The 72,089-nt window shown below is 36.0% G+C and overlaps 2 protein-coding genes and 2 long non-coding RNA genes across 6 annotated transcripts; all 4 read right to left on the reverse strand.

Moving 5' to 3' along the window:
* Window positions 1-19,256: 19,256 nt before the first annotated feature.
* LOC122195875 (uncharacterized) lies at window positions 19,257-23,683 on the reverse strand. Of its 2 annotated transcripts, XR_006186864.1 has the most exons (3): window positions 23,408-23,683; window positions 21,846-21,913; window positions 19,257-19,941 (listed from the first exon to the last, which is right to left on the reverse strand). It is a non-coding gene; the product is annotated as an uncharacterized LOC122195875 (long non-coding RNA). The 2 variants fall into 2 exon arrangements; XR_006186863.1 differs by lacking the exon at window positions 19,257-19,941 and having other exon boundaries at window positions 21,659-21,913.
* A 9,464-nt stretch (window positions 23,684-33,147) lies between these two features.
* Window positions 33,148-35,553, reverse strand: LOC111882176 (uncharacterized). 2 transcript variants are annotated; one of them, XR_002847075.2, is made up of 3 exons: window positions 35,116-35,553; window positions 33,722-34,404; window positions 33,148-33,642 (listed from the first exon to the last, which is right to left on the reverse strand). It is a non-coding gene; the product is annotated as an uncharacterized LOC111882176 (long non-coding RNA). The 2 variants fall into 2 exon arrangements; XR_008231172.1 differs by having other exon boundaries at window positions 33,148-34,404.
* Window positions 35,554-47,397: 11,844 nt separating this feature from the next.
* Window positions 47,398-48,615, reverse strand: LOC111882171 (uncharacterized). The gene has a single exon (XM_023878523.2). It carries the CDS (start codon window positions 48,613-48,615, stop codon window positions 47,398-47,400), a length of 1,218 nt encoding a protein of 405 aa, XP_023734291.2.
* Window positions 48,616-49,212: 597 nt separating this feature from the next.
* LOC111882168 (CASP-like protein 3A1) lies at window positions 49,213-55,854 on the reverse strand. The gene is made up of 3 exons (XM_023878519.3): window positions 55,434-55,854; window positions 54,313-54,448; window positions 49,213-49,571 (listed from the first exon to the last, which is right to left on the reverse strand). Exons 1-3 carry the CDS (start codon window positions 55,745-55,747, stop codon window positions 49,359-49,361), a joined length of 663 nt encoding a protein of 220 aa, XP_023734287.1. The 5' UTR covers window positions 55,748-55,854; the 3' UTR covers window positions 49,213-49,358.
* Between the last annotated feature and the right edge of the window lie 16,235 nt (window positions 55,855-72,089).

Genomic DNA, 72,089 nt, shown 5'->3' on the forward strand with positions numbered 1-72,089 from the left:
AATTTTAGAATCCCAAACAGTTTTGTGAAAAGCTTTCTTGAACTCTGGATGGTTAAAAACTTTAGAAGGAACCTTAAAATAAAGTAAAAAACACTTAGCTTTATTTGATTCACAATGTGAATCTGAAATTTATAAAATTCAATTTTTAGAATAGACAAGTGAATTTATATAATGAAATAATTATATATTCTTATTGAAATAATTAGAGAAAATCAAACTTAGAATAAAATAAAAACATAGCGTATTAGAAAGTTTTTTGTTGATGTGCTAGATACATAGTCTATGTCTAGACTGAGAAAGAACAATATTAATGACATTCTTCATTGCATCATCTTGATCAACTACAATCATACTTGGATAACTACCAAAAGCTTTGAGAAATGTTTTAAGGAGCCATATATATATGATTAAGTTGACTCATTAGCTATTAATTTATCCCCAAAAGTTACACATCGCCTATGGTTATCAATTCCGGTGAATGGAACAAATACCATACAATATCTGAAATAATGAATTAAATGTAAACAATGACAATGGCAATGAAGTTTAATAACAAATTATAATAATTTATATGTAATGCAAGAAAAACATTCACAATGTGAATGATAATGTGATATAAAATTTACGAAAATGTGATCATTCACAATGTGAGTGATAATGATAATCAAAATAAACATTAAATTAACAAGATAAGAATTTGAATGCTAATGTTAATTAAAATGAACATTAAATTAACAAGATAATAATAAGAATATTACTTGCTGGTACTGCAGGTGGCATCAAAAGATACAATATCTCCAAATTCTTTGTATTTTCTTCTTGATGCCTCAACAGCCCAAAAGAGACCAGTAACATGACCTTTATCAATCTTGTGATCAAAAAAGAAGTTTGGAACATACTTTACTCTATCTTCCATTCTGTCAATAAGCATTTGTGCATCACTTTTACCAACTGAAAACATTTAAATCCCTTTTAAAATTCTTGAAATCAGTTATAATACCGCCACTAAGATTATAACCACCCTTAATTGAACTTAACAATGTATAAGCTCTAGTGGCACCAATGTTATATGCTCCAAGTTTATGAATGAACGATTTTTCAACGACATCAAGTTTCCGATTAACACATAACAAATGAAAATTTTATTTTGAAACCAATACATGGTTATGTTTTTTCCACAAATTTATATACCAAAAATTGCAATGAACCGAAAGCAACATGCTTGAAAGTTATAAGAGTTGGACCTACCATCTTCTTTGATGATGTTCTCCTTTTATGTTTTGGCTGCTTTTCATTGTTAGAATCATGATTAACACATTCATAAAAAACCTTATTTGCTACATATCACATATCTAAGTGAACTTTCTCCTTTAGAACGCTTTATTTGTGACAGACTAGCATCAAATCCAGCTTCTTTAGCATACTGCAAGTAAAATTCAACACCATCCTCCAAAGAATTATAAACATCTTTCTCTTTTCGCTTCATCTCATATGGAACCTCAGGAATAATCATTTCATCATCATCATCAGAAAAATCACTATCATTCCTAAACTGTTCTGATTCACAACTTTATGCATTACTTTTGCCTATATTAAATTAATAAAATTATTAAAAATAATTACATGGTGAGCCTTAACTGAATAGATGAATAATAAAATGAAGTATTGATACAATTCACATATAATTTTCTAAACATAAAACAAGCTTAACAGAGGAAACTCACATAATATTAAACATAAAATAAAATAAATAAATAAAAAACACTTACTACATTCAACATGATGATCAAGAAAGATGATATTAACATCTGAAGGAGAAGCTTCCATACGTAAGGATGAATTATCACCTACAATTTGAAAAACATAACATTTAAACATCGATGTTATGCAAATACAACAATATAAATCGATAATTTTGACTTAAAAAAAATCTGATGATGTTAATGTCAATTTCAATGCAGACTCCGTAAAAGTTAATTGCAAATCCATATAACCTGAAATCGATGAATACATTAAGAAAACAAACAGTGATGCATGTTGATTTTAATATCGAATCAATAAAAGATGATTCAGAATCCACAAAACTTGAAATCCATCATGATTTTAAACGTCAGTAAAAAAAATTCTAGATCGAATAAGATAAACAACAAGCATAATCGAAGATTATTAATATTGATTGCAATGACGAATCAATGAAAGATAATTTCGAATTTATAAAACTTAACATCGATCAATACTTCAACCAAAAGGAAATAACTTTGTTAAATCGATTGAATATAGGTTAAAGACATAAAACAGTACCTTATGCAAAGTCGATTACTTACGATTTCAATGAAAAACTTCTACATTGAAAGTCTTCTCATCGTCAATAAAGATAATATAAGAAGGAGAAGATATATGTTCTAAATAATTAGATATAACGACCGCCAGTTAGATTACTATGAAATACCTTAAATACCCCTGGGTGACTAATTAATAGATTTGGACATGATTAAATGAGGATAAAGGGTTAAAAATGGTTTCTTGGTTTCATGGCTTAAAATGACTCATTGTTGAACTTTTGCGTGTGTGTGTCTATATATATATATATATATATATATATATATATATATATATATATATATATATATATATATATATATATATATATATATATATATATATGTTAAGATTCATTTGAGACCATGCTAATTTTTTAAGACCGTGAGACCAAATCTAAAAATAATTTTAAAATGCAAAATAAAAAAAAATCCAAAAATTCGTTTTTTAATTATTATTTTCAAACTTTAGTAACCTAATGTCATTGTTGAACTTTTGTGTGTGTGTGTGTGTGTGTATATATATATATATATATATATATATATATATATATATGTTCAGAATCATTTGAGATCATGCTAATTTTTTGAAACCGTGAGACCAAATTTAAAAATAATTTTAAAATGCAAAATAAAAAAAAAATCCAAAAATTCGTTTTTTAATTATTATTTTCAAACTTTTGAAAAATATGTGAAATATTCTAATAGAATATTACACTGTAAATATTCTAATGTGATTTTTAGAATGTTAGAATATTATACTAGATTTCTCGGATATATAGAATATTCTATTATTCTACTACAATATGTAAAAAAAATATTTTAAAAATATTTTTTGGTATTTTATTTTTTTTTTTTGGAAAATATAAAGTCCGAAAATAATATTGGATTTTTTTTTTCGAAAATTTTCAATTATTTAGTATTATAAAAATGTTTTTTGTTTTATCTACCAAATGAATGGCTAGGATTGCGTCTCACGGTCTCACAAAATTAGGTTGTCTCATATGAACATATATATATATATATATATATATATATATATATATATATATATATATATATATATATATATATATAATTGTTTTTATCTTTATATTAATAGAATTAATATAGATTATCTATAAAATTATTTTAATTTTTTAAAATTAGTTATCTAAACAATATAAAATAATATTACCATTATTATTATTATTATTATTATTATTATTATTATTATTATTATTATTATTTATTTTTTGATTTATTTATTTATCTTTGTTTTTGTGGTTTAAAAATCTTTTTATATTTTTGACGTTTTATTTGAATATATTATTTAATGTTATTTTTTTTAAATTATATAATGATTTTTTGACGTTTTTTTTTTCGATTAATGAAATTAAAATAATAACCCAGATAACTATCAATCTTCCAATAACATATATATATATATATATATATATATATATATATATATATATATATATATATATATATATATATATATATATAGGGGAGGGTTCATGCGAAAATGCAAAAAATTTGCGAAAATGCGAAAACAAGAAAACCTATGATATTGTGTCACGTCAACATTATATTTTGGAAAATAATTCATCCAAACTTAAAAATACATGATGATAATCAATGATAGATGAGAAATTATATCATATTAGCAAAGTATGATTTTTAACATTTTTGTTATGAAAACATGAATTTAAAAATTATTAAGGACGTGAAAAAACAATGATTAAAACCGTCTTTAAATCTATATTACCATAATAGCATCCAATGTGAACTTACTATCTTTAATTTATTGCTAATAAATTTATTTGTTTAATAGTAAATGTGTGATTTTCATAAGATAAAATTTGTTTTCGTGATTTCCCAAGATATTTATATTTTTGCATGAACCTACTTATATATATATATATATATATATATATATATATATATATATATATATATATATATATATATATATATATATATATACACATAATAAGCTGTTAAAAGAAAAAGGAAAAAAAAAGAAAGAAAGGGTAATTTGACCTCTTTATATCAAGCAATGACCTACAATATTGCAATATTTACAAACCACAGGGATATAACTTATCCGAATTTAAACTTAATGTAACGTAGACGTTCAGTTATCGTGTTTTGTAACTTTTAAAAATGAATAATATTATGTGATTTTGAGCATTGAGTTCTAACAAATAGTTTTTACTAGAAATGAAATAAAACTATGTTTAGAATCATTCATAAAGTATTGGAAGTCTTATGAGATTCCAATCAAATGTGAGGTATTGAAATTAACGAAAATATAAAGTTGAAAATAAGTAAAAATTATATTATTGAAAGTTGTAAAGAATCTCGTTAGAAACATTTAGGCAAAAAACCTCATCGAAATCCAAGTTATAACGAAGAAGTTATGACTATTTGAAGTTTCACGACAGAACCGACACGACGTCGTATGACGTAAAAAGTGAGTTTTCGATAAACTACTTTTTAGCCTTTATGATCTAAATGAAAGTCGTAGTATTCGATAAAACAAGAATTTTCATAAAAAGAACGTAAAAAACAGATCTCGCATGCGAATGATATGGATTTTAGATGTTTGGAAAATCTGTGTACGCCCAGCGTACTCGTGTGTGTGAACCAGAGTTAGCCACATAGCCCAAACCCTTGCATGTGACACGTATCATACGAACTCGACACATCTGATGCCACGCATCACGCTATACGCAACGTACATGGTGTACGCCCATCATACTGAGCCGCAATACATTACGCCCCGTGTAATAGAGTGTACGCCCAACGACGAGGTTATCAGGGCAGTAGGCCCCGCGTACTTGAAAATTGCGCCCAGCGTAATTCGGGTTTCAGCCCCTATAAATAGTGAGCAAGACCTCCAGGTTTTTGTTTACAAAATCTATTCTCTCTCACTCTTTAATTCTTCTCTACCTACTTTTAACCCCCCGAAGTCCTGATATCATCCCCGACACCCGAAGCAAGTCCTGACGCTCCGAAGTTCCCGAGAAAATCATATTTCCAAGTCGAAACTCTGTCCCACTAAGGTCGATTTTGAACTAAAATCCTCGGTTTCGTCACAGAAAGTCATATTTAAAGTCGAAGTGTTGCCCAAATTAATACTTTAATCCCCGGTTATTTCACGGTGAGTTCAATATAGGGACAATTATATGTTATGTGTTATATATTCAATGTACTTTCCTATGTTATATCAGATTTATGCCTTTGGCCATGTAGAGCATGACTCGTATAATTTTCTGGTATTGGCTTTGTGCCTTTGTCCATGTAGAGCATGACTCGTATAACTTTTGGTATTGGCATAGGGCTATGTAGGGCTGAAAGCCTGTATATTCTAGCAAAATGATAATCCGAAATTGTATTTTCTGTGTCATTTGGGCTGAAGCTTTATTGATGTATATCAAGTTGAAATTGATTGTTGGTTGATATGGAAAGTCTGTCATATGATACACATATGCCTTGTTGTTCTTTGTCCCTCTTTGCTTCTGTCATATTGATATGTATATGACATAACATTATATTGTAACTTTTACTAAACTCACTTAGTGTTACCCGCTTACCCCTGTCAATGTTTAAACTATTGCAGGTAATAAGCATCCAGTATAGTCATGTACTGGTAGAAGGCATGTAGAATATATAATCTTATAGCTTTTGTATGAGTGTCCACTTTCACCCACCGCTTCCTTGATTAGTGGAGGGTTGTTAGCAGAATGGATTTGATAGGACAAGTTAATCTCATTAAAAGTATAATGCTATTAATAAAGTACTAGAAAATTATTTTTAAAAAATCCCAACTCTAGTTATTTTAGGAAAAATGTGAATAGTATGCTAACCCATGAAATTGCAGATTACATAAGTCGTTAGTGGAGCGTGTGTGGTTAACCGATACACTAATAAGGACTAATAAATAGCCGTAATGGGTATCTCATAATTATCATTGTTGATGGAGTGTGAGTGGTTTACCGACACGTCAATAGATAATGATAAAGATAATGAGGTTACCAAGCACATTTGCCTGGTTAATCACATTTTGTTTGTGATCCTCGGCATCCCAGTCACATACAGAAGATCATAATCCAAGATTAAATAATGTCATTAAAAAGTTTCAATGTATCTCAAAAGAATTAGGAATTTCACTTCATTTCATTTCGTCTTATGGTGCAATTAGTGAATCATCATTCACTTACATTTACGAAATTCACACTTGGATCTCGGCATCCCATTTTTAGGTAGTGAACCCTCATAGTTGGATCCTAAACGTAACATCCATAAAAAAATCAGACCAAATTTAAGCCTTTTAAAAAAACATTTAGAAACCAACAGTTGTTACCAGTTTGTTTTCAAAACAGTTCTATATCAGAGTATCCCAGAAACATAGACATAAAAGGTGAGGAGTTGTACGATCACGCCTTTGCCTCCCTGTGATAATCTGATGTACCTGAAACTGTAAGTCCGAGGCTTAGTGAGTTCCCTCAAAATACAAATACATTGCACATAACACATATACAAATAACAACATTCACTCGGTCCATAACTTTACAAACTGGATTACCCCTGGGCCCACAGTGTGAGTCTGGATTGCATTCCGGGCCCACAGCTCACATCTGGATTGCCATCGAGCCCACAGTACAAGTCTCCCTCAGCCCGTAACTGGAATGCTCCTGGGTTTGTTGGATTAGCGCACGGAGTAGTATCACCTCAAACCATCCCACATAATATGTCAACATATGTCATAACTAATGCGCATACAAATAACCACATAACAACACACGTAGTCCTACAGACCTACCTAACTGGCATAACAACTAGCATGGAACACTACTCATACTCGACATACTACCACTTCTAGGATATCATATCCAATGGGCCGGCCTTGGTGCCTTAGACCCCTTAGTGTAGTGAGGACAACTCACCTAGCACTGCTGAAGACCCGTGGATGAAACTCCAGCTGTTGGTTGACAGATTCCCAAACTACCAACATCAAACAATACCCAATTATTAATTCGGGTCCAAGCCCTTGTCCAACTCGCACTCCAAAGGTCCAATAGTCAAGTAATGAGCCAAAGCCCAAAATATGGCCCAATTATCCAAATTGGGCCCAGACCTCTACATGGTCTTTCCTTAAGGCCCATCAAATTATTCTAGTCCAACCTTTTGGTATTCCCATAGCCTAATATCATATAGTCATAAAGGCCCACACTATAGCCCATATATGGCCCAATTTTCCAAATTAGGCCCAAAACCCTTACATGGGCCTTACACTAAAGCCCATTAAATTATTGTAGCCCATCTGCTTGATTTTAGATGGCCCATTAATAGCCTAATTGTCAAAGCCCAATAGAAAGGCCCAACATAAAGCCCAAGTGAAATTAGGGTTTCACATAAAATGACATTTAGGTTAAATGTTTCTCACATAACCCATTAAGGACTTAATCCATTAAGTCCATCAATCTATTGGGTTAATCACGTAGTATGCTCGGGTATGATTAATAATTCAATTCCAGTGGCCCAAACCTGGGTCCCGATAAGTCCAAGGCATATATATATATATATATATATATATATATATATATATATATATATATATATATATATATATATATATATATCCAAAATTAGGGTTTTCTAAACCCTAATTAGGGTTTCCAACCAATAGGCCCAATACCAAGTTCTTAGATCCATTAGGCCCATTAGGGTTTTAGTCCATTTGTCCAAACGAGTCAAAACCCAAACGAGACACACCGCCACCCAACACGGCGGCTGGTGGCGGCAGGAGGCGGCAGCCACCACCTAACGGTGGTGGTGACAGATTTTCTTTACTATTCTGATTAGTTACCATATTACAACACGATATTCAAATAAACACACACTAGCGATAACACATACACACATACCCGACCAACCTTGTGGCGGCAGGCGGTGGTTAGATGGTGGTAGCCACCATGGCTGGTGGCCATGGTGGTCCCTTTACATTTCCAGCCAACAATAAGGAGCCTAAAAAAAACATTTAGCAACAGCATCACTCGATGAAATATGCCTCACAAACGTAGCCACCCACCTAATGGCGTGCAATGGTCGGCGGCAGCAGCTCCGTTATCGGCGGCAACCACCATGGCCAACAGCCATGGTGGTTCTTCACAACCTATGCTCATCAGCAACCGCACATCACTCGGTTATAGCTACACCCACATCGGTTTTGCGATTCAATGAATCCAACCACCATTCCACGGTGGCATGTGGCAGCCGAGGGCGTCAGCCTCCAAACGACAGTGGTGAGGCAGTCATTGGGAGGAAAAGAAGAGGGAAGAAGGTGGTTTGAACCCACCTAGTACAGCAGCAGTGGCACTCGTCTTGCTAGAAACGGACACCCCCATCGGCGGCAGAAGAACGTTGGATGACCGGATGAACCAACCGCAAGGCGACGGTGGCGACAGCAACGCGTGTGGCTTTGTTTCCCAGCATCAGGATGGATGCGAGGGGGAGGGGGGGAGGTCCTCCAGTGGTTGGAGTCTCAACCGAGGTGGTGGCGGCCGAAAGTTGGGAGACTGGCGGTTGCACATCCCATTAGGGTTAGGGGTTTTGATGCACATGGTGATGGGTTTAGGTCTTATACATGGTCCCCTTAAGAGCATTTCCATAATGCCGAAAATAGCCCCTCCTTTCTTTCAAACTGAGGCCACTATTTACCTTTTTAACCCCTATCTCTAAAAGTCCTTTCAAAATGGGTCCCCAAAAATACCAATCAACCCCCTAAGCCTTCAAATCCTTTCAATTTAAGTCCATAACTTACACTTTAACCCACAGAACTTCCATTCTTGTCATTTGGCTTCCCGAAACCAACACCCCACTAATTATTATTTGATTTTGGGCTTTAATACTATAAAATAATAATAATAAAAATTACTTCTCGGGGTTCCGAATTTATTATTTAATTATTCTATTTTAAATGGGATGTTACAACTCTCCCCCGCTTAAATTTGATGTCTTCCTTGAAATCGTTTCTTATCATTCCTTACACGCCCGACAACTTGAACTTCATGGCCACAACTACAAGCATATCCCAGCCTTTCCAAGGCAACCATAACCAACCCTTGGAGGGTTCTAAAACCTGATGATAGTCAAATTCCTTGCAATATGATTACATTTACTCAATCTGAAATTTGAAGTCTTGAGTTGGTTTGGCTCCCTGACAGACCGCCCACATTGAATCATTGACGAACTCATTGTACTTAACTCCCAACTGGCTACTCAAATTCTAATAACCTTGGGTTCCCACCCGAAAACAAAATCACAAATCATACATTGATACTTATAATTCTTTTCTTAACAAGAGATTAGGTACTCCTTCAAGAGGAACTCGTTTTGATAACCAATTCCTAGGGATATAATGAACAACAAGATGTAAACTTAGAGATGATCCCTTTTGGATTGATAAGATAATGCCTCCTTTATCCCCCAGGACCACATACATATAATAACCGGCTCATAAGCACGAACACTCATACCTGGCCCAATTAACCTCGGGCTGGAATACCAGGCATGCCTACGATGGGTCCAGTCATCCTCAGGATGGAATACCCTCGTACCCTGCACATGTTTGGTCCAATCAACCCTCTGGTTGGAATACCAAACATGTCAAGTCCAATCAATCATAAGGTCTAATCATCCTCGGGATGGAATACCCTAGATCCGAATACCACTATATACGAACTCGGGTCTAAACTCATAACTTGAGGTTCAAGGACCTACCCTTGTATTTCTCACAAAATCTTTTGGTTCCTCGCGGCCGATTACGGCTCCCCCGAATCTCAACAATGTGTCCATTTGAAAGCGATTAAACAATAGAATGAACTACTAAGATCACTAAGCCCACAGCCTATGACTGGAATACCCCTACAAGGCCCTCATCATAGGTCTGGATTGCCTCTGAGCCCACCGCAAGAGTCTGGTATGCCCTACCTAGCCCTCAGCTCATGACTGGAATCCTCCTGATGAACTATCAACCTTGTCCAACAGAAAAGGCCTAACCAACGTCCTTCACAACACCAACCAGCGCCACGATGCTGAAACCCCACCATGCACGATTCACTTATAAAACAAGTTGCTATCCAAGCAAAATCCCACAAATCTTGGTCGCACATAACCCTAGAATAGAGTGATAGTCGAACTCTAGATCCAGCTACAAACTATAACCCAGACCTGATCAAACACGTAAGCCGAACCAACTCTATTACCACCTTGAATACCCACAGATACACACGGGGAATCACTACCATGCATATATTTGGGAATTCCCAACTTCATATTCACTCGCCACAAAGCCCATACTTGACCGAGACTAATCCGACTCTACTAATACCGAACTAGTACAAGAAGACTTCCACAATTTTCCCGAAGGTTACCAAAATCCAAGTTCGATATGAATCAAGATTCTATTCCATCATCAAGGGGAAACATACGCCAAAGACTTAGGAAACATAAACACATTGCATCAGGGAATTGATGACATGCTCCTAGCTTCTCAACTGTCACCTCTTGAATTCCTTCAGAGAATTCCCGCTCCCTGAGAGATTCACCGATTAACGCCTGTCCGTCCATTCTGGAAACCATAATCTGGACAGCAACAGACAAAACCTTCAATGGCTGACGCTTAACCTAAAAATTCCCAAATGCTGGTTATCAAGCACCGAGAAGACGCGATTCACATGTTGGGGAGTTTTACCGAACTCCCAACTCACACAACCCTCAACCAAACAGCCACTTGGGTTGTCTTCCTTCCTGACAATGATGCGAAACTTATCCCATTTTCAAAACCGCTCCTGCTTCTGAATCCTGGGATAATTCTCCCCCACTTAGATTCGACTAAGCTTCACAATGCATGAAAGTTGGAAAATTCCCAGTCGTCCTCGCTTTCCAACGATCAATCCGATGACAACCAACTCTTTCCAACTAGTGCTCCATTACCAGCCAATCCCAGTGATCACACATTTCTGAGAACTAGTTGAACACCTCTTGAATCCCAGTGAAACCGACGGTCTCTAATGCTTAAATGATCCCACATTCAAATCTTGAAGACCTAAAGATAGGTGTTCCAACTAATATCTCTACAACGAGCTACTTCCCTTTGCGCCCTCACCCACCAATCAATAACGGTTACTAAAACCACTGAATCCTGACCATGCTGAATAACCATCCTGTGGGACCCTGTCCATAGACCTCCCATATAATACCCTTCTTCCTAAAGTGCTCCAAATAAATCTCCCGCTCCCGGGCTCTAGAAATCATATCATTTAGGGTCTCAGACCCTGACTCACTCACCAGTTCAGTCGTCCACATCTGATAATGCACCGGGTCGTAAGACAGTTGGGTGCAAATGGATCTTCATGAAGAAGACAGGCATGGATGGGAATGTACACACATTCAAGGCTAGACTGGTTGCGAAAGGTTTCACACAAACCCTAGAGGTTGACTATGATGAAACCTTCTCGCCAGTAGCCAAGATTAAATCTATCAGGATATTGCTCGCCATAGCTGCCTTTCATGACTATGAAATCTGGCAGATGAATGTCAAGACTGCTTTCCTTAACGGGAAATTGGCTGAGGATGTTTACATGAATCAGCCAGAGGGTTTTGTTGATGAAAAGTTTCCCAATAGAGTGTGTAAGCTTGAGAAATCCATTTAAGGATTGAAACAAGCATCTCGCAGTTGGAATCTTTGCTTCTATGAGAAAGTCAAAGAGTTTGGCTTCTCTAGGAGTGAAGATGAATTATGTGTGTATATCAAGGCTAGTGGGAGTATAGTGACTTTTCTGGTGTTATATGTCGATGACATATTACTCATTGGTAACGACATTCCAACCTCGAACGAAGTTAAGTCTTGTCTTGGAAGGTGTTTTGCCATGAAAGACCTTGGAGAAGTTGCCTATATTCTTGGGATTAAAATATTTAGAGATAGAAAGAAAAGACTAATTGGACTTAGTCAGAGCACATACTTGGATAAGGTACTGAAGAGGTTTAGTATGGAAAATTCCAAGAAGGGAGAACTACCTATCCAGAGCAATACCAAATTGAGTAAGACTCAATGCCCTAGTACAAATGAGGAAATAGATGACATGAGTCGTGTACCTTATGCTTCCGCTATCGGATCGATCATGTACGCTATGACATGTACTCTCCCTGATGTGGCCTTTGCTTTGAGCATGGCCAATCACTATCAGGGAAACCCGGGTAAAGCTCATTGGATAGCAGTAAAGATTATGCTGAAGTATTTGCGGAGAACGAAGGACTGGGTCCTTGTACTTGGAGGAAATGATTCTTTGAGAGTAGATGGTTACAGTAATGCCAGCTTTCAAACGGATAGAGATAACTTCCGTTCTCAATCTGGCTGGGTATTTCTACTGAATGGAGGAGCAGTTACTTGGAAAAGTTCCAAGCAAGATACGGTGGCTGATTCTACTTGTGAATCAGAGTAAATAGCACCGAGTGAAGCGTCTAAAGAAGCAGCTTGGTTAAGGAACTTCATCAGGGATCTCGGAGTTGGAAAAACCATCCAGGAGCCTATGGAACTATTCTGCGATAATGAGGGTGCGGTTGCCTTAACTAAGGAACCCAGAGCTCATGGTAAAACCAGACATATCGATAGAAAGTACCATTTCATCATACATAGAGTAGAAGAAGGCCATCTTGTTGTAAAGAGGGTGTCATTTGAAGATAACCCAACAGATCCCCTCACAAAGGGTATGAGTAGGGCTAAGCATATTCAGCATGCTCGGAGCACAGGACTGAAAGATGATATTAGTTTTAGTAGTTAGATTAGTTAAGAAACTTGTTACAAAGTAAATGTAATTGACTTTTGGTGATTAAATAATAAAGTATTATTTATGAGTTCGTTTACTGTCTTTTGTCAATTGTTTATTATTGTGTTTCATATTTTCCATGTTTTACTTCCCGAATAATATGATTATTCAAACTCCACAGTCGCTCGTACTTTTGGAAGTAAGTAGTGAATTAAGACTGTCATGAATTGGATTGCAGATTGCCTAAGGATAGACATAGCAATTGAATTGCTGCAATGTTCATGAGTACTAAAAAAGTGAGATTTGAGTATTAGATAAACCCACGCTCAGAGTATTACTTCATGGAATTCATCACGAGTAATACTGAGACAATAATATCTATGATCTTGAAACAAAGATATATGCGTTGTAATTTGCAAGTCGGCTATACATTGGTGATACGAAAACGCATCAGTAACTTGGTGTTATAAACCGTATTGTCATGTATGGTTTGACGAGTAAAAGATACAAGCATATGAGTCAATGTTTATTCGTTCCTTTTGCCCTAACGGGAAAAGCGATATATGTGGGCCCCTCGATGATTTGGACTTGACTTTTATGTTAGGGCCAGCCAGGACTAAATTGATGTGTTCGATTAGAAGTTCTATATCATTTCAAATAAGAAATTAGGAAACATAGATTTTGGACAAAGAGATTGATTATATTCCATGTCTTATGTCTAGGGATATCTAGTAGAACGAAGGGGCATGTGATCACCTATCTTAGGACACGTAACTGACTGGGTCAGAGTTCAGCAGCAGCTTTTGGAAGCTACAATTTGCTGGTCAAATTTAGAAGTCATACTAGCAATTATAGTTATAGACTTATCCAAGTGGGAGACTGTTGGATTAGGTGTCTAAGCTCATAACTATAATTGATATGTGCTTGAATTGATAGCAGCACAGTCATTTTGGGTTGCCCTCAAACCTTGCAACCGGACAAGGAAATTATGAAAGGAGAGATATTGATTTATTATAAGATTAATAAATTAATATAAATGATTTATTAATATGTTAAAAGATTAATATATTAATTAGAAATCATAATGTTTAATTAATAGTTAGCCAAAAATTAATTAGAATTAATTTTGGGGTTAACTATATTAATTATAATGTGTAGGGACTAGTTTGCAATTATCTAATAGTTGAGTGGAAGGTTCCAAAACCTCCTAGGAAGGGGGTGGACGAAATCTATAGGGGAAACCCTAATGATTTCGTCCAAGGGGCTCGGATAAGGCCTTTGGATAAGCTTAGGCCCCAAGAAAAGGAACATTAGGGTTTTCCCTTAACCCCAGTGTTGTAAAAATCGGTCTAGGCGGCCGATTAATCGGGGATTAATCGCTAGGCGGTCTACAACCGAATAGGATTAAGGCTAATCGGTTTTGGTCAAAGGGGGTCAAAGTCGGAGCTAGACGGTTCTAATCGGTCCTAGGCGGTCCTAATCGGTCCTAGGCGGCCTAATTGGCCAAATTTTCAAATTTTTAAATATTAAACCAAAATTTCAAAAGTTCATAGTATTTCAGTGTTCAACTAATATATAAAAAAAATTTTAAAAATTAAAATTTAAAGTTTTTCTCCAAAATTTTCAAAATTTCTATGTTTTCAAATATACAAATACCCAAATTTATTTTTCTTAAGATATATTAAAATTTGAATAACTTTTCTTATTAATTGGATGATAAATTGTTGTGTTTGTTAAACTTATTATTAAACTTTTATGCTTATTTATTTATATTCTTACAATTAAAGTTAGATTTATAAATTTTTGAATAATTTTCTTAATAATTAACGGTCCCCGATTAATCCCCGCCTAACCGATTAATCCGTAGACCCCAGTTCACCGACTAGCTAACGTCTAACGTTTTCTGCAACGTTGCTTAACCCTAGATCCCTCAGCTATATAAGGAGCCTCCTGGCACCTAAAATTGGTCACTCCTTCTTTGAAGAAACCCTAGGGCCGATTTTTGCATACCCTAACCTCTCTCCTTCAAGTTTCCTTCTTGCTAGTTTTTGGGTGTGACTCCATTAAAGGCATTTTATTTGTGGTGCTAAGCTTCCAAGAAGATCAAGATCAAAAGGAATACCAATTGTTTGCTATAACAATTGAAATGTATGTAACTCTTAAACCCTAACTGGTTAATTTCGAAAATAGCCTCTCTCCTTAGGGTTATTTTTTTCAATTCAAAGTTATATGTTCAATAGTTAAAACATAGATCCAAAGTAGGTTGCATGTGAACTTAGGAATTGTTTTTTCTAGTTTATTTGTTTTAGTTAAAACCCAACAGTTCCTAGAGAAGATAACACCAAGGAATACACATTAGCCAACTTAGAATCTCCCCTCAGGATCCCGCCAAAAAACATGATCCCAATAACCCACATAATGATCTACGCGATAGAAGATCCTGCCAGGAGACTAGACGACCTCGACAACCATGATCAGATGACCAACATAGCAACAATCGGAGGCCCAACTCCTCGATCCTCTAACCAGGATCCTTAGAGATATTTGAGATCCTGGAAACAACCCATCATATAGTATCTCCAGAATGGTATAATCCCAAAAGAAGAAAAAAGTGATAAAGAGTTCAAGATGCGGATCTCATGCTTTATGATGATCCATGGAGTATTATACAAGAAATCCATAACAGGTCCGTATCTAAGATGAAGAGTCCGTAGAAGTTCTAAAATAAATACATGAAGGGGATTATGGAAACCACATTAGGGGCATATCCTTTTGTTATAAAGTGTTAAGAACATGATACTATTGGCCAACCTTGAAGAAAGATGCCTTCATGCATGCTCAAAAGTTTGATGCCTATCTCATCGATTCAGAAGCAAGAATGGGGCATATTGGCTAGCTACCCTAGATTCTAGCATCTTGCAAAGATCCTAGAATGCTATACACCTCAAAGTGTACTTTATATAAGTTGATTTACTTACATTCCATCACAACCAAGTCAAGGTACATATCTACTCCTTACTCTCGTTTCTTTTCTTTATTTATTTTTATTCCAAAACACTACTTACTTAAGCATCATAGGGATGTTAGCCAAGATAACGCTCACCTAAAGCTAATGTTTGAAACATGCAGAAACTCAAGGATCCTAGCCACTACGAATAGAGACTGATCATCTCTCCTATGATTAAGGGTACTTAATATCCTCTAGGGTTTAAAGAGTTAATAACTTCTTTCATCTGTGTTTGGGTTTCCACACCCCGCTTGGATGCACGATATCTTAGTATGGGATAAGAGTAAGGGGATCATTTTATGCTTTAGTGACTTGGAAACCCTCTTATTACTAAATATATGTTAAGATACTAAGGTTTAAAGAGTTAATGACCTCTTTTTCACAAGCTTAGGTTTCTACACCTCGCTTGGACACACGATATCTAAGTATGGGATATGAATAAGGGGATCATTTCACGCTTTAGTGACTTGGCAACCCTCTTATTTCTAAACATATGTTAAGATCCTAAAGTAAATTTCTAAATTTAGAGCATTATCATGTTATCTTACGAAATGGCATTTCCCTAGTTATTATCTAAAATTGGATTTTCCTTAGTATTTATCTAAAGTTGGGATTTTCCTCACTTATTATCTAACGTTAGGATTTTCCCCAGTTATTATCTGAAGTAGAGGTTTTCCCCGGTTATTATCTAAAGTAGGGTTTTTCCCAGTGCAATCTATGTTGGGATATTCCCTAGTATAATCTAAGTTGGGATCTTCCTTTGTATTTCTTAAGTTGGGATTTTACCTAGTAAAACTCTAACTTGGGATCTTCCCCAGTGAATTACTATATGGGATCTTTCCTAATATTAACTGAGTTGGGACTTTTCCCAGTAAAGTCTAAAGTTAGGATCATCTCCCAAAAACATATTCGAAAGAACTCTCTTAAAAATGATAAAACATATCCAAAGTAATGTTCAGAGAGATGACCAAAAGTTCAATTGGAGTTCAAGATGACATCAGGTTCTGTCTATCCTTACACCTAAGATTGTCATTTATAGTTCTTTTTCTTTGAAAAAGTTATGCAACAACTTTCAAGATTTTTTAAATAAAAATTAAGGATCCTGGATATTACAGGATCCTAATCTGGTGTTTATTTATTACAGATTATTAAGATCCTAATAGTTTGTATAAACTCTAAACTTCTTAGGATCTTAATTATCTGAAAAGATTTTGAAAAATTCATTATCCTATTTGTACAACCAAAGCAACCACACAAGAAAAGAGAAAAGGTGAAACATCAAATTTAAAAGGAGTTGCCCTCCAATCCAACAAAAGAAAATATTGTTTTACATACCAAAAAATTAAAATTGTTTAAAAAAGTTAATTAAACCTAATTCAAGGTTTGATCACCCCCAATCGAGGTATCCTCTGTCTCCTTCTCTTCCTCCCTTCTCTTCTTCTTCTCTACAGGATCCTAAATGGCATTAACGTGCCTACCAGTCAACTTGGCCAGAGCTTCATGCCAACCATCCACATTCCAAGATCTTGTGTTCACCACCTCCTTTGCCAACTTAGTCGTCCTCTCCCAGATGGCTTCGGTGACACTTCACTTAACCTTAACAATCACCTCCTCGATCTCCAATTCATGCTCTAGGAGGATGTCTTATCCTTATTGGCCAAGAGCTGACTGCTAGATATGGCCTCATCAAGTTCCGAGAGGGAGAAGCAAGCGCTAGAATGTGTGGCCTTGGATCCTGAAATTTGCAATTAACCCTCATCGGTTCGAGATCCTTGAAATGAAAAAAGAAAAAAAGAAGGATCCTTCTTGGAAGTTGGAATGGTCAAACTTGCAAGATCTTCCAGCCTCAGGCAAAGCAAGAAAGATTTCAATCTTCTCCTCAGTATCTTCAGCAGCTAGACAACTTCCTCGTACATGAAAGCTACGCCAAAACAAACAAAATAAGTGTGAATTTCAGGATCATTATCATAACTAAATAAAATAGTATCTTTTTTAACCCATTTTATTGGCAGGAGATCGTTGTTGGACAGAGTTGCGTTTCACAAAGAAGAAACTTTCTTTCCAGGCACCGTCTTTTTGTCTTCAAAATTAAATGTGATTTGTTGGTTTTGAATTTGAGCAGAAATTGAGAAGATCCAAAAGTTTGAAAATCATAAAAATTGGGCAATTCAGCTAACACCATGTCAATGTTTGTAGACTGATTCATCCGATCAATCCAAAAAAGGATCCTCTAGATAACTGACGTAGTTTGAAAATAAGAAATTTTTGTAACTTCAAAGAACTCAGAGATGATTCCAGAAAAGGGTATATCAAGCCCAAGGAGAAAGGATATTCAGGAAAACAAAACCCAAGTAGGAAAGATGAAGCCAGGTTTGGCCTTAGCATCAAAAGTCTTGAAAATGACATCGGCGGGAATAGTTTGATCGAATTCAAGGAATCGTTGTTGTTATCATCAAAAGATCAAGTACCCTCATAAGACAATATCGTTTGATTGAGTAAGCCTACTTCGGGAAGAGTAAGGATGCTCGAGCGAGAACATAGTGCCTTTTTACCCATGATCATGAAACAAGAAAAATGAGAAGAAAAGAATAAGAAATTTACGTTCAAGATATCTGATAACAATTAAAAGAGAGCTAAAAGAAGTAATAGAATATCGATAACCATTAACCCTCATTTATGTATATCGCATATGATAGAGAAGAGATTTGACAACATAATCATATCTTTTGAACGGATACAATTCTATCTGTTAGAGTTTGAATTTCAAATCTTTTATTTCGAATTAATTAAATTATACACTTTAAATAGTTAAAATTAATTCAAATATTTTGTAGGGTATAATTTGGGGGGAATTGTTATGACCAAAATCCTCAAGTCTGTAACGTCTTTACCATAATTTAAAAAAAAAACATTTATTTAACAGAATACGTTAGCGAAAGACTAAGTTTTTAATACAAAACATTTTCAAACCTCAACGTTACTTCAAAAATTCAAACATAAATCCAAACCCTTTAAAATGTAGTGTAAGCAAAAGTAATTTAAACTAAATAATAAGAAATGTATCTAAGAGTGGTATTGATAATATAAGTCAACTACCCATAAGTACCCCTCTCACCAAGGCCAAACTCCTAAGCTGCCTACACCAATCACAAGGCATAAAAGAGAAAAGATACAAGTGTCAGCCCCTATTGAGTGAGTTCATAAAGGTTGCACATAAAACATACAAACCCAAATGGGTCAACCATTCATTTTATGATGAAACATCTACATCCTTACTAAAAAAGGACTCCAAACTACCACGTGTCACTTACACCTTCGATTTCCCTGTAATGTTAAATTCCATTTTTGCCCTCCTACGTTGCCATTTAGCCTTTAATCCGTTTATATCGACATATATGTAACTGATGTGGTATTTTAACATAATATGCTACACATACCATATTCAAATACTTACCATTATCATGCATCAATTTCATCGTCAAATAATTCTTCGTCTGTTGCTTGTCCTTTGCTTAGAAACATTGTCCCCTTCACCAGAAAACTTCGACAAATATTGTTTCGTTACTGCTTTATTGTATTCCAAAAATATCATCATCCTATATTTGAATTCAATTGATGAGCACAAAATCAGGAATCCGATCCTTTCAATTTTTTATTTCGATAGGTATAGGCTTCATATATACCTCCACTCTATACATTTGTAATTGTACTCATTGATATCATTCTTCTGTACTGACGATTCAACATTGTTGTGCTCTACACATCAATTTAAGGTCGGCAACTACAATTCTTCTTCCTCCTGTTTCAAATGCCCATTGGAATTTCAAGACATTATATTTATGATCATGTGTTAGTTGATGATGAAATTAATGTATCTAACATTTTGTTTGACAGTTATACTTAAATTTTCAGTCATAAGGTGATGTGTATGTTATTGGTGATTAACCATATGTATGTATGGAGAATTTAGCTTTAGATAATGATTTCTATTAGTTTTTAAAGTTCAACAGAAAAGTAGATTTAGTTTTTTGCTTTAGCTATTCTCTGGTACTAATTTGGGGTTGAGTAGATTATTTTTTATGTTTAAAGTTGGCAGGTTTGAAGATGTACAACAAATGCTTCATGCAATGCTTGAAAGAAACTGGTAACATTATTTATAATTACTTGATTAGGTTGAAGTATAAGGATGTATCATAAACATCCTATTCTATTGTCAGGTTTGAAGATTTTCTGTTTAAACTTTCATCCATTATATTTTTTTTGTTTGGCTTTATTTTATCATGAAGATTCCCATATCCTCTATTATCCACCACCCTTGAAGTCTTCCAGCCACCAAATCTGGGTAAGAACAACGTGAATATCAACACTCTCTCCTCCTCGCTCCTATTCTTATTTCATAACTTTGTTTTGGTTACTCAAAATCTCATGTCAAATCTGTATGACTCCAGATCTACAGATCCAAGCATCTCATCCAAAACAACACACTGTCTTATCACCTTTGTATGATTCTAAATTTTGCATATTTCATCAAATATAGGTAAAAGATTTTTATTGATGTATAATACTTATTTTGACACTATTTTTTAACCAAAAAAATTGTGTGGTTGCGTATTGCCATTGTTGACTTGGTTTTGCTTTTCTGTGTCATGAAGTGTAGGTGGAGGCAAGGAAGCATTACATGTAATTATATATTTAACTTTCTAAAATCTTATTTAGGACTCATGAAGTTTTCAAGTTCTCAACAATACTGGAACTTCAGATGTAATATGCAAACAGAACATAACAACAGATAATGTTACATATACAATTTTTTTTTCTTGGGTGGATATTTTTATCCTTATGGTTTTAATTAATAAATGTTGATTTATATGCGCCAACCACAATGTTTGAATTTGTATTGAGGTATATGAATTTATTTTCCAAGATTAAACCATGTCCAGTACTACAATCAAACTCGACTCATCTTCAGACTTCCTATTATGGTTGACTACAAGATAGATGAAATGTGCCACATATGTTTGTACTTTGTTCCTAATATAGAAGAAGATAATGAAGGAAAAAATATTGAATCCATGCTTATCACTGTCTAGACAAAAGATACATTTAGAAGCACAGTGTGTTAACATGTGAAATTGTAATGTTGTGTTTGTGGAATTATGTTGTAGTGTTTAATTGTTTTCTTAAACTTTAATGGTGATATGAAGTTGTATTAGTAGAAGCCTACATGGCTAATTAATCAATTTCTACTTTTGTCATGTAATTGATTAACTGTGAAAATCCATTTGTCAAGGATAAATATTATTCATTTAGGGAATTTTACTTTAGTTTATTGCTTGGCGTCATTTAGTTTTTTTTTTTTTTTACATAATCCTAAAACATAACAATTATAATGTATCACTTTCAGAAAAAATTGAGTCAATTATAGTAGATAATAATTATACATACATTCCTTTTATGAGAAAGGATTATAGATCATACTTTCAAGCAACTTAAGCTAGCATGCCATATTCATCAAGTTCATCAAAGTATAAGCAGCATAGCAATTAACTCATAACATGGAAAAAACACAAAGCATGTAGTAGCATCAAAAATATCACATCAAGAACAAGTAATGGCATAGTCATCCTAAAGTGAATCAAATCATCATCTACAGATTACATCTTTCAATCTTGCAACCTTAGTGAGTTAAAACAATGAACTCACCTTTAGCCTTGATGGAATCCTCCTTCTATTCCAAGACTTGTACTTACTTGAAGTTCTCAATACCCCACCTAAACACCACACATAACAAGCAATTAACAAATAAAGTATATGTTTCAAAAATACAACTTTATTCTAACTTTTATATATATATATATATATATATATATATATATATATATATATATATATATATATATATTTTATAATTTCCCAGCCCGACCCATGTTCAATGTTTTAAGCATAAAACAGAATGTACAACTCCAAATGAACGAACACCAGACTTTCTGGAACCTAGACTATATTTCTTACAAATTCATCAGAATGGAGCATCAGCTAATTCTGCCCACATTAGCAGCTACAGCTCTCGTAAGATGGGGTAAAGTTGTTAAGCAGAATTCCAACATTCACCAAAAATCACCATATGCTTTAAGACTTTAGGTAAAGGATTAAAGTCACTCAATTGTACACACAAAAGGCTTGAATGACAGTATTGAGACATCGATTGGGTACTTTATGAAAATATCAAAGAGATTAAATGATGAGAGTAGAATGTCTAAAGATATAGATGAACGTTTAAACCAAAGTTCCAAATTTTGACCTGTAACAACCACTTGTTCAAGGCCATTTTAACACCACCAAGGCCTACAAAATATACAATATTTTTTATATTACAATAGTTTACACTTTTAGCTTTTCAGGGAGTACTCGTATAAGTCCAAACGATTTTTCTATAATTTTATATGGATTTTGCAAAATGAGATATCAATGAAGCTAATTTCTGACCAGTCAATGAAAATGACGATTTTCACCTTGGTTGGAGACAACATTAGGTCTTTGGAAAAATCATGGACAAACTAGACTCAAAATTCAAACTTTGAGAGTTTACGTATCCCTAATCCGACTCCTAATTATTTTTCTATATTTTTTTTTACAAAACAGGGATATGTTTGTAATTTTTCCTAAATTCCCAGCTTTGACTTATTGGGTTAATTTGGCATCTTAGCCCAATAAGTCACCACTCAAAGACCCCATATAACCGAAAAATGGTATTCAAACAGTAGTCACAATGAATTGAGTCAAGATGGCAATTCCAATATCAAGCCATGATCCAAAATATGCAACTTTTAAAGAGAAATTCAAAGTGTGATGCTATAAATAGAAAACATCACTAGGGTTTGGATTTTCTCCACCCTTAAGCCACATATAAAGACATTTAGGGACTATTTTGATAACCTTTTGGTTGGTTCAAAACATGATATTTTTACAGAAAAATAATCACTAGAATTGAAGATAACAAAAACATGAATTCTTACCAAAAAAAAAAAAAAAAAAAAAAAAAAATCCAAGATAACACATGAGATAGTGTTTTTAGAAGAGTTTTGACAACAAGAATCAGCCAAGAATCCATCCAATAAATGGGAATTCGTCCATATGAGAGAACCATAAGAATTGAGATGAATGAGAACGAGATTGGTCATCAAACGGGAAGCAATTCGACTCATAACTTCTATTAAATCACTACCAATTCATAAACACAAGAGGAAAAAGAATTAAGGATTTACCAAGTAAAAGTGATGGATTTCAAGCCTCAATTGCACCCTACAAATAGTTTCGACGACCTAACCCCTCCACATCCTCGCAATCGACATTCTCCCTCCACTCACGATCGTTTTTTTTTTCCTTTGCCCTCTTGCCGAATGACACACTCACACACCACCATACTGGACTAGCAATTCAATTGATCAAGATCGTAAGGAAAAGCAGGAACGACGCAGCAAGAACCCAAGAGTCGATTAGATTGAATTGAAGTTTAAGCCGAAAGGGAAGAAAACGGCTAAACAAAGAAAATCGTATACGGCTAAAAAAAAAGTTAAAACCCATACACGATCAATTGTAACCTATTGAAGGTTTAATGCAACATTTCTAACTTAGTCCCTCCAATTATTTTCAATTAATTCTTTTAACCTTTTATTAATTTCTTTAATAAATCAAGTTTCTTTTTAATAACGCTTTAACCCCTCAATATCATTTACACAATTTAAATGAATTATAGTTATTCTATTTTCAACAAAACCATTTACTTAAATTATACAACATATGGATATCAATTAATTTATTTAGATATTAAATAACACCCTTTTTATTTTTATTTTTTCCATTTTAATACTCTTAAAATCAAAATAACTCTAGAATAACAAATTCTCGAGCAACGGAAAACTAACGTCGTTTACAGAAAGATGTTTGAGTTGTTACAAATCCTATCCATGGTCCCGAATCTCAAAGATATCTAAGGATCCTTAAACCTATTCAGGATCCCGGATCTTAAAAGAGTCTCAGGATCCTGAACATACATTAGGATCTTGAACATCGTCATTATTATTTTCTAACAAGTTTAACAACTATATTTCTTGTTTATTTCTCACATGTGTAGAAATGGTCAATATAAGACTCATTCACTATGAAGAATCACTTCAACCATGCTTAAAACACAGGAATACCAAGTCAAAGCACGTTGCAAATACCAGTTTAGCAGGATCCCAGAAATATTAGACTTTTAGTTACTTAACCTAGACTATATATATACACCTGTAAAACGCACACAGCGAACACAATCTTTTTGTTGGGTTTTAGTTCAAAATTAGTTTAAAAAACTACAAAAATTGGCAAACAGAAGACTTTAAATTTAGAACATAACATAAACATTTTATACCCACCAAGGATCATCTTGCAAGTTATAGAAAGATTAAGCACCAACCATAAAAAGGATGAAGAAATAACAACCTTTGTTGTTCTTTGGATCCTCTTGGGAGACTTGGAAGTTGATGAAGAATATGAAACCTTTGAGACACCAACAATAACTTAACTTAATGTAGATGCTAGTCCATAAACTAGTAAACCCTTAAGCTTTAAGTTCATAACCAATATGAACTTAAAGAGGGCATGTAAAAGCAAGTGTTCTTAACTAATTAAGAGAGAATGAGGAAGAGTATAACTTTCAACCATTTCATCAAGGAAGGAAGAATGAGTGCAAGCCTCATCTTTTATATGCATAAAGTGATTTTATAGACCATAAGTCCTTAACACTTTAAGACAATAATGTCTCCTCAAGCCTACTTGTCTCCTATACCTTTAAAGCATGGTTTCTTCCTCTTTAAATAATCAAAAACCCATCACTTGCATGCATGCAAGCATGCTCACGGTTTTAACATATAAAAGAAGTCAAACTTGGCAATTTTTTATAAACTCTTTTATAAAATATAAACCTCAACCTTTTGGTAAAAGACAAAAAGTCCTTATGGTCCAAAATATTATACATAACTTATTTCCATACCATATGAATTATATAGTGTTACTTGCTAATGAAAATTATTATTTTCATGAAATAAATAATTTTGTAACATCCGGAATTTCGGGTATGATAGTTCGTGTTTCAATTTTGAGGATTTAGGAGGGACACGACGAGTCGAATGCCTGACTCGTCGAGTCAAGACGAGTTGAACACGTGGAGTTAATGAGCGGACTCGACGAGTCCAGGTATGGACTCGCCGAGTAGGTTCTGGGCTGAGAAAACCATAAGTTTCGGGGTTGGAGCCTATTTAAAGGAACTTATGACCTTGGGTGCACCTCATATCTCCTGTGTGAAATCCTAAATCGCCATTGGAGCCATAGGAGAGTTACTATGATGCAATCAAGTAATTTGGTGGGTTTTATAGAAGGAAAAGAGCATGATTTGAGCAAGGAGCGAGAGGGGAGTTGTGGATCTAACATTTCTTCGCAAGGGACTGCTGCAGGAGGTATATCTTGCATCCTTTTCACCTGTTTTTGGTTAGACCTCGAGAATTAGGAGTTTTAGGGTTTAACTCCCCTTCTATTGTGATTATGAGCTAAGTGAGTCATGATCTGAGGTGAGAAACCTCAGATCTGAACCTTGAGAGGTCCAGAGAGTCCCACTCTTTCAACTTTATTATGTTCCATTGGAGTTGTGAACCTAGATTGCCATTTTAGAAGTTATTTCACAAAATAAGACCCTATGAGTGGTGCATGAGCTTAAAGGTTGGACCTTTACATGATTATTGGGTGTTAGAAGGTCAAATCTACAAGTTAGAGAAACAGATCTGACCTCAGGAGAACGTTTGAGTGTTGCCATGGAAGCAACTTGTCGAGTTTATAAGTGGACTCGATGAGTCGAGTCGGGGTTGCCCCGCGATTCGTGACAGGACTAACCAATCGAGTGAAGGGACGACTCGATGTGCGAAGTGAGGCTAGAAGGATTCAGAGGACCCGCATGGACTCGCCGAGTCTCCCATGTGCACTCGACGATTCGGGTCAAAGTTTGACCATTGACTTCAGTTGACCTTAGGGTTTTGGTCAAGCTGATTCAAGAGAGGTCAGGGAAGGGTAGAATGGTCTTCTACCCATTCTTTAGAGATGAGGACAAGAGAAAGTGTTGATTAGAGATGTTATCATTTTGCTAGGAGGAGGCTAGGTCGGGTTATCGAGCACGAGAGGGTATCCGACATCATGCGAGGTGAGTCTTCTCACTATACATTACCTAGAGTGGTATCCATGTATAGACCGGAGGGTCTTGTGTGCTATGTGTATGTATGGGATTATGTGTAATTGTTATTTGTATGCTATGTGTTGTATAGACCGGACCAGAGAGTCCAACGATATAGACCAGACCGAAGGATCCAACGAGCTATGACCGAACCAGAGGGTCCAACGAACTACGGGACTGGAGGGTCCCGCTGAGACACATCGACCAGAGGGTCGTGCTATAGCCTCGAGTGGCGTATGTGTTGTATGTGGTATTTTGGGGAACTCACTAAGCATTTATGGTTACCGTGTATGTGATATGTGTTTCAGGTACCATCGAGGATCGCGGGAAGGCGCCGTCATGATCTGTACACACTGATGAAGATTTATGTACTTGAGATTCTGGGGTTGTTTATTGAGATAATATGTGATGAAACGGATTTTGTTATGAATGAAATTATGTTTTAAAAATGAAAAATTGTTTTGGAAATTTTCGTTGTTACAAATTTCCAGTTTAATTATAAGAGTTTATTGAGTATTTATTAAATTTAATTTGTAATAAATAATCAGTTATATCAAGTTGTTGTTAGTGTGACCCATTAGTATCATATTTTAATTAGCAATATCACTTTAATATGATTATTGAGCATACTAGATCCTTCACTTTTGACACCTTATAGACCTAGAGCTAGACAAACACTTGTAATTGTATTTCTATCATCATCTCTGTAATTTGCATTCAAATCAATAAGATCATACAAGGCATGTGATTATTATCACCTCCCAAGATTTTATGTTGGAGATCCTATCAAGGATGAAGGGCTTTCCTTGTATATCACTTGTTCAATTATGTTCTAATTTTGTTAATCACTTCAACTACAACACCACAACCTCACATGCAATTTGGTTGATATCCATTTGATCGATTTTTGACTAAAACACCTATTACAGCATGAGTTCGAACATCAAGGCTATGCAGAAGTCTATCATCTTCACTAAACTGATGTTTAGGAGTTTTCTTAATAGCACCAGTCTTCACGCCATCTTTTGTTTCATCAAAGGTGGGAACAACTGGACCTTTTTTAATAATGTCTAGCATATCAGGATCCATGGTTTCAAGAACAACTGTAGCTTTGTTTTTCCACTTGAGGTAGTTCTTTTCATCTAAAGTAAGAATTTTGTTTCTAGAGGTGGTATTAGAGAAATGTTTAGAGTTGGAAGAAGAAGATGAATAAGAAGGTTTAGTCATTACGAGATAAGGTACCTAATCTAATACTAATTGAAGTATCAAAATAAGAACATAAGTAATCAAACAATGTCAAGAACAGGAAGAGATTAATCATAAACAATTTTTGATTAAGAAAATCTCTCATAAAGAGAGAGTACACAAAGCTATGTCTACATACAACCCTAGTGTAACTTATATACTAAGTTGATGACTATTCTAGATTCAAATCCCTACATATAATGGAATTAAATAACTACGATAACTACCATATATGAAAGATATATACTATACAAAACAGATCATATCATAAAGATAACAGATCATGAAAAACTTACCCAACAAGTAATATATCATATTGTATTCTGAAGCCCGGTCGACTTCTTTAGCACTGATGATGTATTCAGTGTGGTCAAGGTTTTACACATCAGACTATAAGGTTTGATCATAAAAGGGTGAATTTCTTTCATGTTTGATTCCATTCTCTTCGCAAAACGTGTCAAACTCTTGGTTGAAATATTCTTTGCATTTATCTAAGTGAGGAATTTCTAATGCGTCTTTCAAGTTGATTTTCGAATTCAACCTTATATAGTTTAAATGCATCAAAAGCTTCATATTTTGATCTCAGTAGATAAACATGTAGATATCAACTAGATTCGTCACAGAATGTGATGAAATGCCTTTTTCCTCTTCGAGTAAGTATTCCATTTAATTCAATATATATCAAAATGAATCAAATCAAGTGATGATGTAGTTCTATTAACTAATGGAAATGGTTTCTTTGTAAATTTTGATTTCACACAAGTTTCATATTTTTCAAAATCCTTGTTTCATATTTTAACATTCCTTTAGTTTTCATATCTTTCAATGTTTTTAATATTAGTGTGTGTTAAACGTTTATGTTATGAAGAAATTGAACAAACAAAATAACTAGAAAAGTTCATTTCATTCACATATGTAATCATACCATTAATTACATCATTCATATCAACACTAGACATTTTTCAACACTTGCACCATCACTATCAACACCTAGCCTACTCGCATTGCCCTAATCACTAAGGAAAGACGATACATTCCTAAACAATTGTTCGCCTCCCAACATAAATTTTTTCCTTACTGATCATAATTTCTCTAACTACATCTTTAACTCACCTTTTTCAAACGTCTGTAAAAACCAACCCTTTCGAGATAGTAGGGACATTAAGAATATATCGAAGAGTAACCCAGCTCCCATGTGTGAACTTCAAGCGAACACCACCTCTCCCTTGAACTTCAACTCTATGACCACCTGCATAGATCATGATCATCCCTGGTGCTGCTGGACGATAAGTACGAAAGCTTTCTTGTTACCCACAAACATGCATAATGGATCCAGTTTCTACAAACCATCCTCGAGCATAGATTGCTCGAGTCAGAGAAGAGATCATGAAAATCTCTCCAAGGCTCACATATTCCACCATATTTGTAACCTAGTCGACTGCATGTGCTACCAGTCCTAATTTTCTATTTTGCATTCTCTCGCTTAGTGCCCAAGACTTGGTCTTATGACCAGAACCCCCAGCTGATAAGTGGTGCACACTCGATCCAACTTTACCGTGTTTGTTCTTGATATGAGTTTCCTCCTTAATGCGGAGGTGCTTTATCAGATCGTCCAAGGAGTAGTCCTCAGATTTGTGCATAATTCTCTTAGAGAAGTCTTTCCATGAGGGTGATAGTTATGCGATGACCCTGCCAACCTGAAAGAGTTATGGTAAAGAGATGGAGAGCATGTTTAGCTTGTTGACCATGACATGTAGTTCATGTACTTTCTCCAGTATAGGTTTGTCCTCAACCATTTGAAAATCTAGGTACTTAGACACTAGGTGATTGTTAGTACCTTCCTCATGCGCCGTATACTTAAGTTCCAAGGCTTTCCATAACTCTCTCGGATCTATGACTGGCACATACATATATTAAAGCCACTCAGATTGGGAGTTCTTGATGTGACCCACACATAGTTCCTCAGAATCTTTACGCAGAGCCCTTCGTTTGTCCAGATAAAAGATGACATTTGGATCCACAATCTTTCTTGCTTAAGGAATATGATCAGTAGGAATTGAGGTCAAGTTAGGGTCTAAAACATAAGCAAGCTTCAACACATGAAGCATGAACTTGAACTTGTCGCCCCGACAGGTTTAGTTCTAACCATCAAATCGGCCAAGCTTGAAACACTCTTGGTTCATGAGTTGGAGACTAGAAGTTAGGATTTCGGTTTCCATAAGTCTAAAATATATAATGTAAAAAGCTTTAAGATTATTGAAATTAAGTAGAGATGCAAACAGGGGTGGATATTGTCGGATACCACAAAATCCGTCCCCACACCCGACCTCCGATCCACATATCCATCCCCGCCCCGCCCCTCTAAATCCCCGACAGGTTCGGGTACAAAAATCTTTGCCGAATACGGGGAACCCGATGAATACCTATTTAGTAAAAAAATTGTAAATCTGAAAAATATATAAAAATAATACATAATAATAATAATCATGATAACCAATACAATTTAGAGTTCTTACTTCATTCTCATACACGAAATAGTAAAAAAGATAACCACAAACCAATACTTAACAACTAAAATAAAAACAAAATCCATAACATTAAAGTTTGTTTAAATAAACCAAAATAAAAACCACAATTCTTCATAAACTAAAAATCAAAATCCATAAAGCTTGGACCCGCTTCATCACCTTTTATAACTTCAAACATTGCAAGATGTTTTTCTTTATTTGAATGTGCACCTAACAATAAAAAATAAACAAATATAAGTCTTGTTACAAAATATTTTATGTTAAAAAAAAAAGTAAAATATAAAAGGGTTAGAATATAGAAAACCATACCTAATTTCTCATCCCATAGCCAATCTTGGACACAAATTAATGCTTCTAATGTATCCGAATGAAGCCTATTACGATGAGGAGTGACATATCTTCCACCGGTACTAAAATCTGATTCATAAGCAACTTTAGACACTGGTATAGCCAAAACATCTTTAACAACTCATGGCAAAGTAGGATATTTAAGACCATTCTCCTTCTACCATGCTAAAATATCAAAATCTTCGGTCCTTGGAAAAACATTCTCCTCTAAATAATAATCTAACTCAGACTTGTAAGTATCAACAGTTGAATTGGTACTCACAAATAAATCAAAACCCGCCAAAGGATCTCCACAATCATCAATATCCATGCCAAAATCAGAAATGTTCAACGAAAAATCGATTTCTTTGGCATCACATGGCTTGTATTCTTTTAGCAAATCATAAGTCAACTTCTTAACCCGCTCAACTTCATGTGTGTAACATTCCAACTGTCAGGTATCAGTATTATTCCTTCTAAATTTCAAGTTTTAAGGTCTACTCGACGAGTTGACGCTATGACTCGTCGAGTAGAAGCGGGGCAAGACACGTCATTCAATGAGGGACTCAACGAGTCGGCAAGGGGACTCGACGAGTAGGAGCTGATAGAGGAAACCCTAAATTTAAGAGGTTTTGCACCCTATATATTGGACCATTAGCGCCTCCCGCTGTCCTTTATCACCCCTTGAGAGCCAAAAACCCTAATTTCTGTGAGTGTGAGCTTGGAGAGTGTTTTGGAGCTTTGGGAAGTGATTTTTGTGAAGGAAATTTGTAGATCAAGAGGCTAGCATCAAGGATTTTGTGTGGATCCAGAGTCTACTTCAGCTTGGGCACGTTTTGGAGGTAACAAGTTGTTACCTTGACCTCTTTTCTTCTAGAATCTTTTATATGTGAAGATTAGGGCTTTCTTTAGCTATTCATGAAAGGATTATGTTATGGGAGCTAGATCTGAAGTTGAAACTTCAGATCTGAACCTCTTTTGAGCCCTACGTTCATAAAGTTCCTAATAGGGTCATGAAGGAACCCTTGTTTATGAGTAAAGTCCTATTTCAAGCTTAGATGTGGAATTTGAGGCATGCAAATACGTAAAGGTAGCAACTTTACGTTGCTAATACACTCTAAGGACCTAGATCTACTGTTTGGAACAAAGGGATAGCTCAGAATCGCTTGATCGTGAGAATATGCATATGGACTCGGCGAGTCTGGGAAATGACTCGGCGAGTCGGGTAGGGTTTTGTCCAGTTTGGTCCCGCATGGACTCGGCGAGGTCTGGAAGATAACCCGGCGAGTCAGTTTGGACCTCCAAGCACTAAGTCACGTATCGAATTGGCGAGTCTGCTAGAGACTCAGCGAGTCGAGTCGAGAAATTCTAGAATCAGTAGGGACTCAAGGCAAAGAAAGTTATATTCAGCAAATAGGTCAACATGGACTGTTGACCATTGACCAACAACTTGATTGGACTGTGGGATGTATTGTACCTCCCAAGGGCATTTTGGTAATTTTAGTGATTTTTGAGGGGGCCACTTATGGGTACAGGCGAGGTGGTTGGAGCTTTATCTGGACGTGTGGGAAGTATCATTCCGAGCTACTAGCAAGGTGAGTTATCCTCACTATATCAATAGGGTCTAAGGCACCAAGGCCGAGCCTTTAGTTATTATCTTGGTTGTGGTATGCTATATGTGGTTATGATCTGTTAGTTCGGTATCAGAATAGGCAGTATGTTATTATGCTCTTATGATCCGTAGGGATTGGTATGTTAGTGACCTGCTAGGTCGGTGCTCTGGTTATGAGGGATTGTTGGTATTAATGATCAATGTGATAAGTTATGTTTGATACCTGTTTATGATAGTATATGTTAGTTATGCGCACATTATTATTTGCTTGATGTTTGGGTTGAGGCGGTCCTACTTTGTGCTGAATGCCAACATACCCTACGAGCGGTCCGAAGAGACTGTAGGCTGAGGAGGACGGTCCAGTCATGTTGAAGGCTTGGGATAGACTCAGATTGACTGTAGGCCCTGCAGGGCGATCCGGTCAGGCCGAAAGCCCAGTATGCATGTTGTTGATTATTTTTTTACTGATATGGTATTATCGGTGTGGTTTTGGTATTTTAGGGGTAGCTCACTAAGCCCGAGTTTTAGTTTATTGTTTCAGGTACTTCATGAGATCATGGAAAGGCGAAGGCGTGACCGTACTGCTCCACCTCCTTATGATTTTCTTATTAGGACACTCTGATGAATAATATTTTGAAAACATTTTTGTAAAACACTATTTGTTTTATGGTTGAAAAAGTTTAAATTTGGCTTAAAATGCTTGGATGTTACAATGTGGGGATTCATCACCATACATTTTGGGAAAATAATACTCAATCAACTTCATTTTGAATCTTGGGTCCAATATAGTGGCTATGGCTAATACTTCATGTATAAGAGACCAATATTGTTCAAACTTCCCAGCCATATTGGTAGCCATTGTCTTGATCTCCACATAAGGTGATATAGCACACTCTTGAAGCAATATTTAGATCTCACAAATCTTTGGGAAAAAAGAGATTGGCAATTGGATATTTGACCCAAGAAAACATCTCAGTCGCGCTATAAAACAGTTTGAGTTTCTCACACATCACTTTTGCTAAAAGCCAATCATGATCACTAGGTGCTTGCTTGTAGCTTTTATCTTTTTGTACAAGGTGATTGAAGACTTCTTTATAAGGATTCTCACTCATAAGCATCAAATAAGTTGAATTTCATCTAGTTTTACAATCCAAAACTAACATTCTTTTACTTGAAAGAGACAGACCATCCTTCGTTTCCTGAAAATTCTCAACTCTTTTTGGAGTTGCAGTCTAGAAAACAACACTCTCTCGAATGGACTCTATCCCACTTTGAATTGCACTTAACCCTTGTTGAACAATTAAGTTCAATATATGTGCACAACATTTCATGTGAAGCAACTCCCCTTTCAATAGAAAATTATCATGTCTCAATTTTTCTTTCATATTCTCCATCAAAGAAAATTTTACACTACAGTTATCTAAAGTCAAGGTAGATAACTTGCAATCAATGGACCATGCAACCAAACACCCAATTAATGCTTTAGTTAGCGTTTTAGCATTATCAAGGGCTGGAACATACATAAACCTACAATTTATAAAATAGAAAAATAATTAGTTCACAATTAAAAAAGAAAGAATATAAAAGAGTCAAAATAACTAAATACCTTAAAATTTTACTTCACAAGTTCCACAAATCATCAATATAATGTGCAGTGACAACCATGTAACCTCTTTTTTGGTTAGAGGTTGTCCACATATCAGTTGTCACATAAATTCTGCCTTGGTTAGAATTCAACATCCTTTTTAGTTTTAGTTTTTCACTCTAAAAAATGTCCTTTATGTCACTCGTAATGGTAGTTCGTGATGCATGTTTAAATAACAGGTTAACTGAATTAACAAAATTTCTAAATCTAACATGTTGCACCATGTTCAGTGGATACTCATGAAAAATGATCATCTTTGCTAGTTCTTCACGAGAAACATTATGATCAAATGTATGTGCACCAAGTGATACAGGACCATCTTTTTTTCTTGGCGTGGATTCAAGATCGATTGTCTTAAGTCTTTATTATTTTTCACAAACATTTTTTGTAATGCTCATGTAAGTGTGTAGTCCCATTCTTGCTTATCCCACTCAATTTTTTCTTACGGTAGTTGCATATCGCCTTATCAACACCATCAATCTTTTGCTTTTTAAAATGTCTCCAAACTTTACAAGTTAATCTTCTGTTTGTATTTTCAGCAGCCTCTGCATTTGTTGTTCCAGCCCGCTCACCATCTGTTGTTCCAGCCAATTGTCCATCTGTTGTTCCAACAGCCTCAACACTTGGTTGTGGGGCTCGTTGATCTTGAATGTCACCGCAAAAGGATAAACAAGATGTAATCAACATCACAATAAACATGATTCTTTTTTGAATCAGATAAGTTTAAAGAAAGCTAAATATGGACAAATTGTAGTTATAGGGGAAAAAACTTAGACATATTGCACTGTCAAGCTCAAGGTAAAAAAAAAGGCCATATCAGATTACAACCACAACAAAAAGTCGAGTGCAGGTAAATTTAGATGGACTGATTACGACCACAACACATATAAGTCAGAAAAATTAAGATGGACAGATTACAACCACAACAAAAGTAGCCATATCAGTTTAGTATACATACATATCTAGAGCATTAAAGAAACCAAGTTCATGAAATATATTACCAATCAGCAACAAAAAAGTTACATATTATTTCATGATTCATGAAAGAGAAACCAAATTCATACAAATCCGGTTAATGAAAATCTAGTAATCGCATATGGACACATTGCTGGAACAAAAATCACTGAATTAATTGACTAATATAACTAAAATCGAGTACAAGAAATCGAGTGAAGGGTTAATCAGTTCCAAAATAGATGCAAGTGGGTAATCATGTTTCTACAAAACCATAGTTTAATCAGGTTTCTACAACCAAAATCACTCAATCGAGTGAGTAATAACCAAAACCGAGTGCAGGAAAATCGGCTGGAGGATTAATTAGTTACAAATTAATCTAATTTACTAAAATCGATTACCTGGGCTTAGGATTTTCTAATGAAGCCAAAACTTCTTGTACGCTATTCTCCTTCAATTCCATGAGTGCAGACTAGGTTAAAGCGAAGGTGAAGGATTGATGTCGTCGGCTCACCGTGAAGATTGAATTGTATAGTGAAGGATTAATGTCGGTGTGAAGGTTAAATGTGAAGGATTCACTGAAGAACGAGGGGTCGATTCTAGAATAAGATGAAGTTTGAATATTGAACTGAACAAGAATCATAGAGGAATGAAGGGCTTAAGCGAAGAAGAATAATTTCCGTGTGTGGCTGCATCTTTTTATAATGAGTTCTTGATTCTAGGAGAATCCGAGAAGAGACTAGAGAGAGAATAAGATCGGTGATTCAATCAATGCTTAAAGAAATGAGTCGAAATATTGAACTCTTGAAGCGTCGTCTTGAACTTGATATTGTGAATAAGATTTCCCAATTCCCATAAACATTTATTATATATATATATATATATATATATATATATATATATATATATATATATATATATATATATATATATATATATATATATATATATATATATATATATATATATATATATATATATATATATATATATATATATCAGGTTTTAAACGGGGCGGATAATGTCATAACCGTCTCCGACCCGTCCCCGCTTCGAGTATAAATATTTTCATCCGTCCCCGCCTCGTTACCCGTTAAGACGGGTAATACCCGACCCGTTAGGTTCGGATCCCCACAGGTAGCGGGTAATACCCGATCCGCTTGCATCCCTAAAATTCAGACTTGATATTTAAACAATTCGATAATTATTATTATGAACTAATCACGACTTATTTAGAATTTACAAACAAACGAATGGATAGATAATATCTCCCTATTCTAATAAATAAATAGGTTTATTCTCCTATTGACAAGTGTCATAGTATTAGAACTCTTCATTAATATTATATGTCACATATCATGTCACTTGTCAACCTATTAATAATCACTTTCAAATTTCAAATTTTAAAATTTTCATTCTAATTACATTAAATTAATAATTGATTTTCCTTTTTAAATTTTAAATTTCAAAATTTTCACTCTAATTATACTAAGTTAATAACATCAGATTAAAAAATAAATTAAAATTAATACAGATTATAAGGTGATATAACTTCATCTATTTATTTAAGACAAAATTGCAAAAATATCCCTGTGGTATGCATTTTTTTGGGGTTTTAGTCCAAACCACGACTTTTTGGATTGGTAGTCCTTTTGAGCTAGTTTCATTGTATATTTGGTCCCTCAGTAAATTGAAATGACTATAATACCCTTGGGGTATTTATTTTTTATTTTTCTTTCATTTTTTAAACCAAATAATTATTTATATTTATTTAATTTAAAAATAATAGCTCTCTCTCTCTCTCTCTCTCTCTCTTTCTCTCTCTCTCAAAAGTCAACTCATGGAAACTAGTAAAATCATTTTCTTCCTGATCAAATGTGGTCATAGACAAAATGTGAAACTTTTGCTTCTTCCTAATATACCCGCTCACCATGTCCAACACCACCTTGATCAGTTTGGGTTACTGAACTTCCTCATTGTTCACACAAAAGTCAGCTCATAACCCTACCTTTTCCACCCTATAACCACTGTGATGGTTTTGGTCCTAAGAACATCCTATGTGCTCATATAAACCCTAATGCTTGGATCTAGGTTTCTCTATTGTACATGCAAGTTATCCAAGACTATAAACCCTAATTCTAGCATACAAGTAATCATATTAACATAAGAATAGGTTTAAGATGTTACCTTGATTGTTATGTAGCAATAACAATCCCAAATCTCCTTGTATTGACTTTAGAAAGCCTAGAGTCACAAATGTCACTCCTCTAATGGTTCACAAACACCATAAGCAAGAGGATGAAGAGGAGAGAGGATGGAGGCTGCCCTAAAACATGTGAAACCCTAGAATAAGTCTCTTAGCCACGTTTTTGGTCCTCAAAGGGTCTATATATAGTGAGGCTATTAGGGTTATCTAACAAGGAAACCCTAATTTGGATGCTTAAGCCCTAAGCAACCCATGGACTCCTTTAATTAAGGCCTTGGACGATTTCCTTATGGGCTTCCCCATAGAATTCGTCCACTCCTTATTATAAGGCAATCCATGGCCCAAATTTCAATTATCTTATAATTACAATTCCAGTCCCTTAAGTTTAATTAATCTCTTTTAGTCACAAAACTAATTACCAATTAACTATTAACTAATATTAATTAAACAATATGATTTCTCCTTTAATATATTATTCTCATAATATATTAATAAATCATATTTAATACTTTCTCTCCACAATTCATCCTATCAAGTTGCTTTGGTGAAGGCAACCCAAAAGGACCATGCACCATCGGGTCAAGTACATACCAAAATAGTTATGGACTTAGACACTAATCCAACAGTCTCCCACTTGGATAAGTCTAATAACTATTATGTGTATGACTTCAGATCCTGATCTGCAATCGTAGCTTTCCAAAGCCGCTGTCAACTCTGATCCTATCAGATACGCATGTCCTTTAGATAAGGGATCATATATTCCTCCATTCTAGATATTGTAAGACATGATTTCTAATCATTCTCTTTGTACTATTTCTCGAATTCCGATTTATGACGAATGACTAATTGAACAAATCAAATTAGCCCTAGCCCGGCCGAGCATTTACGTTTGTCATTACTAAATCATCGAGGCGCCCAAATATATCGCTTTTATCCTACTTTGGATAAAAGGAACGGATAAACTTTGATACAATGCTTGCTTGCACTCACTCACCGAATCACACACAACAATATGTTTTATAACACCAAGTTACTAGTGCGTTTACATATTATCAATGTGCAACCGATTTGCAAGATACAACTCACACATCTCGGTTTCAAGAATATAAGATGTTATCGTCTCACCAATCACTCATGAAACAATTCATGGAGTGATCCAAGTGAGCGTGGGTTTAATCCAATGATCAAATCATATTTATAAGCACTCATGAATGTTGCAGCAAACATTTGCTTATGTCTAATGCTCTTTAGACAATCCACACACCAATTCACGACAGTCTTCTTTCATATCTACTTCCAACATATGAACGACTGTGGCCCGTTCGAGTAATTTGACTGTTCTAAACCAATTAAATTATTCAGGAAGTCAAAACATTCAAAGTGAAACACAAGAATAATACTAATCCCATATGGCCTCAAACCTTTGAGCATAAATAAAACACCTTTTATTTATCACCATATCGATTACTCATTATTTGTCGTTTCGGGTAATCAACTTCTTACTTGAATTATTACACTTGTCCCATGCTTCTAGCATGCACACAATGTTTACCTATGGTTCTTACTTTGTGAAATAGACCAAATTGAGCACATTCCCAATCATTCTCATTTCATAACTCCAAATCCTTTTTTCATAAGTGAAAGAATATCAAATTCTTGCTACTTATAGAATATGCTAGATTCTAACATTTTATGCAATGATCCTTTCGTAATATCACTGCACCAAAGTCACAAAGACTATTGCCAATGAGATTACAAAGTCCTCTATCGGAGATTGTTACAATACAATTCCTTAGATATGATGTCTCTCACTCAAAGTACATTCCTTTAAACATCCTTTTGCATAAAGGTTTCTAATCTAGTCATAGATTTTCAATATTCAATTCCCAATATGGACACGTTTCCATATTTTCCATATGACAACTTATTCTTAATAGAATCTTATCTATTCATAATAATGTCGATACGGTCCATCCAATATGGAAACATTTGCATATCTTCCAATACTATACTTCTAACTACTCACAAGCGACCAATCCTCGGCAAACTTTGGATTGTCCTTTGATAGTTGTTTAATTATTTTAGTCAAAACCGATTCTAGTCCCTTTTCCCTCTAAATGCGCTAGACATTTGGAAAATTTTAGAATGGTCAAATATTATAGCCTATGCAATCGATCCTATACCCGAAGCGTATGGGACACAATGCATAATGTCTTACATAAAGATTTGATACTTTATCAATCTTCCGCCATAATATTTCATTTGCTATGTTCTCAAAATTCGAATTGTGAAGAGGAATGTCGTAATCATAATCAAAATTTTAAGAACACACTATGTACCTTTGACTAAATTTATTAACATTTCTCAACCTAAGCCTTTAGATTTGAAATGAAGCATAATATTCTCTCCCTTAATTATAGCAAAATAACTATTCCATCCTTGCAACTTTGCAAAGAATGACTCTTGTTTTCTATAATTAATATTGCCAACTTGCAATACTTTCCTTAATAATCATACAATCATAACATTTTTGCTCCCACTATCATGATGATTATTATAAACATAACACTTATGCTCCCACTAGCTTTGACATGTATTCAGAAACATCTTAACTTTCAGAAAAACAATACCTATTGAATTTCTTAAGTCCATGTTTCTAATATTTAATGCTTTGATAACCTTTTATCAAGGCTTTTTGAACTTATACACATTTGCCTTAGATAGTTCATATGTGTGTCTAAACAATTAAGACTAATTGCCAAACCTCACAATTCAAATCATGGAAAGGGATACCGTAACCATGATCGAATTTGAGAATGCAATTTTACAATCACTATCTTCTTAAAATCTTTCTTAGTGAAAGCATTTCCTCACAATCATTTTCATGAAGGAGGAAATCTTATGAAACTTAGATTTAAACGGTGTATGTGTTCCTATCCATGTGAATTTGTTACAACCAAAGTTTACGACAAATTCAAACTCAGATGGATCGAACTTTCTTAATCTCGATTTCTTGCCTTATGGTAGCACAGCTGCCCACCATGTCTTCCAAGTAGTTAAGCAGCTCACCTTTTCTTATCAATGTACTTTCCATTGATCAAGGTCCTTGACTTTTATGCATTCAAATGAGAACTCATAGGACTCACATGCATAATTAACTCGATTGGATTGGCACATAAACAAAATAATGTCAACACGATAGGTTGTAAACCTCAACTCGTGTGCTAGTGATGATCGATAAGGTTTATTTGATTTGTTCTTGAACCTTTTTCAAACATTAAGACTCCCACTGACTCCTTGACATATAAGATTCTCTTGTCAATAAACATTTCTTGACAAACAATTATTCAAGAGTTAGCGTAGCTTTTATCAAAACATTTCATAAATTGGTCCTAGTTAGTCTTTGTCTTATCCAAGACATCACAACTTTTCCATATTTGATGAATGCTATAAACCTTCTTAATACTTATCACTCAATATCACAATCTTAACTCTAAGACTTGTTTTGGAACGAAGTATGATTGACTTTCTGATTTAACCATTTCTTCAATTCTTGATTCCTCTTCTTAGACATACAATTGCACTAAGACTCACTTAGAGGATCAATTGAGATATGGTTCTTAATCATTAAGACCTATCATAAAGCATAAAAGGTACTCTCCCTTCTTCTTAGAATAGAGAAACTTTTATCTTTCTGCCTACTTGATTCTTCTTATTCGTTCTGCTATTGATTTAAACTTTTTCAATCAATTAAGAATTACACTTAATCTTATAAGTATAATCATATTTACTAAACCTTTAGTAAATCATGACGAATATCTTTATTATTCTTGTGGTGGACTTGATCAGCACACAACTTTGTGTACTCGATCTCCTAGTCCTTCACTCGACACTTTGTCAATGAATTAGTTTAATTTCCAAATATAAAATTTCTTATTCATCGTGCAACCAAGTTGCATGATTCCAAGTTTCTATCCAATTGAAACTTGGGCGATGAGAAACTCTCCCTATTTGGTAAACTCTCGACTTTCCATAAATAACATAATAAGAACCAAATCCATTATTGCTAATAATAGAAACATTCAAACATCAATTTTTCATATACGCCATTGCAAGGATAAATAAATAATATAAAATCAAATTTTATTTTATTGCGGAAAAATTTTGTCCTTACAATGCAATTCATTGAAAAACTATGCTAATACATATTTCTTAGCAATCTAATTCTAACTCTAAGTAGTAGCTCAAGAATCTAATCTTCGAGAAATGTGATCGAAATCCATTCCTTCACGGTTAGATTTTGCTCACTTCTTCCCTTAAGCTTCATTTCTTTTCTTCGATCCTACAAAACATCAATTGTAATCTTATCACATTATGTATTAATAATCTAGAATAGAAGCTTAAAAGAGTTAGTTAATGGATTTTACCTATATTAGAGCCATACGTTTCGACTCTCCCATCTCTTAGATCTCTTAGGTAAATGGGGCAGCTTCGTCTCCAATGCCCTTTCTCTTGGCAATAAAAGCAAATTGACTCTTTTGGAACATGACATGGAACTACTTCAGACATTGCCTTTCTCTTATGATCAAACTTTTCGATCATAGCATGTCTTTCGTTGCCATTGTCTATATCCATATAGGTCTTGAAGGTAGATTCACCAATCAACTTTGCTTTTCTATTGCGCCAAACCATTGCTGATTCAGCAGTAATAAGCATATAGGTGAGATCTATAAGGGTCACGTTGTGGTTCATCATATAGTACTCTCTTACGAACTCACTATATGAGTTAGGGAGTGACTGAAGAATCCAATCAACAGTCATTTCCTCACAGACAACGGATCCCAACATTCTTAACCTATCAATGTGTGACTTCATCCCTAGGACATGTGCACACACCGACTTTCCTTCTTTATGTTTACTTGCCTAAAGGGCTTGAGTGATCTTGAACTTTTCAAGCCTTTGAACTTGTGGGTTAGGGAGAATAATTGGAGGAGGTGGAGGAAGTGAAGCATGATATCTTGTTCCTCGATCGAATTGTGGAATATCATCTTCATGTGGAAAGCTTGTTCCACGGGATTCGGGAAGACCATAGTTGTCGAACTTTGACATCTACAAAATGGGAGAAAACGAATTCAAGTTAGTTGATTGATTGAGTCCTTAGTAAATCACCCAAATGAGATACTAAGACTAGGACCCAACACAATATTCTACAACTCGGGAGAGGGATGCCGTAACCCAAATTGCAGAACATTTGAAGGTAAGTGAATGACGATTCACTAATTTCCACCATGAAAAACGAAAAAGAAATTTAAGTTTTAAATCTATGAAAACTCCTAGATCCTTTGAGATTCATTGAACATTTCATTGGCATGTTTAAATCTCGATATGCCCCTCTTGTTTGTGACTGGGATGCCGAGGATCACAAAGCGGGTGTGAATAACCATGCAAACTTACATGGTGCCCTCACATGTTACAATCATCTATTCGATGTGCCGTTAAACCACACACACTCCACCGAACTATGACAAACATTGAGTCACCCTTTGCTACCTTTGCTTAGAACCATGTAGTGTGTCGGTAAACCACACACGCTCCACTAACGTCTTCGCAAGGGCACAAAGTGTAATTTCATGGAATTGCATCAATTCACTTTAGCCTAAGTAACTAAGATTGGGAATTTGTAAAACATTCAGTTACTTTAGTAATTCATTATACTTATAATGGAAGGTTTCGTCCTATCCTACCCATTCGGCTAACGACCCTCCACTAGTCAAGACTGCGGTGGGTAAGAGTGGATACCCATTCAATCGCCATTTTATAGGAAGTTTCCTTAAACATCCCTTATAGACCAGCTTCGTGAATGAGGCCTACTAACGGTAAGACTGACTTTTACTCATACATATATATAATGTTAGACTTTTAATGTTATATATAGTATATGGTGTATTTTACACTTTTAAAATATTAGGTGGTCAAATTTAACAATTATACTTTTAATTCAATTAAATTGTAAACCAAAACTTTTATGGATTTATTAAACCTCTTTTAATTATACACCTTAATTAATTAATAAAACCATAAGGGTGTGATTTGAACTTTTTCAAAACAATACTAGAGTTTTAGAATTTAACATTCCTAATTAAACTTTTAATCAACTTTTGAATTCCAAAACTTGAGGGCAAGTTTTGAAATATTTCAAAACATTAGGGTTTAGAATTTAAATATACATCAAAATTAAACTATTAATAAAAATTTAAATTCCAAAACTTGAGGTCAAGTTTTGAAACCTTTTTCAAAACATTAGGGTTTCAACTATTTAAATTTCAAAACAACAAAACTTTTGGGTTCAAATTTAAACTATAAAACCTAAAGGGGAAAACATGAAACTTTTCATAACAACAAGGGTCAAATAACAAATAATCTAAATTAACATTTAATCACATAATTATCCATATTTGATTTATTTAATGATTTCTTGCAAAACAATTTACCAATTTAATCAAAATAATTAATCAATTATCACATAAGGAAACAAATATTTTATTAATTGATAAATATTTTCAATTAGATCAAGAATATAGTCAAATATATCATAAAATTAGATTTATATTGATCTAATATGATAAAACAACTATCCTTAAGCAAAAACAGCAAGAAATCCCGAAGTATTCTCCATCTGACGAGTTGACTCGTCGAGTCAAGCATGGACTCGTCGATTCAGCATGGACTCGGCGAGTCCAGCCTCCAGAACACCAAAAATCGAATTTTTCAAACATATAATGCATCAATACAATAGAAACCAGTCTAGGCTCTGATACCACTGATGGGTTTTGGTCCTAAGAACATTCTATGTGCTCATACAAACCGTAATGCTTGGATCTAGGTTTCTCTATTGTACATGCAAGTTATCCAAGACTATAAACCATAATTCTAGCATACAAGTAATCATATTAACATAAGAATAGGTTTAAGATGTTACCTTTATTGTTATGTAGCAATAACAATCCCAAATCTCCTTGTATTGACTTTAGAAAGCCTAGAGTCACAAATGTCACTCCTCTAATGGTTCACAAACACCATAAGCAAGAGGATGAAGAGGAGAGAGGATGGAGGCTGCCCTAAAACGTGTGAAACCCTAGAATAAGTCTCTTAGCCACGTTTTTGGTCCTTAAAGAGTCTATATATAGTGAGGCTATTAAGGTTATCTAATAAGGAAACCCTAATTTGGATGCTTAAGCCCTAAGCAACCCATGGACTCCTTTAATTAAGGCCTTGGATGATTTCCTTATGGGCTTCCCCATAGAATTCGTTCACTCCTTATTATAAGGCAATCCATGGCCCAAATTTCAATTATCTTATAATTACAATTCCAGTCCCTTAAGTTTAATTAATCTCTTTTAGTCACAAAACTAATTACCAATTAATTATTGACTAATATTAATTAAACAATATGATTTCTCCTTTAATATATTATTCTCATAATATATTAATAAATCATATTTAATCATTTCTCTCCATAATTCATCCTATCAAGTTGCTTTGGTGAAGGCAACCCAAAAGGACCATGCACCATCGGGTCAAGTACATACCAAAATAGTTATGGACTTAGACACTAATCCAACACACTGTCCCTCCACTGTTCTACCATAGAACCACCAGTAACCGCCGTGAATCACCACCGTTGGCCACCATTTGGCAACCAACAACCCTAACCTCTTTCCTGCTCAGATAATCAACCCACCACTATGGGTATCGTACCATTGTTGTGGAGCCACAGACCACCGCAACCCCACCGGAGACCATCCTCTTCAATCTTGGTCGAGCCCCGCCACCATTCCCTCCCTGTTTGTGTCAAGCAACCTGCCAGAAACCACCTCACACCACCTCTTCTTGTCACTCTCCTCCGTTTCTCACTTAACCGGAGAAATGGACCACCACAACCAATGTTGGCAGTCCCTCCGCCTTCCCCCTGTCGTGACTCGCCACCACCATATACTCCGACACCGTTTCTGTCACCGACTATTGTTGTGCTTTAGTATGGCCACCGCCTGCCGCTGTAGTTCAACCGCCACGACACCACCAGGGCTCCTCCACCCTCCGTCATCACCACCCACTGCCACCATCTTCACCTCCCATTGTTGCCACTACTGTGAAATTCCGATGTTTTTGGGTTTGTTTCACTACATGAATCATCGATTTGGGTTTCCTAAAGAGCTTGTGTGTTTCATCATAGGCAAACCAAATCCTTAAACATAAGGAGTATGAACAATTTATTCGGAGAAGTGAATATTTGATAATTTCATGGGAGAAATTGATTTGGTTTCCAATATGCAAATGGGACACATTTTATCAATAGACGATGAGAGAGAGAGAGAGAGAGAGAGAGAGAGAGAGAGACCTCTTATTTTTAAATTAAATAAATATAAATAATTATTTGGTTTAAAAATGAAAGAAAAATAAAAATAAATAAATACCCCAAGGATATTATAGTCATTTCAGTTTACCGAGGGACCAAATGTACAATAAAACTAGCTCAAAAGGACTACCAATCCAAAAGAGTCGTGGTTTGGACTAAAACCCCAAAAAAATGCATACCACAGAGACCATTTTTGCAATTTTGTCTTTATTTAAATCAAGGATTATAATATTATATAACTAAAAAAATCTTCTAAGTAATAATTTATTTAAAACAATTGATTAATAATTTTGATTTTTTAATATGAAAGTTTAATTAATTTTATAACCGTGGTTCTCACGTGTTATATATATATATATATATATATATATATATATATATATATATATATATATATATATATATATTCTAATAAATAAATAAGTTTATTCTCCTATTGCCAAATGTCATATTAGAACTTATCATTAATATTGTATGTTACATATCATGCCACTTATAAACCTATTAATTATCAATTTCAAATTTTAAATTTTTCACTCTAATTATATTAAATTATTAATTGATTCTTCATTTTAAATTTAAAATTTTAAATTTTTTCACTCTTATTATATTAAATTAATGACATTAAATTAAAAATTAAAATTAAATTAATACATATTATAAGGTGATATAACTTCACGTATTTATTTAAATCAACGATTATAATTTAAACTAAAAAAATATCTCTTAAATATAATTTATTTAAAATAATTGATTTTTTTAATATGAAAATTTAATTAATTTTATAACCGTAGTTCTCACGGGTTATAAACTAGTTTATTAATAAATATCCAAAAGGCTTTCACAAACAACCAACGATTAATATTGATGATTAAACGTTGAGATTCCGTAAGATAATAAATTCAATTATTATTATTATTATTATTATTATTATTATTATTAATTTATTATTGTTGTTGTTCGACATCAAACCTGAAGTCTATCCGATTTTTCCAGAAATCAATTATTCATTTATTATTATTGTTGTTACCAAGTTTTGTCCACAAATCATAATGATCCTTCACTCGCAACATCTGCTAGACTAAGCACACCATTTCGAATCCAAACCTGAAATCTATCTGATCTTTCCAGTGAATTCTTCAACTCTTTGACCGGGTTGGTCAAACCGTTTTGACCCGAACTCGTCAAAAATAAAAATGGATCAACTCCCAACAAATGATGCGTTGTGCCAGGTGGACGTAAATCGTACCATTTCACGCACTTGCAATAATGTCTAGACGAAGTGTTTGTATGTAGGTTTGGCTCAACTTTTGATTCACTTAAAAAAATTTACAAACACTCTTCGAAACAACTATCTGTCGTACTAATACTCTATAATCACCACGTTTGATTATAGAATAGTTGTCATTAAACACATTCGAAACAAAATAAAGCTTTCTTTGATCAAACTAAATTGTGGTTTGGATGTTCGTTTCGACATTGTTATTTTTAATATTATATGATGAAAATTTAATAATCAGTTGTTTGAATCGTGTTATTAAAAATGTTTTTTTAAATTGTTATTGTGTTGTTTGAAATTATTATATCGAATATTAAATTCTAAAACACGAATCCCAACACAAAGTAACACTAGTATTCCAAATCCATTTAGGATGTTTAAAAATATTAGAGCATTGGGTGTGGGCAACAAGGTGCAATACCAAGTTGTGCCACCTCACATGCCACGTAAGCAAATGGTGTTATAACACCAAGTGAGGAAATGGGCAACAAGATACAACAAGATGTAACACCAACATTTTGAAAATAAATATTTTTATTTTTGTATGTTTTTTTACTATTTCGTTTTTTTTTTAATTTTTTTTTGTTTTTCATTTTTTTTTCCTTTAGCGTTTTTTTAATAATAACTAATATTTTTTTTAAACATATAACTTTAAAAACAAAAAAAAGACATAATATTTAAAATCTAAAATCCGATTACAATTAAAAAAACATAATTTTAAACCTAAATTAATAACTAAAATAACATTGAAATCACTACTAAATACCACACACAAATCCTAATCAACCCAAATATTTTTTCCTAATTTGTCCCTTCATTGCTTGTAGCACCGCTAGATCAGCAGGTGCTAAACCATCCTCGCTTGTCCGAAGAATTGACAACTGTTGTGTCATTAGTTCCCTCTCTTTTTGCTCCCGCTTCTCCCGTGCCTGACTTTCCAGAAATTCCAAATGACGACGTTTCAACTCATTTTTTTTTTCCTTTATTAACAAATTATGTTCGTCGAATTTCGCTCTCATTTCCGCCGCATCTTTTGCTCTCGTCTCCACCTCCTCCGCATGTCTTGCAGCGCGCCTCGCTTTGTCGCGTCCGGGCGGTCGTCGTGGTGGGGATATCTCTTGGATATCATCCGGGATCTCATCGTCATCGGCGTTTAGGTCGATGTTAGTCCGTGCGTCCGACACGTCGACCGAACTAGAATTGCGAGACCTTTTGGATTGAACCTCTGACGATGTAGGCGTTTTATTCCATTTTGGATCCGCTCGCAACAATTCCCATGATTTTTCAAAGTCGAAAACATGACCCATTTCGACCCGATATTGTTCCTTAGCAGCTTTGAACAAATCAAAGTCGTTGGATCCACTTTGTTGTTGCGCCGCAATCCGGTTGTAAATACCGTTGAATTTGCTGCACCGCTTAGTTATCATACCCCATTTGCTGCTCAACATGTCGTTGTTGCGATACGGATTTTTCCTTAAAATAGCGTGAAACTTGTCGAGCACCGCCCCCCAATAAGCTCCTTTTTTCATTCCATTTCCACGAAGTTCGTCCTTTGAAGTAGCACACCAAGCCGCCGTCAAAGCGTATTCCTCCTCCGGTGTCCACCATTGTGAAACGTCTGCATTTTCAGATTCCACCGCTATTGATTTCCCTTTTGATTTTCCTTTCCCTTTCCCTTTCCTACTACTTCCCGCTTCCACTTGAACTGTTGGTTGTGTTGTAGGCGATGGTTGATTGGTTGTTTGTTGCATCGAACCAAAAGTAGAGAAAAGATTTTGTTGTAAATTTGGGTTTTGACCAAATTGATTTTGTTGAACGTAAGGTGAGTTGGGAAATTGCAGTGGCGGTGAAGCGGGATTGAAAGCGGCACCGTGGTATGGTATTTGTGGTGAACCTTGAGACGACAAAAGGTTGAAATAATTTTCGTACCCCGCAAATCCGAGAGGCGATGTTGTGTTTGGGTTTGATGATGGAGGGGGGGTGTTTGGGTTTTGCTCCATTTTTTGATTAACAAAGTATAGAAAATATAGAGAGGATTTTAAAAAATGTGTAAAGTTTAAATTAAAAAGAGTGCATATATATATATATATATATATATATATATATATATATATATATATATATATATATATATATATATATATATATATATATATATATATATATATATATATATATAGGTAAAAAGATAAAAAAAAGTTTTTTTTTTTTAATTGAATTTCGACCGTTTTGAAACGGTCAAAAAAATCAAACGGTAAAATTCTTCGCGTTTCACTTCGTCGTAACGCCCACGAGATATCCTAGACGAGATGCAACGAGATAGGGGGGCGGTGTTCCCCCCGTCATAACGGCGTCGCCAGCTGCCACGTCACCGCGTTGTGTCTCGTTTAGGTCCCATACCGTTTGCTCTTAAATTCATCGTAGTAAGTTTATTGATGATTGGCATATTTATCTTTTCTCAACTTGCAGAAAATATTAATGTTTGTAGGAGTTGTAATTCTATATGGTCACCGTTTCTTATTCCATTAATTTACCTGATTTACAACTTATATGATTTTCTCGTATGGGACGATGTGAGTTAGTTCCGAAGTGAACAATTATAGGAAAAGGTTAAATACTGCATGTATTGATGTATATTTTTAAAGGTCGCCTACATTGATTCCATTATATTGCAATAAATACATACATAATCTAGACATAAACACTCCTATTTAAAATCGAAAAACTAAGCGACCTTGAGCATTTAACTAGATAGCCAAACTACGTCAAGAAATGCAGAAGTGGCAAGCAGGACGCAGTTGAAGAATGCAAACCCTATTGAAACCCCAACACGTTCACAAAAGGAATGTAACGGCTTACAAAAATTGGGTAGAGCCGTGTGTTTGATCCCCGTTCGATTGAGGTTGGTCACACCCGTTGCAGCCGATCCGGCACTTATCATCGCATATGCAAGCACCTGTATAAAGGATTAATAGAATTTTTAATTGTAATCTGTATTCATAACAATTTACGAGTTAATTCATTTTGTTGTGTTTGATTGATAGGATTTTTAATTATTTTATTAATATAAACTTAGACTAAATTACACTTTTGTTTGTCGGCTACAGTTGATTTTTTCAATTTGTATCCCATAGTTTTATTTTCTTTTTATTTTTTTAATCAATTTTATTTCTTATTTAAGATTTTGTAACTTCCCAATTAAATGACTTTTATTGGGACAAAAATTGCAACAAAAAAAATTATATGTAAGGACCAAAGATGTAAATTACGTTTAAAAAACGGTTTGAACTGGACGCTCGAACCGGTTGGACCGAGAATCGGAGAAGTGAGTGGTTCAACTAGCACCGATTTTATGTCTATTTCTGAACCGGAATGAATTGACCGACTTTTACAAAAACCTGATTGAACCAGTTAGATAAAATAAAAACAAATGGAAATGAATCATTTTGCATAATAAACTTTGTCGTTTTTTTCACATCTATTTAGATTTTTTTGAATAAAAACACATGATAAATGTTAAAGGTTTTTTAATACGTTTGTATTCATCTAAAACTATATATTATTTCCGTATTATATTATATTTTCTTTTTGATGTACATGGATAGATGTAAAATTTATGGTTATATATTTTTTTAATATATTTTGATTGATCTACGACTTGTATTTATATGTATTTTTAATGTTTAAACGTGTGGATATTTATGTGTATAAGAAAATAGGGAAAAAATGAAAATTATAGAAAACCGGTTGAATTGGTGGTCGAACTTGTTAAACCGGGAACCGGTCACCATACCGGTTCAACTAAAAAAACAGGTTTTTAAAACATCGGTCATCATTTTGATTATTTTTTGGATATATCATTGCTCATTACCATAGTAATCCGAGAAAATGACTACAAATAGAAAAGTCGAACATCCGGGGGCAGACTAGCCAGTGATTGTCGGGCTACGCGTTAACTTTTTCCGAACAGTGTAACATGTTTTATTTTTTATAGATAAAATTTCATAATTTGTCCCTATGGTTTGAAAAATATCTTATTTTAAGGACTTTCATGGAAAACGTCACACACTAGTCCCTGTAGTTTGCAAAATTACATGAAAGGTCCTCATACCGTTAAATATAACTTTTGAGCTGTTAGATTTTAATGAAAAAGACTATTTTACCAAATTTGCAATATACTACAAACCTTAATGACTATTTGTGTAATTTTCTAAATTTGAAGTATATATATATATATATATATATATATATATATATATATATATATATATATATATATATTGTTTTTCTAATATTTTTATTTATTTCGATTCAAGTAACTAAAAAAACCTTCAATTTAAAATATGTAATAACTTTTTATTGTAGAGTCCGATTCTTATTATTTTTTTATTCTTTATTTCAGTCTATTATCAAATTGAAAAATATTATTTTGAACTTAACCATTGATATCTTATATAGAAACAAAATTTAATTAGCAAGTTACATTTTAAAAATATTAGCTTGTTTTCCTATTTTAATAATTATAAATCGTAAATATCACATATTGAAACATTAATTCTGAATAGACAAACTGTTAGATTTTGTTTTAATTTTAATTTGTCATAACATATATAAAATAACCACTAAAGAACAAAAAAAAATACATACAAAGAAAAAAAGTGGACCAAAATTACAAATATAAATATAACTTTTTTATTTACTTCAATTAAAATACAAAAGTTATAAAAGCACAAAATAACCAAAATTATAAAAAAAATTAAAAATAAAATAAAATAAAATAAAATAGAAAACTAAAAAAACTCAAACACCAAAATTGTAATATACTATAATATATTCATACATTTTATACTTGAATCAAAATAAATAAAAACAACAAGAGAATAATAAATAACTAAAATTATAAAAAAATAGAAACAAAAGGTGAAATAATTATAATGATATATGTAAACATAAAGTTACTAACGATATTAACTATGAAACATCTAAGTAAAAAAACAAAACATGAACCGTAACAACATAAAACTAAGAAAAAAAACATAGAGCTTCAACTCTCAAATAAGAAAAATTAAAGAATAAACGGTTTCGACATGGTTTATCGAATTTAAATTTATTTACTTGAATTAAAATAAAAAAAAACACAAATAACTAAAATTATAAAATAAAATGTCAAAAAGATTAAAAAAAGTTATCAAATTGTTGAAATTATATACATACATACATATATATATATACACACACACACACATATATATATATATATATATACATATATATATATATATATATATATATATATATATATATATATATATATATATATATATAATTTTTAATTTATATATATACAAAATTTCAATTTTACAAAATTACACAAATGGTCATTGAGGTTTGTAGTATATTGCAAATTTGGTATAAGGGTAAAATAGGTTTTTTCATTAAAATCTAACAATTGAAAAATTAAATTAACGACAGGAGGACTTTTCATGTAATTTTGCAAACCACGGTGACCAGTGACGTGACGTTTTCCATGAAAGTCCTCAAAATAAAATATTTTGCAAACAAACCAATTATGAAAAATTTTCTTTTTTATATGCATGCAACCTATGAAAATATAACCCATATTCCCCTAAGTCCAAAATTCAAATTCTAAAAGGCATACTTCAAAGTCTAAAGTATGATTTAGGAAATTAAATGAGAAATCTGCAAAAAAAAAAAAGTTTTTATGTTTAAGCTTCATATTTGAATTAGTTTTTATCTATTTTTAGTCAGTTAAGTCCTAAAAATCGAAAATTATACTCAGTCTAACCTTTTACCCGATAAACAGGTCATCCAAGTTTGAAAAAGTATACTTTTTGTCTAGATTTTATATTTTATTACAAATTTGGTCCAAATTTTATACTTTTGGACAACATTTCAATAAATTGGTATGAATTCATCCTAAATTTAGTTTTTTTTTTTTTACATTTTTTTTCAAAACTTTGTTTTGAATATGTTTTTTGCTTTATAAAATCATACTTTTACAAAAAAAGCATATTTTCACATAAAAAACCTTCTTTTTTCTATATAAAAACCTTTTTAACAATTTTCTAATATGTATTTATTAAGTACATAAATAAATATAAATTTATTTTTATAAAAAATAAATACAAACACATATTATATATATATATATATATATATATATATATATATATATATATATATATACATACACACACACACACAAACACCTATTTTATAATAAATACATTTGTATACAAACACGTTTTTATAAAAAAAATGTATACAAACAAGTTTGTATAGGTTTTTTTTTATAAAACGTATTTGTATACAAATGCATTTATTATAAAGTATGTGTTTATATAAATATGATTTAATAAAGCAAAAAAAAAAATCATATTCGAAACAAAGTTTTGAAACAAAAAAAAGATATAAAAAACTCTAAATTTAGGATGAATTTGTAACAAAATTTTGAAATTTAGTCTAAAAGTGTAAATTTTGGACGAAACTTGTTATAAAATTTATAATATGGGCTAAAAGTGTAAATTTTGACTAAATTTATGATATAAATTATAATCTGAGCCAAAATATAATTTTTGAAAGTTGGATACTTGTCGACCGAGTAAAAGAATAAAAATGAATAGAATTTTCTATTTTTGAGACTTAATTAACTAAAAAAATAGAGTTTATGTCATTTTTGGTCACTTAACTTTTGGTTTTGTGCTCATTTGGTCACTTAATTATTTTTAAGTTTTAAAAGGTCATCAAACTTTTAACTTTGTGCTCATTTAGTCACTTAACTTTTGGTTTGGTCACTTAACTTTTGGATTTGTGCTCATTTAGTCACCTAACTTTTAAAATTGTGTTCATTTAGTCACTAAACTTTTAAAATATTTTAAAAGTTTAGTGACTAAATGAACACAATTTTAAAAGTTAGGTGATTAAATGAGCATAAATCTAACAATTAAGTAACCAAACCAAAAGTTAAGTGATTAAATGAATACAAAACCAAAAGTTCAATAATATTTTAAAGCTTAAAATGAGTTAAATGACTGAATAAGCACATAATCAAAAGTTAAGTGACCAAAAATGACCTAAACCCAAAAAAATAAAAACTAAATCGATTATAAAACCTAAACAATAAAAACTTTTTAATAGATTTTTCAAATTAAATTTAATAAAGTTAGTCCATTAGACATTAGTCCATCTGTAATTTGTTATTGGAGTTGGTGTCTTGGTCCATCGTAGTCTTGTGTGGACATATCACAACATAAAAATTGTTAAGATTCTCACATAATTCCTCTTAATAAAATCCAATTTTAAGGTTTGGGGGTTACCCGCACATTACAAGGGTGGCTCCGGTCCCTCCATTGGACCCTGCTTACTCTAAGTTGGACTTTGCCAAAGCGCTATCCTAGGACCCAACAAGGAGCGCAATCCCTTTTCCCCACCATTTATTTTTGGTAGAAACAAGAACAAAATTGTTTTCTATCTTTGCTATCTTATTATATGTTACAAGGAATATCATTTTGTGGCTTTGTGCCGACCTTTTTTTTTTTTTTTTTTTTTTTTTTTTTTTATGGGTTGTTCGGTTTTTAGATTTAAAGAAAAAAATTATTTCGGTCTGATTCGGTTTATGTGCTTTACTCAATAATCTCCAAATCAACATTACCATTCATAACTAAAGTTATTGATACCTGGTCGCTAGCAAAAATAAGCCATGCATGGCTTCTGGAGGAAAAAACCAATGACTTTCTTAGCATTCTTGAAATGGTCATTACTAGTTGAAGAAGAGAGTGAACTCCAACAACGGATGATACTCCAACCACATACCTGTGCAGTGCATCAACTCAAGTTTTTTCAGTCAAAGTCAACACAAGAAAATGGAGGATCACCAAATGGACATGAACTCAAGCAACTTAAACACACACGCATTTGCTGTTTTATCATATCCCATAACGTCATTCCAATTGTATGTTTTTGCTTTTTTGGTTCATCAGAAATGTATACGTTCTAACTACTCCTTGATAGGTAGCTAGATAATACAAATTAAACCACTTGGGAAGCCGAGATATGCATGAAAAACATACGAATATCACAATTGATTTTAATTTCTATTTCGATGGACGATTTTTTTGATTTTATCTTTCTTTTTCTTTTTTTTGGTTTATGGTCTTAGAGTGCAAAAGTTGGAAGACGGTTGCATCGTTTGTGATGCATGTGCTCTGGCATAACTGACAATGGTGTCGTTGTCCATCGAGATACCAATTCAACAGAATAAAGGAATCACAGGTAGCTAAAACCTTGAATCCCTAATTTAAAAGTTTGATTGCTATTGGGAAATCGGAATGAAAGATGCTCGGAAATCGAAAATTGAATCAAATCAGTCGATGATCAATAAGCAAGACGAATCTAGTTTAATTTACAAAAAACGTAAGAATTCAACACAAAGAGAAATTGTGTTGATCCAAGTTGAAAACTTGAATCAGTGTAGTTGAGGATGATCGATACATATTCCAGATTCCAGACTTCACATGTTAAGCTCTTATATAACTTTCGAAAAATGTTAGAATTCAACGATAAAACAGCATGAAGAAATTGTTCGAATCCAGATTCCAGGTTCAATTTCTGATCGAAATTTCAGAAGACGTAAGAATTCAAACATCCCATGCCAATTTTTGATGTAAACTTCAATAAGTATACGAAATTTAACTACACATCACATGAAAAAATCTGTTCGAAGGAGTATAATTATTATGTATTGTTAATGGAACTAAACTGATCAAATTCAGTACAGAAATCTAGAGAAAGGACTTACTGGAAGGAGCCAGATAAGGACCACCTGGAGTTAAGCGGTAGATCAAATCCAAAAACTGAGATACTCGATTTCTGTTTGGCAGTAGTCATTACAACAACTGAAATCAACGACGCAGAGAAGCATACAAGCCGTAAACCGATATACATTACGTGATAATTCCGAGAAAACTTTGTGGTGGAGCTGGAAGAAACCAATGGCCTCAACGATCCACTCATGGTGCCTGTTTCAGCCTCGGCGGCAACTTTGGTGGTTGGGGTTTGATCATTATGTAGCTGTATGGCGGTTTCAGGTGGTGTTTTGAGGTCATTGGTCATGGTTTTGTTTGTCTCAGTGAATGGAAGGAGAAATTTGGGGTTTGGGTGTCGGAAGTCGGAAGGTTAGAGAAGAGAGAAATGGTGGTATATAAAAATGGTGGAATGGACGAAGCGGGGTGGAATGGAGGGAGAAAAGGGACAAGTGGCGGAAATCAGGGAGACCCGTGACTGAACATAGAAGTGCTTAATTTGTTTGTATTTCACGCTCCAAAACCGATACATTAAAGAAATCCTTATTTATTTTAAAACTAACTGCAAAAAGTCAAAAAGAATTTCAAGATTTCGCCACTTTATCAATTAATACAAAATTAATATCTGTTTTTAATTATTTTTAGAGTAACAAAACCTTTTTTTATATAATAAAAAATGTTACATAAGTTCTATAAGTTTGCTATTTTTAGGCAGTTAAATGTAATATCAGATAGTAAAAGAAATGTTCTATATTTTATTTTAATTTACTTTCTCTTATTAATGGATAAAACAAGTCCATGTCAAAGGTAAAAGTGAGGGGCTTTTGGTAATAATTGAATGATTAAGAGTTCTGAATCATTTTTCTGTGATTCAGTGTTCTTTGTTTACGTTGTTAAATAGTGAGAAAAATTCCTTTCTAAAAAAAAACTTGGAATGCATATAACACAATATATTATTAACCCTTTATAGTAAACTATTTGAAAAAAATTATATAAATATCATTTTTATATATAAATATTGCAATATTTACATAAAAGTTAATCTAAATAAACCTTATATTTTAAGTTTTTTTTTACTAAACCTAAATTTTTTTGTCCGAAAAAAACTTTGTATTTTTTCATTTTTTCTGATTTGACCATTTTAGTCATTTTTTGCCAAAAAAAAATGTAAAATGTGTGGGTTTTTTTTTCGAAAAAAAACTAAAAAGGTTAAGGGTTTATTTAGAAGTAGTTGGAAGGTTGAATATTTTTTTCCGAAAAAAAAAAAAAATACAAAATTGAAGCCTTTTCGGGAAAAATGAAAAAATACAAAGTTTTTTCAGACAAAAAAAAAGAGGTTTAATCCAGAAAAAACACAAAATATAAATGTTTTTTTTTCAAGATTAACCCTTAAATAAATAACAATTTTTTTTTGAACGGCAAAAAGTTTATTAAAACAACAAACCAACGAGAAGTTGGAACATAGTGTAACGACCGAAAAATTCCAACCAATTTAAATTTTTCAAAAACAACCCGATTTCATTAAATTATTACAAAAAGGTTTTCAATACAATTTATTTAGAGTGTTCCCAGAATCACATCACAACATAAACATGAGGAGCGGTACGATCACGCCTTCGCCTTGCCACGGTCTCCTGAAGAACCTGAAAAACATAAAACCACAACTGTAAGCCCAAAAGCTTAGTGAGATATCCCCAAAATACCAACCACATATACCATACACGCATAACATGCCATATCATATCCGATCACAGAACAACAATGCACTTCGGGTCTACTGTGTGATTGGTCGGCCGCACCAGCCAACAGTCCACCTGGTCCACCCTCCGAGTCTAGCCATATACATCAAGTCTACAGTGTGATTAGTCCGCCCGCACCGGGCCTTCAATCCACCTGGTCCACTCTCTGAGTCTACAATATGAATGGTTCGCCCGTACCGGGCCTTCGGTGGGCCTGGTCCACTCTCCGAGCCTCGGCACGTCTGGTCCGCCCTCTTGGGGCCTACAGCCTATCCAGACCGCTCGCTGGGCCTTCGGGACAACTGGTCCGCCCTGGGTATCTTGGCCTACAACACAAAGCAGGACCTGCCTCAACCCAACTCTAGTCCAAACAACCATGTGCACATAAACATACAGTCATATAACAATTCGCAGTCAACAAGCCGATCAAACAGACCACATAGCATATCATCATCCTAACCAGGATACCGACCTAACCGGTCACTAGCATAGCATCACCCTACATATCAGGTTACCGACCTTAACCAGGTCTCTATCATACACCATCCTAGCTACCAGGATGCAAACATATCAAAGAAATAACATAACAACAATACCCGGATCTCAATCCGATAAAGGGCCGGCCTTGGTGCCTTAGACCCTGTTGATATAGTGAGGATAACTCACCTCGCACTGCCGAAACTCTGAACTGAAGAAGCAGATTCTCGAATCACCGACTCACCGAAAATCCCAAACTAGCCAACATAGCACAAATAAACATTAGGCCAAGCACAATACTCTTCCAAGGGTAAATTGACCATTTTACCCCTAACTCAATCCGGCCCAACACTAGGTAAGCTCCCAAGCCCACCAATGGCCCAAAGTCCAAAAGTCCGAAGCAAAGCCCACTATTGGCCCAATTTACTAAATTGGGCCCACCTCACCAAATGGGCCTAAACTCATGATCCATAACAACCAATGGGCCTACAATACTCTAACCATAATGTCCAGTCACGACCCAAAATCCAGCAGCCCAAACCCTAAGGCCCAAGATGAAAACCCAACAAAGGGAGTACGTTGGGCGTACACGCCGATTCGCAATAGGGGATCGTGGCACTGACTCGCTACGCGGGGCGTACTCACATGTTATGTGGGGCGTAACTTCGCTACTCATTAAGTCCTCATAACTTCTTAATGGCTTAAGCTCTTAAGCCCAAACTTTAGATCCCTAGGCCAAATATGCCTAAGATTCATAAAGTCTCAAACTTTATCATTTGGGACGTCCATAAAGCTCTTATTCCAAAGTCTTAATCCATTAAGACCTACATATCTCACACATGGAACAACCACAACCCTTGGGACCTCATTTTTCTCACTCAAGACCTCTCCAAAGGTCTGAAAGGACAGATAATCTCGGCCAACTCAAAGCATGCATCAAGATGAGGACTTTTGGGACAAGAATGATGCCAAAACTTCACAACACTTAGATCTATGCAAAATAATTGACAAGCAAGAAGCTTTATACCTCAAATAGGCTCCAAAGGATGATATCTCTTCAGATCTACAAGCTCCAGCCACTCAACTCCTTCCTTGACAACTTCCTCTTTCTTCTTCTAGCCTCTCCTTTGCCAAAATAAGCTTTTCAAGGCCAAACACACCCAACAATGGAGGTGGAACGGCTATCTAGGGTTTCTGAGGTTAAGGGAGAGCTTATGGAGGCTAGGGTATGCACCAACATGTTCCTTATATAGTGGCTGACCCTAATTTTAGGGTTTTAGAACCCTGAGAGTACGTTGGGCGTACCTCTAGTACGCTGGGCGTACTCAACCTTGCACCCACGTCCACTTACGCCTTATGCTGGGCGTAATCCCAGCTTACGCTGGGCGTACTCGGCGAGTCCCCAAATTTCATACTTGGCCCTCATTATTCCACTTTTCCCACAAGATGATCAAAATACCATTTCTCTTAAATCCCGAGGACTCACAATTAGGTACTCTTAGGAACGGGGCGTTACACATGGCATACAAAAACAACACAAACATAGACTATCAAGACAGAACTTGTAACACCCAGATTCTTGAGATATATTTTATTTCCTAATTTTTGAGTTATGGGGGTTGCCACGACGTGTTAGAGGAACCACCATGACGTGGAAAGGGCAAATTGGTCGCGGACTCATTTAAGCCACCACGATGTGACATTCTTTTGGCCATGGCATGACAGCTATCTGGAGGCCTAAACCCTAAATTTTGGGTTTTGCACCTTATTTAAACGAAGTAGTAGTTAGGGTTTCAAATCTTAACAACATCCAAGGTTGTAGAAATCGTTCGGCGTAGGCTAAACGGTGGACTGAGGTCAAGAGAATAATCGCCTAGGCGGGGATTAATCGAGAACCATTAATTTTTAAAAAAAATATTTAAAAATTAATAAATATAACATTAATTCTAAATATAACATTAAATATAATATTAATAAATATAACATTATAAATTAAAAAAAACAATTATTAAAAGTTTAATAAATATAACATTATAACATGAAACTATGATTAAAAAAACACATTTGCTATAAGAAGTTCATTGACATGAGGCTGGGGACTTGAAGGAGGCCATGCTCCAAGAAAACCTTTAAGCCTTTTACATAACTCACTGCTTAAAACATCTGCTGTGATGCTTGAGAGATCAATAAAGCTGAAAAAATGGAAAAACATATTCAATTTCAGACATGAACTGAGAACCAGAACCAAACCACCTACATCTTCAATCCATGGTTCTTAATAACTTGACAGATGATCAAGGGACCAAAATTTTGGTCAAGAAATTGCCTGAATCCAAATACTCTTCACTCAGGCAATTTATTGAACACTTGGTGGGCAGATGTTTTCATACACAAAACAATTGAAGATTTTGGTCAAGAAATTACCCGAATCCAAATACCCTTTTGCCCTACCTGTTACAACATAGACACAAATCCAACCAACAATTAAAATAGTTGAAAAAACAACAAACGATTTTATAAACATGAAGAAAGAACAAAAAATTTTAATAAATCATTGCTTACCTGATGTTGCAGAAAGAACAAACTATTTTAGAAAGAACAGACGAGTTTAGAGGGTGTTCCAATCTTCGTTTTCATTCCAACCAACATCACATGTTAGCAAAGGGTCCTCCATCCATGAGAAAATAAAAATCAACTTAACAGATCACATGTTAATAATCAATTCTGACTTCAAATCTTTTGCTCACGTATCGATAACAAACACCGAACAGAATAATGGTGACTCAAAATCAACTCGAAAGATATATAAGAATAGATCCATGGTGAGTCAAAATCAGTGTAACACTGTAAATTTCAAAACAATTTTTCGCATTTTATAAAAACACAATTCATTTAACATTCATAAAAACATCAATGTTTGAAACTCAATCCTTGCCATATAAAAATCCCAAGATCTCATAACATAAAAATTTCGTGTGTGTGTACTGATCAAGCGGGCGCCTTCCCACGGTCATCACTAGTACCTGAAACAAATAACACCAACACTGTAAGCACAAAGCTTAGTGAGTTCCCCAAAATACCACACATAACACATATTAGCCACTCGAGGCTATAACTCTGTGGGTCCGTGGACCCTACTCTGTGAACCCTCTGGTTCTAACTCTGTGAACCTTCCGGTTCCAACTCTATAAACATGCACAACATAAATCACATAGAAATAATGCAGTACAACACATAACATACATATAGCATACAAATACTCTGTCACATAACTCTGATTACCTACTCAAGGTAAAGTATAGTGAGAAGACTCACCTCGCGTATCTCAATAACTCGCAAAATCCCAAAAATCACTCGCGCTCGATCCCCCGATCTATAATCCTCCTATAACACAATATATCTCTAATTAACACTTTCACAACTAAGGTTGACTAACCCTTTCAAGTCAACACTGGTCAACTCTGGTCAACGGTCAACTTTAACCGGACTCGGTGAGTGCACTAGAGCGACTCGGCGAGTCTATACGTGTTCACTGACTTCCTAGGATTCTCTCTTGACACGTCGAGTACTTCCCTAACTCGACGAGTTCCACCTGGCATGAATCGTGGGGCCACCACGACTCAACTCGCCAAGTCTCAAGAACAACTCGGTGAGTTCCGGCTTGACTCAGCCCCCTATTGACTCTCCCTGACTCACTGGGTCATCCCCCAACCCGGCGAGTCTACTCGCTGAACAATTTTCGTGAAACCCCAACCCTACTCGCCGAGTCTCAAGAACAACTCGGCGAGTTCATGCCATGCACAAACTCTATTGACCTTATGAGGTCAGATCTGCTTTCCCAAACCATAGACCTGGCCTTCCCAAGCATGAATGTTACGTAAAGTTCGAAACTTGATGCTTGTATAACCCCTACAAGGCATCAAAAGGAGATTTGGTTCCAAAAATGACAACCTAGGTCCAATAACTCTATAATAACCCAAAAAGCTCCAAGGGTTAAGGTCTATGGACCTCTTTGAGTCCAGATCTAAGGCACAAACTTGAAGAAGGACCATTTGCTTCACATAATCACTCTCCAAAGGGGTTAGAAAACCCTAACTCTAAAGATCAACCATAAAACTCGAGGAGGTTCGAACTATTACCTCAAAATGAAGCCTCTGGACTCTGGATCTGCTGGAATCTCACCTCCTCCTTGCTCTTGCCACCTTCTTCTTGCTAAACAAGGAATACAAAGGCCCAAAAGTGACTTCCTCTCTCCCAAAACGAATTAGATCTCTTAGGGTTCTCTCAAGGGACTGGTAGCCGCAATGGGAGGCTATAAGTGCTCTTAAATAGGCTCCAAACCCGGGGAATTAGGGTTTCATTAAACAGCATGGACTCGCCGAGTCCAGAAGCGAACCCATGCCCATAGCCGCGATCATACTCGGCAAGTTTGGGCTCCAACTCGCCGAGTCTCCTCACAATTCACCAAAAATATAAGAATGCAAAATACCTGGGAATCCGGGCTGTTACAATTCTCCCCCACTAGAACTAGACTTCGCCCTCGAAGTCTCGCTCTGCAAATAACTCCGGATGTTGCTCACGCATCTCACGCTCCGGCTCCCAAGTCATCTCAGACCCCTTCCGATGCTGCCACTGAACCAAAACCAAGGGTACCTCTCTGTTCCTCAGAACCTTGATTTTCCGATCTCTGATTGCCACTGGTCTCTCAGCGTAATTCATGCTCGCATCCACCTGAATATCCTCTAATGGAACCACTTCCGACTCATCGGCTATACACTTTCGTAATTACGACACGTGGAAAGTGTCGTGAATCTGCCCCAAGTTTGTTGGCAAATCCAAACGATAGGCTACCCTGCCTACCCTCGCGACCACCCGGAATGGACCAATATATCGGGGCCCCAACTTGCCCCTCTTCCTGAATCGAATCATTCCTTTCCAAGGAGAGACCTTCAGGAGCATAAAGTCGCCGACCTGAAACTCAAGCTTGGACCGGCGTCTGTCCGCATAACTCTTCTGACGACTCTGGGTGGTCAACAACCTCTGTTTGACCTGCTGGATCTGCTCTGTCGTCTGAAGCACGATCTCTGTATTGCCCATCACACGCTGTCCGACCTCTCCCCAACAAATGGGGGTCCGACACCTCCTCCCATACAACAGCTCAAAGGGCGGCATACCAATGCTCGAATGATGGCTGTTGTTGTAGGAAAACTCTGCCAAGGGCAAATACGTATCCCAACTCCCCCCGAAATCCAACACACATGCCCGGAGCATGTCCTCGAGCGTCTGAATCGTCCGCTCACTCTGTCCGTCTGTCTGGGGGTGATATGCGGTACTAAAATGCAGCCTAGTACCCAACTCCTCATGAAACTTCTTCCAGAATCTGGAAGAGAAACATACATCCCGGTTTGAGACGATCGAGATCGGCACCCCATGCCGAGATACCACTTCCCTCACGTACATCTCTGCTAACTTCTCTGAGGAGGAGCTCTCACTAATAGCAAGGAAGTGGGCACTCTTTGTCAACCTGTCCACAATCACCCAAAATTCATCGACTCCCCTAGCACTCCTTGGCAATTTGGTGATAAAATCCATGGTAATCTGTTCCCACTTCCATTCGGGAACCTCCAAAGGCTGCAACTTACCATGCGGTCTCTGGGGCTCGACCTTAACCCTACGACAGGTTAAGCACCTCTCAACAAACCATGCAACATCCCTCTTCATACAGGGCCACCAATACTCCCTCCTCAGGTCCAAATACATCTTAGTGGCCCCAGGATGGATCGAGAATTTCGACCGATGAGCCTCTTCCATCAAAATGGTACGCGCCCCTCCCACAAACGGTACCCATATACGCCCCTGAAATGTCATAAGCCCTCGACCATCAGTAACGAACTCCGATACCAACCCGACAACTCGCTCCCTCTTCTGGTTCTCCGATCTCACAGCCTCAGCCTGTGCTCCACGAATGGTGTCCAACACCGGAGCCATCACGGTCAATCGCAAACATACACCTCGCAACGGGGCGCTCTCCGCCTTGCGACTCAGGGCGTCGGCTACCACATTAGCATTGCCCGGATGGTACAAAATCTCACAATCATAATCCTTGACCACATCCAACCACCTCCTTTGCCGCATATTTAGGTTGGGCTGATCCATCAAATACTTCAGACTCTTATGGTCCGTGTATATCGTACACCGAACCCTATACATATAGTGACGCCAAATCTTGAGGGCGAACACCACTGCCCCCAACTCTAGATCATGGGTGGGATACCTCATCTCATGAGGTTTCAGCTGCCTCGATGCGTATGCTATCACATGCCCTCTCTGCATCAGCACCGCTCCCAACCCCAAGATCGATGCATCACAGTATACCACAAAGTCCTCCATCCCCTCCGGGCGGGATAACACTGGGGCTTCACATAACTTTTGGCGAAGCGTCTCAAAGGAGGCCTGCTGCTCGGGGCCCCATGAAAAAGCGACACCCTTCCGGGTCAACCTGGTGAGTGGCACTGCGATCTTAGAGAAATCCTTGATAAATTTCCGATAATAACTTGCCAACCCTAGGAAACTCCTGATCTCGGAGGGTGACCTCGGCACCTCCCAACTCATCACCGCCTCAACCTTGGACGGGTCGACCAATATCCCTTTCTGGTTAACGAGATGACCTAGGAACTGGACCTCTCGTAACCAGAAATCACACTTGGAGAATTTGGCATAAAGCCTCTCCGATCTCAGAACTCCGAGGATCTCCCTCAAATGCTCCTCATGCTGCTCTCTAGATCTCGAATATACCAAAATGTCATCGATGAATACAATCACTGACCAATCCAGCATCGGTCTGCACACTCGGTTCATGAGATCCATGAATACTGCCAGGGCATTGGTGAGCCCAAAAGGCATCACCACAAACTCGTAATTCCCATAACGCGTCCTGAACGTTGTCTTCTGGATGTCCTCATCTCGCACTCTCACCTGATGATATCCAGACCTCAAATCGATCTTGGAGAACCAAGATGCTCCCTGTAACTGATCGAACAAATCGTTGATCCTTGGCAACAGGTAACGGTTCTTGACCGTCAGCTTGTTCAACTCTCGGTAATCAATGCACATCCGGTGTGAACCATCCTTCTTTTTGACAAACAGGATAGGCCCTCCCCACGGTGAACTGCTCGGCCGAATAAACCCCCTTCCCAATAGCTCCTGAAGTTGCAAGGATAACTCTTGCATCTCTGGAGGTGCAAGGCGATAAGGCACCTTGGCGATAGGCGCGGCCCCCGGAACCAAATCGATACTGAACTCCACTTGCCTCACCGGAGGCACACCCGATAACTCCTCAGGAAATACATCCGGGAACTCACGCACTATCAGAACCTCCTCAACTGACCTCGGCCTCTCGGAATCCACCTGCGTATCCATCACATACGCCACAAAACCCTTACAACCCTACTGTAGACACTGCCTCACTCTAGCGGCCGAACAAAACGCTGACCCAGAATATGTACCCTCGCCGTACACCATAAGAACTCCCCCACTAGGGTCTCGTATGGTCACCAGCTGTCGCTCGCAGTCGATAATCGCACCGAATCTGCTCAACCAGTCCATGCCCACAATGACACAGACATCACCCATCGCAATAAGAACCAAATCAATCGGAAACTCAACACCGAAAATCTCGAATACGCACCCTTGGAGAACCTCCGTGGCATATATCACCCTCTCGTCAGCTATGGAAACTCTCAGAGGCCGACTCAACGCCTCACGACTAACACTGATATGCTGACTAAAAGCCAAAGATACAAAAGACCGACTCGCACCCGAGTCAAATAACACCAAGGCAGGCACAGAATTCACAAGAAAATTACCTACGCATAACATATTATAAGCATAATATCTCAACATCAAAATAAATACACGAAAGGATATATACCAGCCACGACATCAGGCGCTGCGCGGACCTCCTCCACGGTCAACTGAAAGGCTCTCCCTCGTGCCCTCGGCGCCTCGGCCTTCACTGGCCGACTCTCGGTAGCTCTGATGGCGGCAGGGGCAGATCCCTGAGGTGCTCCCTGAGCTGATCCCCGCAACCGCGGACACTCCGCCTTCCGGTGTCCGGTCTGGTTGCAGTGAAAGCACACTGCAAACCCCTTGGGGCAGTCCTTGGCCATATGCCCCTCCTTGCCACATTTGTAGCAAGATCCAGCTCTACATACTCCATCATGACCATTGCCACACTTTCCACAAGTGCGGCCCTTCTGGCTCTCCGATTTGGGATCAGCGGGCTTGGCCCGCTTGGCTGCCGGCTGGGACTGTGCTGGTCGCCGATCCCTCCCCTGAGACTCCGCCTCCTCCCTGGCCTGAGTCTCTAGCTCAATCTCCCTCTTCCGGGCATTTTCCTGAAGCTCAGCAAATGTCCGGTACGAGGAGTTCACCACGAACTCCCGAATGTCTCGCCTCAAGATACTCAAATATCGGCTCATACGTGCCTGCTCAGTGGACACGTGCTTAGGGCAGAACATCGCCCTCTCGTGGAAAATCCTGGTAATCACCGTAACAGACTCAGTACCCTGCTTGAGGGTCAGAAACTCTTGGGCCAAACGCTCCCTCTCCACCTGGGGAACGTCCTCATCACGGAACATGGCAGTGAACCTCTCCCAGGTCACTGCCGCAAGCTCAGCAGGCGTAAAGTGCGCCGTCACAAACTTCCACCAGTCCTTCGCTCCCAAGCGAAGCTGGTTCAGCGCGAACCGAACTCTCAAATGCTCAGGAGATGAGCAAGTGAAGAAACACCCCTCTATGTCAGAAATCCATCTCATAGCCGCCACCGGGTCCTGGGTCCCATCAAACTCCGACGTTTTTGTGTTGCTGAACTCTCGGAACAACAACGCATCACCACCCTGCGGCCTCGCGGCAGCAATAGCTGCGGTGGCCGCTGCAACAGCAGCCTCAGAAAGAGCAGCATAACGCTCGTCGAAGGTCTCAATCAACGTGGTCTTAATAGACCCGAACATCTCTGGTATCTCTGCCCTGATGGCCGCAGCCACCTCCTCATGGATGATCCGACGAATCTCCTCATCACTGGCCCCACTGCTCTCAGGCATAAGACATGTCCTCACCATGATCTACCTCTGAAATACAACATACGATAAATTAAAATCCATTCAAGCATACTCACACTCAAAAAACCATTCCTCCTTGATCCCTAGGCATTCCAAAGATTCTTACTTGGGCTGTACACCGCCCCGATGCTTTTAGTAGTACGGGCCCAATACTACTGTCCGCACCGTATCAGAATACACCCCAAGTCCTCCTCTTCGGATCCCAAGTTCCAAGTACTCTATCATGCATAATCCACTCTCTAACCGATCTCTCATAAGCCCCTCGCTGCTACCTACTCACTCTCAAGCATCTCATAGCAACTCTCCTCTCCCTAGGCTAAGGCATCACAAATCAGGCCACTCTAGTCCTAATAGGAGTACCTAGCCTACTCTAGCATGAGAATACACCATATTAATATCAATATCACATAACATGAGGGTATTTTGGGAAGTCACTGTTCGGGCGCGGACTGATCGTACACACAACTCTGCTCTGCGTTTTTTTTTCAAAAAAATCTTTTACTCTTTTTGAAAATACTTCTCAAATCCTCAGTTTGAGTTCAAATACACCCGAAGGTGTACTCGAATCCCTCAAACCAAGGCTTTGATACCAACTTGTAACACCGTAAATTTCAAAACAATTTTTCACATTTTATAAAAACACAATTCATTTAACATTCATAAAACATCAATGTTTGAAACTCAATCCTTTCCATATAAAAATCCCAAGATCTCATAACATAAAAATTCTATGTGTGTATACTAATCAAGCCGGCGCCTTCCCACGGTCATCACTAGTACCTGAAACAAATAACACCAACACTGTAAGCACAAAGCTTAGTGAGTTCCCAAAAATACCACACATAACACATATTAGCCACTCGAGACTATAACTCTGTGGGTCCGTGGACCCTACTCTGTGAACCCTCTGGTTCTAACTCTGTGAACCTTCCGGTTCCAACTCTATAAACATGCACAGCATAAATCACATACAAATAGTGCAGTACAACACATAACATACATATAGCATACAAATACTCTGTCACATAACTCTGATTACCTACTCAAGGTAAAGTATAGTGAGAAGACTCACCTCGCGTATCTCGATAACTCGCAAAATCCCGGAAATCACTCGCGTTCGATCCCCCGAGCTATAATCCTCCTATAACACAATATATCTCTAATTAACACTTTCACAACTAAGGTTGACTAACCCTTTCTAACGCCTGTGTTTCCGGGCTTGCCATTTTTAGCAATGTAATAGTCTAGGTTAACCTTTGTAACCCGTTTTGAAATAATAAGACTGTATTATTTGAGTATTATGTGTTTTGTGCTTAATTGCTTAATTATGTGGTTTGATTAATTAAGAATAAAAATAAGCGTCAAAATTAAAGTGTAAAATAAACTTGATATCTTTGGTTAATGTTGTAGTAGTTGAAACGAGGTTTCCGAATATATATAGAACGCCCAAATCTAACTTCGTATGAGGAAGTTATGATTTATCGAAGTTTCGGCTTAGCGGTATGCAGCCTGAAATACTCGATTTGAGATCGAGCGGTTTGTATCCGAAGCAATCTAAACGAGGATCGAAGGTCTCGTTGTTGGTATCGAAGCGATGAAAAGTTAGGCGAGAACGGACGTCAAACGAAGAAGTTATGAATTTATAACGAAGTTTTTCTGTCCCGGCCTATTAAAAATAAATAATAAAAATAAAGTTAAAATTAGCCGACGGAGTCTAAACGAAAGTTGTAGAGCGTAGTCTCACCTTCGCGTGGATATAAAGAACGTCGAAAACGGAGTTCGTATGAAGAAGATATGAATTTCCGAAATTTATTAAATAATTTGTATTTAAATTTAATTGGAAAATCCGGCATTATCCGAAGAGGAGTCATCGGACTCATCCGAAATACGCCCCGCGTACTCATGTATGCCCCGCGTACACCGAGGAATGTCGACACTCGCACTCGAGCACTTCGGATACGTAAGCAGTGACGATTTCAGAGCAGTACGCCTCGCGTACTCCGAGGCTCCAGCCTCCTATAAATAGGATGCGAGGGCAGCCGAGTTCTTTTGCTCTTTTCTCTCTTCTCTCTCCCGTTTTGCATCGATTTGCATGCCAGAAATACCCCGAAGCCCCGATATTATTCTCGAGCCCCGAAGCAAGTCCCGAGATCCCGAAGATCCCGAGAAGTGCGATTCTCGAGCCGAAGCTCTGCCCGCGAGAAGTTCGATTTTTGTGAAGATCTTCCAGATCTGCTGAGGATTACTACTTCTGCAAGTCGTAGTGCTGTCCGATCATCTTCTGATCAAGTGAGTGTATACTACCTTTCATAAACACGATAATAATACAAGTATGGTTTGAGTGTATTAAGTATATTGTTGTTTATAGGTGTGAGTGTGTGGTCACTTTCTTCTAACGCATAATTATAAAGTATTTTATACAAAATACGTGTTATGTGTATATTTTGTGTTATATGTGTGAATGTATATTCACTCTCTTCTATCTCATGGATCTGATTTCTTTTCTATGAAATACGTGTTATGTGTGTGCACCTCATCTGTTATGTGGAATATGTATTGATCAAAGCATGCTATACAGGTTTTTAAACTATGTATAAAAATGTATATTTTTATCTACTAATATGTTGGGTAGAACATGGGTAGATAGTTGGTGTGTAATAAACAGATGAGAGGCCTCGTTGTTGTTTGATTTAGTCATCTAGCGGAGTTTAGATGATGACCACGGATTTTTCTAGATAGTCTTGTGGAAACATTAGCAGGTTCGCCACCTGTAGGTGTTAATGAACTTGGATGTTCATTCGCTGTACTCCATCCCCCTCATGGTTGCCTTATTTGACTTATATTGCTGAGGAACCCCCGAAGCATGTGTTGTCGCCCCGATGAAATATTCTTAGACTAGGTCCCTTATGTTAGTTGTCTTAGGGACATAAAGTGAGAATAACGGGAATGGGTAATTGGGTTATTGTTGGTTGGTGGAAATTAAATATAACTATTTATTGTGGGTTGAAAACCCTATATGCTCACCAGGCTCCCAAGCCTGACCCACTATGTTTTATTTGTATTACAGGAAGTGGCGCAAGGGCATAAGATGGACGAACCATCAAGTTATTTTGTTTACAAGTCTGTATATGTATATATTTGTTGAATGACTTGTAATGTTATCGTTTATGTTTATTGGTCTGTATCGGAACATGACACCCCGAGTTTTGATAATATAATGAAAATACATTTCTTTTATGAAATGCTTTGGTAAACATTGTTTTATCATGTTTTGTTTTTGGGAACAAATTCCGCAACTCTTTCAAATCAAAAGGATTTACTCTGAAATTATTTTAAAAGCATAAATGAAAATCAGTCTTTTCTAGCCGAGATTTTGGGGATGTCACAGTTGGTATCAGAGCATTAGTTTAAGCGAACTAGGAATTTGTAGGATTTCTAGACTTAAACTTAGAATGCTAAGTGAAATTTTGAGATATGTGTCTGTTATGTTTTAGACACAAGCACTAGTTTATTTTAGGAAAGTTGCCTAAAATACTTTATGTGCTAAATGTTATATGTTGCCATATATGATATTATTTGTTCGGATCTATGGTCTGTTGCCGACCGGATCTAGAATTCTTATGTGTGTAGGATTCTAAGCGTACGTCTACGATATTAGAACTAGCATGTAAACGTTTCGGAGTGATAATGATGATTTGAATATCTATCATGATTAAGGATCTAATTTCACCTTATTCGGTGTGTAGATCAAAATGGTGAGAACAAGAAGTGGAGTTGGAAATGCTGACGAAAACAGGAATCAACCACCAGTGATTGAGCAAATACCTATCGTAGCAGCAGCACATGAGCCAATAACCATGGCTGGTGTGCAAATGATGATTCAGACGATGTTGGATCGTCAGATGGATGAAACTAGATGGTTGCTTCAACAGAATCGTGAAGAACTGTCAATTCGTGTGGAGGAGCCTGAATTAAATGAAGGGCACTCGGAAGGTGGAAACTTCAGTGGGTCTGTTGGTCAAGCCAACCCACCGATAGTTAGGCAAAACAACCATGATGGAAGGAATGATGGAATGGGATGCAAGTACAAGGACTTTCTAACTTGCAAACCATCGACCTTCAATGGAAAGGAGGATCTGATTGGAGTTATGGATTGGATCTCCGAAATGGAGTTAGCCTTCATGACTTGTGGCTGCACAGGCAAGTTGCAAACTATATATGCAGTGCGTCAGTTCCGAGGTGGAGCCGTTCGTTGGTGGAACACTCTAGGGAAGACGTTAAGCCCTAATGAGCCACTACAATTGACATGGGCAGAATTCTTGGTGCAGTTAATGCGCAAGTTCTGCTCGGCTAGAAATCTGTTGGAACTAGAGAATAAATTTTTGGCATTGACGAAAGGCAGCATGTCAGTTGATAAATACACCAATAACTTCACCGATAAGATGGAGTTTGCCTTGCGTATCGTCCCATACGAGTTGACAAAGGTGGACTGGTATGCGAAGGGACTCCCATGGGAGTACGAGGTGCCAGTACGTCAGGCACATACTCTAGAGGCAGCTATCTGGGCTGCCAAGTCTGTTGAGAACATGATTAAGGGGAGAACCACCGACAAGGTTGAGGTTGGTGAGAAGAGAAAGTTTGAGGGAACATCTGGTTTCGGTAAGAAAGGCAAATTTTCGAAATCTGATTCAAAAAAGTTTGGAGGAAAAGGAGGCAAAGAGAAATGGTGTGATAAGTGTAAGAAAAAGTGTAACACCCCAAAGTTTGGAAAGTCAAGAAAAGAAAGAAGACCTCAATTTTAAGGAGAGAATCGGCGAGTCCAAGGAGGGACTCGGCGAGTCCGAGCGGGATCCAGGTTGAGGTGTTAGCGACCGACTCGGCGAGTCGGCCAAGGAGACTCGACGAGTTGGGTCTGAACGAGGAAAACCCTAAATCCGGGACTTGGAGCCTATTTAAGCGTCTCATTATCTTTCCTAGGGTTCCTTTAGTGCCTCTTTTCCCCCAGAACATCAACCCTAGCCACCATATCTGTTTTTGAGCTAGATCTTGCATTGAAGAGAGCACTAAAAGCTTGGAGAAGGAAGAAAAGCCTTGGAAGTGCAAGAAGGGACTGTAGATCCGAGATTGAGAAGACATTTCAGATCAATTGGAGGTAATAAGCTGTTGATTGGACTCCCTTTGCATCTAGATCTATTCTTATGTGTGAGTTTTGGTCATTATTGGTATGATTTGTAATCATTTCGAGTTGGAGGTTCAGATCTGAGGTTGCTACCTCAGATCCATGTTGGTTTTGGTCTTGAATCCCCTAAAGTATCAG

The sequence above is a fragment of the Lactuca sativa genome, chromosome 1, assembly GCF_002870075.4.
Source record: "Lactuca sativa cultivar Salinas chromosome 1, Lsat_Salinas_v11, whole genome shotgun sequence".
Classification (NCBI taxonomy): Eukaryota; Viridiplantae; Streptophyta; class Magnoliopsida; order Asterales; family Asteraceae; genus Lactuca; species Lactuca sativa.

What these genes read in the sequence shown, in the direction of transcription:
- LOC111882168 (XM_023878519.3), bottom strand. Translation starts at nt 55,747, where the DNA reads ATGACCAATGACCTCAAAACACCACCTGAAACCGCCATACAGCTACAT. An exon ending in TCCTTATCTGGCTCCTTCCA is followed by an intron (nt 54,449 to 55,433) that starts GTAAGTCCTTTC and finishes TGCACTGCACAG; the next exon opens with GTATGTGGTTGGAGTATCAT. An exon ending in TTATTTTTGCTAGCGACCAG is followed by an intron (nt 49,572 to 54,312) that starts GTATCAATAACT and finishes TCCTTTATACAG; the next exon opens with GTGCTTGCATATGCGATGAT.
- LOC111882171 (XM_023878523.2), bottom strand. Translation starts at nt 48,615, where the DNA reads ATGGAGCAAAACCCAAACACCCCCCCTCCATCATCAAACCCAAACACA.